Raw genomic sequence first — 72,089 nt, 5'->3', positions numbered from 1 at the left:
ATTGAAATTCTGTTTTGTGCTGTCCAGGACTATCCCGTTATACTGTACTCCAGGGTTGTTGTCATGTAAAACCAGACTTTAAGAGCCCAGCTGTTTGCGCCCTTAAATTCTATCACTGTGTTTATGTATATTTTTCCTTCTTTAAAGATAGCTGGGACGAGGAAACAGCTGGTATTTCACATTCTCACTGCACTGCAACTGGTTGTTCGATGTCTTTTTTAATGGATTTGCAGGTGCATGTGTTCCCTTCTTAATACACGCAATGTACACATTTCTAATACTGTCTGAACGGTATCATTGTTATTATAACTATATTAAGTCATATTGTACTGCCAGAACGACAATGGTTCATCCGCCTATATACAGCATGTGGCTTTTCCGATCCCTAACCTGCACTAGAGAAGAATTTGCTATATAACTGTATATTTGTACTTTTTTATTTTTTTTTGGTTTTTCTCTTATGTTCCGGTCATTGTTGTACCCGTGCTCCCCTTCTCAATCTTAAACTCGTTTTTAACCGGGACCTACGCTCAACAAGCTCGCTTTTTAAGTAGGTTCCTTCATATTTCTTTAGCATTCATTCACAGATTCCAAACTGAACAGATCGACTACTATTATGTTTTACATATTTGCAATATTCTATGTATGTCATGTATTTCATTTAATTTTGTTATATTTGATGTAATTTTTCATCGAGAAATATGAAAATAAATTAAAATTGAAAAAAAAAAATTGAAAAATTAGTTCGACACTAGGCTAACGAAGCCGCGCGACCGACACATTAAGCCCCGTGTTGTATCTGTCGAACTCGTGGGCTGTTTTTACCTAGTGTCGAAATCATGGGCTTTATTTGCCTAGTGTCGAAATGATGGGCTGTATGACTCGTAAGCTGTATGACTAATGGACATGTTCTTAATGTCGAACTCGTGGGCTGTATGACTCGTGGGTGTCGGTCTAGTGGGATGACCCCCATAATCTCGCGAGAGCAAAATCAAGCAATCTATATTATATTTTGTAAATCCACTATGCTGAATTTGTATTATGCAATAGCACATAACTTTCCCTTCTTCTCAAGGTTAGCTGCAGCTGAAGAATGTCACCAATCATAAAAAGTAAGACATCCCTCATGTACATTTTTGCTAATATAAAATGAAGTGTATGATAATAACAATGCTTGATTATTTTAATATTCTGATGTGAATTCAGAATGCAACAGCTCTAGGAACAACACACGTACCCCCTGTCAGTTATGACATCTGCAACAAATTTGACGATCCTTAAATCGGTTACTGTTTCCTAGAGGCTCTGAATATACCCCTCTATGAAGTTCACCAACTTATTTTTAAAAAATCCACTCCATTTGGACGAATTTTGATTTTGACAGAAAGGATTCATGTAGAAGTGATTATTAATCCTGACGAAGGTATCAAAGGTTGTTGTCTGAGAATAATCCATGAAACTAAGCCCCATTTCATAGGAAGTTGATATGATAGCAAATCTTACTTAAGCCAGGCTGACACTTGCACGACTTTTTTTCCACGATTTTGTCGTCCCGACATAGCACGCAGTCACGACGGGTTTCTACGCACACTGGCACGCCAGTTTACGACTAGTTTGCGCGCTGGCACGATTCGAGTCGTGCCTATGCGTGCCACAGAATCGTGCAAGTGTCAGCCTGGCTTTACTCTCACGCAATTGTCATGGTAATAGCAAGACTCCAGCTTCCTGATTGGATTTTGTTATTAAAAGTTGCCATTCCAGGAAGAGTTACTATCCCATCATCTTTTACGAAATGGGGACCTGATGTAAGTAATTCTTTTTTTGCCTCTGGGTATACATTTTTGTTGCATAACCTGGAATTAAAAAGCTTACAAGTCGCTACATATTCATAGTTTTAGGAGATTCAAAAAACACGAGGAAGAAAAATAACACAAGCATCCAGCACTGTGTTTCTACAGGGAATTTTCTTTTTTTTTCGGTTACGATATAATGTGCATATATTTAGATGATATATTTTGAGAATTTTCCCCCAGTTTTCCGGGTTCGTGTATGTTCTTGGTAAAATATATTTTCTCTGTTTATGTTTTGCTTTGTTTTCATATTTGGTATATTTTTTTTTTCTTCTTGTGTCAGAAGCCTGCATATTCCAATATCGATCCTTGCTCACTATCTGTTACATTTTGACCAAGAACACGAGGCATCTCTCCCACCGTTCTCCCACTTATTTTCAAAAGATAAAAGAAAGTAATAAGATTAGTTGTTTTAGTATTGTTCTACTGCATAGTGAAGCTCGCATTCATAAAGAGAAATAACTTATGCGTATGTGCTTCGTACTTTTTTTTTTTAAAGTCAGAAGTTATAGAAGTTATATCTCATACCCAAAATTTACCTCCGTAAATATGTGCGCTTTTCAACCTGTTTGACTTCCTATACGGGTTCTTGGATGCATTCTTAAAAAGTCATGCTATGTTCCATTATTTTTGTTTTTACTCTTTTATGTTAATATGTGACAGTGCACCTCAAAACGAACATAAAGTCGCACACACTGATTTCGCGTGAGGACTGAAAATAAGTGAAATGGGTCAACCTAGCCGAACTTGACTTTTTCATATTTTCTGAAAGAGCGGGTGTTCTTTTAAATTATGCTAAAATTTGGTATCATAAAACGGGCAGGAAAGTGTTTTTTTTAGCAGTTTATCTCGAACATTTTTGGTAGAATAGTGTGATTAGGTGTGTCTTTAGAATCCCTTTTTCATTTCTGAAAAACCTTGTCCACACTCTTCACTTTCAACTCTAATAACTTTTGAAAGGATAGTGCTACTGTTTTGAAAGTTGGCATTGATTATGGACAGAATGTGTTAATGAGGCATGCTTAATTTCAGTTTAATCTGATAATCCCTTCATTGTTGTTACTCTGGTGGTTTACTTCCTGTTTTTTGTCCCATTCATCGCACAGCCAGCACGGTTTGGTAAAGATTAAGCGCTTGAATAGACATTGTACTTCAGAGCCTCCTTTCTCAGTTCACACTTTTCCTGAGTTTGTGCTTTCTTTCCAATATTTAGATAGGTTAGGAGAGTCCATTTGATTTGAGTTATACATCATTTTAAAGCTTAAAGTCTGCTCTTTCAGAATATGGTCTTAACTAAAAATTCATGTCTGGCGACTTTTTGTTTGTTTTGAGGTGCAGAGTCACATATGTGGTTCTTATCAATAAGCGGAAAATAGAACAGGTATGATTGTCGACCGTCGAGCAGGTCGACATGCATTTGCAGTAGATTCATGCTCATGTATCTTGAATCATTCGAAAAATTGAATTGTGCTTGATTTACTTCAAATAAAGAAAATCTCGATGACCCTTTTCTGAATATCTTGAGTGTCATTTAGTATTCGATAAGACGATTTCTATTATTAAGAATCACTCTTCCATGAGTTGTATATGATTTGATAGGTAATCATGGATTTCATGCAACGTAACGCACTGTAAAACGTCTGCTGGTGATCAATAAGCGTTTAGTTACTACTAAAGCGGAGGCTGCATGAAATCAGCAAGGCCGACATGACGGAGGATATAGCGAAAACGTCATTTCTTCATTCACAATGGCTTTTTATTCCATTCTGCGTTTCGACCTAGAGTCCAAGGACCAACTCGTCTCGGTCGAGCTATCCTATAGAAGCTTCTGTAAAGAAACAAAAATGTACATTTGATTAATTAGCCAACTGCTATAAGCACGAGGGACCAAAGGTTATAAAAGCGAATGAGCAGCCGGTTAGCGACGCCTCAGTGACATGTCTTAGCCTCATTTCAGGCGCTTTTAATTGCACCATATTTCACACCCGTCCGTTGCTTGTAATGTCAGCAACTTGCAATTACTATACTTTTATTTGCTTCTCTATTTTAATGCGACCACGCTACACAATTATGTCTCCTTTAAAACTGTAATCTATTTGAAGGATTGGTAAACCCACTTTGCAAAACAAACGAGCAAGCAAACTAACAAACACCAACTAGTATCATGTTGTGTTCCATTGAATTACAATTTTTTTTTTCGGCAACTTATGTACTATTTTGTGAAGAATACAATTTACAAATAAAGATACGACAGTAACACAGTGGTAAAGTAAAATAACATTTTCTCAGGAAAAACAAGTTGCAAAAACAAAGTTAATAAAAGATATAGACACCAAAACACCACATTGTAGCATTTTCTCTTTCGTTACATGTTCCAAGCCAGTGATGCTCCTCCCTGACAGTAAAACAAGATTGCGATATATAAATCCCGTGATGTTTACTCAACGGTTATCTATGTTTCATATAAAACCTTGCAAACAAGAAAGCTGGGGCATGGACTGTGATGAATCAGTATAGGTACTTTTTCGGCTTCAAATTTATTGCGTTTGAACCGTTCATTTGTGGCTTCCAACTCGTGAAATACAACTCCCACACATAAATGTGCATGCTCAGAAAAAAGACAGAAAAAGAAAGCAAACAAACGACGGAAGAAAGGATGAAACAGCAGCAACAACAATACCAATTGCTAAAATTCTTTGAAAAAAATGTTATTGGATGTTCATCTACAGTTTAGGGTCAAAAATGGAAGTGGAAAAAAGTAAGAAAGATGAAATAATTCAGCTAAACGCAAGCGATCTGGGAATTAAAGGGGAAGAAGAAACGTTGTACGATTTAACTAGTTACCATTGTTATTATTTTCTTTTATGCGGGGATGGGTCATAAATCATATGCATCAGTATGTGAGGGTATGTGTTTTCCTGGTGGCTATGAATGTACATAAAACACGAATCGCCACCAGGAAATATGTTAACGTCGCCAAACATTGATCTCCTTTTTCTGAGGTTTTTTTAAACTTTATAAATGCACGTGTATTTGACCTTTTTAATGGCATTTCACGGGTACGCTTTCAAGAGACATGCAGCAGTTTTTTTTTTGTTCACTTCATGAATGGATGAGTTTTATTTTACCTTGGATGTATATCCATGAGTGATAAATTCAAATAAAGCGCACTCTGTCATTCTGTTACAATGACTTTGTTACAAACTGACGAAAACATATAGAGAAAAACAACAACAATAACACACGAGGACGAAGGTATTGGGAGCATGCACGCTATAATTATGCGGAGAATATTATAGTATCAGCTCTCTTGGCAGCGTATTAATCAATGTGTTCAGTGTCATGGCTTGTAGTTCCAGTATTAGTTAATTAAGTGCAGAAGGGGAAATCGATAAACGAGATATCAGTTGTGGAGTCAGCCAAATTTAAGCGAACATCTCTCATTCTTCTGCTGCATTAGACGTCACTAGATGGAGAGAGAGAGAGAGAAAAGAGAGAGAAAATAAAGATGAATAGAGGGCTGTTTTGCTGATTTAAATTTGATCGTGTCTTACTGAACACGTGAATTGTATCTAATAAGTGTCATCGGAACGTATACGATCTTGATGAGGATGTGCGTCTGCTGGACTTTCGCAAGGCTTTGTGGGAGTTATCCTTTCATCAGTTCTAAGATTCAAGAACTAGCATTCGAGTGCAAACAACCCGCTTCAAGGTGAGAAGGCTAAAACAGTCATGTGTCTCTATAATGTTCACTGATTTATTGTCATATGCAATGATTATCATAGAAGCGTAATTATACTGTGAACATAGTCCTCGTAGTTTATGGGCCGGTAAGCGTACTATTGCTTAGTATCATCTTGCCAACGTTCACCAATATCACTATAAATTGTAACATAATTTATGAAGAGTTTGTTCGCAAAAAACGATAAGTCCATTTTTGAAGATTTTGAAGTACGGTCTCTGTCATAAAGTACAAAATAATACCTTTTAAATGATATATTGGTCCCTACATATAAAGGTACATTTTTGAAGTTATGGTCAAAAGACGCAAAAAATTTCTTATTCTCTTTATTTTTCTTGACCTTTAATCGCAAAATAATATCTCCTTTTGACAAATATGGGCTTATCGGTTTTTGCGAACAAACTCTTCACATTATATTCATAATATACACATAAAGTTCAGCCTACTGGTAGTAGTAACCAGTACTAGGTAATTTCAGTAACGTTTACTAGTTGCAACACGAGGATTGGAATACTGGAGTAAAGCTAACATAAACAACTAGTACTAGATGCCTTTCAAATGAGGAAATATTTGAATGATCTACACTTGTATTATGATCCTTGCATCTATAGGTACAAACAATATTTCTAGCTATACTGTGTATATCACATCCGTCATTATACAGGGTCACTTTTGGTTGTAATGCTTTCAGAAATGATTAGCTTTATTATAGATTGCACCTTATCAAAAATTTTGAAAACGTTTCTCCGTAACGTACAGTGAAATTTTTAAACCCTGTCTGTGACAACAAGTTAAATTTGTACAAATTTTACACACAAAATTAAGGACAGGTAGTAATGTTCCAACCAGAGAGTTAATAACATGACAAGTAATGTATGTGCATTTTCAAAAACAGTTAAAGTGTATTTGTACACAGAAATTTAGTTTTCTAACATTGTAGGTTATTGCATTGGTAATATCCCTATGAAATATAAGAGTGCAACGTTACTCACATACAGAGATATAGCAATATATAAAGAGTCATAGAGAAATTTCTAAAATGCCAAACATTACATGCGCCTTGATCTTTGAGTAGTCGTCTGGCGCTATCGACTGCATTCGATTGCGTAGTTCGATAATTTTCTGTACGATAAGTGTAGTACGACACTCTCAAAACACGCAAACGCACGCAAATGTCCACGTACGCAGCTATTTTGGTGCTGCCACGCCGCGCCGCGCTGGACCACTGACCAGGCAGCCGCGGCAGCGCCGACTCATCCGTACGCATATGGCTCGATGAGGCGATACCGATAGAAAGTATTCGATATAGCTTTGTGCAGACAGAGGCGAACGAAGGAAACGTGCACACACCGATGGTTTACGCGAGGTTACTATTTTCAGATCTGGCTACTATTGCAGCGCGCACTAGTACGTGCTGATTTATTAAAATTAATATTTCACAGTTTTGGGCATTTATTGTGATGGGATAGAATTTTCTCTGGAGTTCTTAGGACATGCTGTCACACCTCTCAAATTTACATTTTAGAGGAGGGATTTCTTTTAAAGCTTAGTCCCAGCATCAATAATTTGTATATTAAATGTATAATTATGCATTTTACCTGTTTCCACAAATTGACAAAGTTCACATTTCCTCTCATGCATCATGACTGACATAAACACCAATAGAAACCAATTTAAACCAGGTTCCAACTAGAATCAATGGTAACAGATGTTCAACTTTGGTTAATGGGTTTTACACTTGAGTGAACTGGTAAGCAAGTCCTGTTATGTCCATGGGTTTCAAGCACCAACCAGCTGTTTAAACACTTACAAACACAGATACAAAAAACACACGAATTGTTTTACTTAATTCGTATTTAAAACACTCTGATTCATCCACGCTTTCCATTGCACATGGTGACTTTAACACTTCTCGGCCCATTTTAAACATGGGCTTCATTGGAAAATTGCTTAAAGAATACAATGACGAGATCCTGCTTGTCGTGGACTCACACTAGGAAGGTATCTTCTTCCTTCATGACTTTAGCGCCTTATTCGACACATGAGATCATTCCCTCGATCATCCGAAGGGTGGACGAGAGGTATGGCTTCCAGGGAATCACCCATGAGCGGCTAACATCATATCTGAAGGACAGAACACACACTATGTACATCAAGGATGCTACGCCTGATATCAACCACGACAGCTGTGGTGTCTCACAACGGTGATGAAATCACTGATGACTTTGCATTTCTCCAATCATCGACATCATCAATAATCGCGCTTTACAAGCGATGGCTAATGTAGATGACAGACAGATTCTGGTCATATCAATCCTGCCGATTGAGATGAGTCTGTTCGCAAGCTGAACAAGCTTAGTGTCGGGCTGACATGAAGGTCTGGTCTGTTAACAATCGTCTTACCTTCGATCGGTCTAAAACAGATAAAAACATATTGTACTTCTTCTTTAGATGATTGTCTTACATGCCCAGTTCCTGTGGCCGGTGACACTATTGCACCACCACTCCATGGCCCTCTGTCCGAAGTCTTAGGAGGCGTTACAAGAAAGTCGAGTCGCCCAATCGGCTTCAAATATCTATTGCAGATCTTGCCATTGTTGGATCAACTGCAACTTGCAATCAATTGCATTTTTTAGTTGCAAGAAGCGAGCTTGCAATCAATGACAACATCTGTTATTGACTTGCAGTTTTGATTGCATCTCATTTACAAGAGATCACTTGTATCCTTCAATAGATTGTACGACTTGCAATTGATTTGGGGGATTCGCAATTAATTGCAACTTTCATGCGGCACCCCCTAGTGTCCTTGACAAACATCTCATCATGCAGGAGCAAATTCAGGAGCATATCATAGAGGTCTGCTAGACTACTATAGCTGCTACACTTACGATGTCTGTGGAAACTCCTACCCTACCTCAATAAAAAAAACCCCGACTACTCACTCATTAGTTCATTCTCTTATTATAGATAGATCAATTGTATTAGTCCGTTCAGTCACATCTGACTTTAAACGTAGGCCTATTGTTGTGAGAGTGAGGATAAGAGATAACACTATTAGACCTATAGACCATCAGTTGATCATCAATCCAGAAACAGTTATCTAGTTATCTAGACAAGATGGGAATCAACGTTCATAGTACATATGCTGGTAAACGCAGTTAACAATCTGCATTTGGACGGGGACTTGTTCGAACGACGTACGTGGCACGATACTAGTTGGGAAATAAACACAGTTGCAGTATAGATCAACATCTTGATCACACATCTTATGTCTACTACATCACTGACATTCCATGAATGGCGTCAACGGGAAGGATGGGTGGCAGTTTTCATCTGCGTTAATAATTATCCCTGCAGTCATTCGCGTTGTCATCTGGGCTATGATCGCGGAATGACCGTAATGCCCCAGTCACACAGTGCTTTGCGATGGGTTACATCCGCCGCGGTTAGATACGAATGAGTGAACGCAGGGGGACGCAGCGTGGACGCAGGCATCCGCAGGGACGTATGTAGACGTAACTGTCCGTAACTCATCCGTAAAGAAACGCAAAATGACGGCACCAAGCCTGCGAAATTTTGAAATGTTCAAAATTTCGCAGAGGGATTCTACGGATGCACACTTTCGCAAGTAACCGTAACTAAACGTAATTATCCGTAACTGAACGTAACTATCCGTAGCCTGGACGCAGACCATCCGCAAAAAAAATTTACCTCCCGTCCGTTTGCGTTCGTTTACGTCCACCGTAAGTATCCGAAAGTAATCGTAAGTTAACGTATGTCAACACTTTCGTCCTCTTACGGATATTTGCGGACAGTTACGGATGCTGCGGAAGATTACGTCCTTCGACGTTTTCCGTTTTTCACTCGCATTGGAACACAGAGACTCGTGGGAAGCCACACAACTCGTGTTGCCAAGCTGCAGCGCATTTACCTGAAGGAATGCTACAATACAGTCGGAGCAGTGGAGAGGCAGAACCGCATGGTCAAATTATGACATTTCTACCACAAATGGTCATTTTAGGTGGCACCCATATACTCATGACATCGGTTGACCCTTGGTGCTGAACTTTTTTTTTTCTTGCACTCTTTGAATGTATATTTTTCGAAAAGGCAATATTTTGATTAGGGGAAGGGGTGACAGCATTTCATTCACTTTTCTGGCCGGGAAAGGTGTGTGACAGCGATAACTATATAAAATTCTCTATGTCAATGATGTGTCGAAATTCTCTATGTAGGGGATGGGGTGAGAGCATTTCATTCACTTTTCTGGCCGGGAAAGGTGAGTGACAACGATAACTATATGAAATTCTCTATGTCCATGTCAAAATTCTCTTTGTCAATGATATGTCAAATTCTTCAAACATCCTCTCTTTCTTATTATTTGCGGATGATAATAATGTGTTTTATCTGATTCTGATTCTGATCGATTAACACATGATACTTTAAACTGTGAATTAACGAAGTTACTCCATTGGATAAGAGCGAACAAACTGTCAATAAATTTGCAAAAATCTGCAAGAAAAAATGCATGCTGTTCAGTAATTCGCTGGAAAATCTACCGAGAAACGTTTTCCTGGAAGACACGGTCATAGACGAAGTCTCTTCCATCAAATTTCTAGGTTTGATTCTGGACAATAAACTTACCTGGGGTTTGCATATTGATTCTGTTTGTCGAGTTATTTCAAGGAATATAGGTATTATAAACAAAGTTAAATTTTATCTTCCCAAAGATTTACTTTTTATGTTATATTCTGCTTTGATACTACCTTACTTAAACTATGGTATACTCGCATGGGGAAACACTTGTTTTACTTATACAGAAAGAATACTATTATTACAGAAAATAGCTCTTCGTATCATTTGTCACGAATCGTGGAGAAGTCATACTTATAATTTATTTCACGAAAATGATATTTTGAAAATTTGACCTATATTGTTTGCAATTAGGACAATTCATGCATAAACTCACCAACCATTCTCTCCCCCATATGCATATCCCCAACCCGTCAATCCCATGAATATCATTTGCCTTTGACTGGGACGGTTTTTGCAAAATCTTTATTCTCCTTTTCTGGACCAAAATTCTGGAATTCTTTTGATAATAATATAAAAGAAGCTTTAATTCTTAATACATTTTCTTTAAAGTTGAAGAATTATTCAAAAACTTCGTGTGCAGCAAAATAAATAATTCTTTTTTTTTTTTACTTTTGATTTTCAAAATCGTTGTTGCATCGGTAACCTCACTATACTCTTTGTTTATCAGCGAGCCTGTGCCTCCAGTGCCCTGGTTATGACCCACCATTTCCCTCTCCTCCCCCCCCCCCCTGTCCACCTCGGACTTCCTACCTTCCTTACTATCTTTCTATCCTCTCATCAATCTTTCCTTACAAGAGAGCCTCTTTGTGTTTGTTAATGTGAGTTGGTATGTGTGCATGTATGTGTGTATTACTCTGTCTGTCTTTTTTTTAAACTACCGTTTAGGGAAATTGTTGTTGTTGTTGTTGTTGGTTTTTGCTATTGTATGTTTTTCTGTATGAGGGGACGGCATTCTACAAGCCCTGTTTTTTTAGCAGTCCCCTCCATTTCCAGCAATATTGTTTATGCATTCACCACAGTGACGTAACAGTTATTTGTATCTCTGTTGATAATTTACCTGTATCTCTTTTACAATGTTATTCTGTTCATCGCATTGTGGTACTGATTTCATGACATCTGTGTATTCGAGTGTTTCATTGTATTTCTAATTATTTTGTTTGATGGAAATGAAATAAATCAACTTGAAAAAATGAGAACGAATTTGGTATTTCTCTATAGTCTTACCCACTTTACGCTCCATGGAATGTGTATTACATTTTTTGTATATATATTGTACTTGATGTCTTTTTTTTCTTGAAATTTAATAAGCATTGCTTTATTATAAAAATCTCCTTAGCATAACCCAATAAGTCATGAATATCGCTGCACAACGACAGCGTAATCACAGTTTGTCTAGTCCATGACTGTAAGTAATAATTTTCTTACTCTAATGTTTAACTTCGATCTATATTGTATTATATTTGTGGTATAATTATGTTATGTATTCTTTACATTTATGAAGTTTATTCATATTTGAGTTGCACAAATAAAATTTAAACCTCAAGTTCAAAATTTCATATATCTTTTATCACTGCAAAGCAAATTAAAGGATTACGATTTTTTCACAAATTGTACGTAATTGAATTTCAGTTTTCCCCAGTCATGCCAGTGCACAATGTAAGACAGTCCACTATGTGATAACCTTGCTGTCATAACACACTGACTTAGCAGGGATCGTCACAGAAAACAATACTGTCCATAATTATCTATAGCAATCTGTAACTATCCCTAACTATCCGAAAATATCCGCAACTCTCCGCAAGTTTTCAGAACTATTATGTGCCAATTCGTAAGAATATCCGCAAGTGGACGCAAGTATTCGCATCTGGTCGTATTTGTCCGTATCACCCGCACTTTTTCTCGGTATGTTTTGAATAAATTTTCTAGTGACGGCAAAGGATCCGCGGGAGTCCGCAGAAAAAATGACTTTTTTGGACGTAACGCCGGACGCAGAGCATTATGTGACTGGGGCTTAAGGGTAGTAGGCCAGGAGTCCCCCATCCGTGCTTACGCCAACAGACTGTACGGACACCTATAGAGTCCCATCTGATTACAAGCCACCTAGGGTTGTTATGAACCCAGGCTCCTCTTTATCCACTCTGACATCGAATGAATAGAGTAAAATTAGACATTAATGGTAGCAGTTTTGAAAGCTTCAGAACTGAAATTAGAAAACTATATATTTAGGACTGAAGAAAACAGAATACTGACACAAGATTCGACTGTAGAGTTAATTGCATACGCTTAATATCAGAAGACATTATAATGTCATCACCTTATCCACCCATACTGTTCCGTGTACCCAAAAAGTCATAAAATATATGTCTATGGTCGGTAATAAAGAAGCTTCAATCCTCTCCTTTAAAGGCACAGGTTTCTTCATGGTTTCATAATTTACAAAAAAAGAAGACTTGTATTAATGGAGGACTTGTGAGGGAAGGCCGTCAACTTACTCTTATCTACATAGTTGCTGCTTAAATCTCAGTAGTGGAAACATGTGAAACTTCAAAACTCAATATTTTTTAACTCTTTAAAAGAGAAAAACACAAAGCCAGATTTAAATTTTGTGTTTCTAAATCGTTTAAAACGGCAGAAATGGCGGCATTCAGATTCTGAAAAACAATAATTCATTACATGTTAATTTATTGGGAACAATCCAATTTTGCATTGCTTACTTTGAAGAGTATATTTCGAACAGATTTGATAAAACTTCTATCATGCTTTTCGTCTTCGTAAGTTTTACAATAAAACCTAGCCTGAATATCATACATTACTGGTCTTTAGATTTCAACTGATATAGTTATGTGGGAACTTCGTCAGTTATATCAAATTATATTAAATGGGTTAGTCAAATACCGGTTAGTGATTGACTAAACAGAGTCACGTGATGGAGGTACATTCGTTATGTTCTCCCATGGGCGAACATTCTTGGTAATGTTCTCCCATGGGAAATAATTTCCACGTAACAAATGACAGAAGGCAGGCCTAGGACCGCACGCGAACAGTGAATTTGGCTCTGCGCTGGCGAGCTATGTAGTGCGTAGTGTTAGCTGCACATGCATGCTATGCTGGTACATGGTGGCCGTGGCTGCAAAGTTCGTACACTGAATCTCTACGATCTTTGGTGGTTGACGTTGACGTATTTGACTAACCCATATAATATAACAGATGATGACTTTTGTTGTCGGGAGCATGTACCAAACGTTCCACCCTCAGGGTGTGAAATGCTATTTCGGGAGGCTATAAGCATTTCAAACCCTTCGGGTGGAACATTCGGTATGTTCCCTCCCCCGCCAGTCATCATCTACATAGTGTTTAGCTTTGGATATGAACAATGCATGTAAGCCTGAATGACACCAAAAGTGTTTGCAGGCAATGTATACGCCATTATGTTTACGCCTCCAAATTATCATTTTACCTATACGCCCCATGAAACACACACAAAGCAACGCTGGGTTTAAATAAAAGGCAAGAATACAGAATCTCTTTCACCATATTAAGTAGCACGCATGACGACTCTCAATGTACAGTGGTATTTAAGTAGCTGCATCAAGATAGGGGAAAACGACTCAAAACTATCGTGCAGGGCACCGTTTTATGAAAGTTGTCATTCCTGTCAAGTTATCAGTCTCTGACAATTCCGATAAAATCCTTGATTGTGATTGGCTGAGAAGCTCTGGTCAATGAGCTTTGTATTACTATGGTAATATTGTCACTCACTACCAAATTGACAGGACTATAATCACTATAATCCTGAAGTTATTCAACCAAGAATAACATCATGTTAATTCAGACTCCAATGACAGAAACATTGAATTTTCGTAATGTTTTGTACATGATCAATGGAAAATTGTGAGGTTATGACATGGTTAGCTCACTCATTTGCATATTCATATCCACTGTACAAGAACTGTTTTGCAGAAATTAGCAAAACATCAAAATGTCATAACTTCCTTATTTTTAATCCGATTTCAGTCAAATTTTCACCTTGAACTCGTAAGATTTTACTTTTTTTATCATACTAACTTATATTTGGACTGGATTTCCCCTTTAAGGAATTTAGGGGGGGGGGGCGCATTAGAGGGCTGACATGTCGTCTCGGATCCCAGGCGCCGTTACCTACACACAGCATTATAGCGTCGTCCTGAGTCCACCCTTCACTCCAACTTTCTCGGCTCCTGATTTGAGAACTATTTCATGCTGCCTCTCTTGGAATCTAAGAAGCAAAAGAATCTGTGTTTCTAGTCCTTCGCTATGATCCATTGTGCTTTTACCCCAACCCACAACCCTGTTTTATCTCGGAAGTACAACCTCCCAAAATTTTCGACAAAATTATGGAGAAAATCGTCCAACCTGAGCTGCCCCTTCATTTCCCCCTCCAAGCGTACCTAACCTCCAGCCTCCAACCGTACCCGGTTGATAGAAAAGGTAAGACGCTAATTCTAGAACACTTCCCAATCCTATACATTTAATTAGACTCTACTAATCAAATCCAACTTCAACTATTCTTATACAGGGGCATTGCGCTTTTAATACTTCCCCTATTTATATGTTAGCCAGGTTTGTGAGGTTGTATCGGTTTGTGCAAACACAACGTATCTCTTATTTCAAGCATGCGTATTGCAGGGATGCTCAGGCTTCCATAAACTTGTACGCGCAGGCTCACTGTCGTGTCTGCAAACACTCGGGAGTACAATTTTAGTGCGTAGTATAAGCTGGTAACACAGTATTCGCTGTTGTATCAACAAGATAGCCATAAACAAGGAGAATTGTAGGAGGGATTAAAAGCTTTTGCGGAATGTTGAAGTGCAAACTCTAACTTTGTCGGTGTATCATACCGCGCGCCAAACGAGACGAAGTTGACTGGTGACTTAGTATTTCACCAGCCTCTAATGCATAATCTGTTGGTGAATACAAGCTTTCCAGACTGACAGAGGATACGCATCATCCCAAGTGGTCGTCACAGAGGCAAAAAGCCGATTGTCAATAGGCGGCGACGAGCCACTCACGAACAAGTAAGTTTGTCCGATTTGCGGATGTAAAATAGGAAATGTAAATTTACATGATAGTAATAACTATTATTTCAGACACTAACAGCGCAGAATGTCGTGTTATATTGTCTGGCAAGGTGCATACCTTTCTGTCTCACGGACGCCAGACGGCGTAGCGTGCAATGGTTATATTGTGCTTGATGATGTATCTATACTGTTATTATATTCTTCGAGTTGCTTAGTCTAATCTACTCAAAATATGGTATGAAATCGCGAACATTTAAAATGTGTGTACAGACATTATAACATTCATAAGCCTATTCGTAACGATAGTTGAGTTGTTTGTCGTCCTTATCATGAAAAAATGGTCAACAATATCTCCACACGGTAGGTGCTACATTGTATAAATCCATTTTCTTTTGTAAACTTTTGATACAATGTCCAACGTAGAAAACTGCAATTTTCACGTTCTATTTAAGTTAAGTGTTGTTGTAAGTTAGAACATTATTTTCCCCCTCTTCTCACAATGCCTCAACGATTGTCAGTTTTGCTATATACCTGTTTGCGGTACGTTATGTAAGTCACTACTGACCTTTTGGTAATTACGGTACTTTCTATACTCGTCTCAGCTAACTTAGGTAGCAGTTGAACGTGGCAGGGCAAGGTGGCTGCGTCCAGAAAACGCATAATATCCCTCTTTGATATTCTACAACCTGGCTTTCTATATTAGAAAGTGATAAGCCTAATGTTATATCATTCATAATTCGAAAGGGATTAGCTCTTCCATATCCATTCATATTCACAGCGAAATACTGGTTTGTGTAGCTATTAGGAAATCAAAGCATAAAAGCAAATGTTACCTGTGTAAGATCAATGGAATGATGATATAAAAATGACACAAGAAATTACGTTTCATGTACATGCAATTATTACAATGTATGTCTCTACACATTTACATTTTTTAAAAGTTTTTTTAATACAACACATGACAAAATGCTGACAGGTTTAACGGATTATATTGTCGAAGATAGTGGTCTATAATATGCAGGTATAGAGCATCCAGCTATTTTCTATTCCGTGCATGTAATTATCGACACTATTGCCATTAACCCTTGCGGCTCTCGTGGCATTTAGGAATAGATCCATAATACGGTAAGTTGTTCTTATACCGTATGACGGATTGAAGAAACTTTAACAGAGCAGCAAACATTTATTATAATGACTTTCATGGCTATAAAAGGGGCACCTATGCATCTATGCTGCGAGCTGTCACTATACAAACTACTTGTCATTTCCAACAGGCAATTATAATCATTACAAAGAATATCTACGCATAATATAGGGCCTACCAACTGAACTATGCTGATAAACACACCTCTTTTTTTTTCTCTCTCTCTCTCTTTCACCTCTCTTCTCTCTCGCCTATCTCTAATTTTTTTCTTTATCTCTTCCTCTTTCTCATACACAGTCACAAACACACATGCATAAAGATACACACACTGACATTTTCGCATTGATTTATTGATCATTATTCAAATAACATTGGGAAAGTATCTTTCACGGGTATTTTTGTACATGATACGCGCACGCAGGCACACGCAAGACCATAAACATTCCTACCAAGGACATATTGTATAGCAAATGGAGAGTTTGCGCGCACACATCAGTGGGGTACAATAAACAAATAAAAGGAAAAAAACGTCTCATTGAACGCACAGTATACAGCTATAGCAATTACTGTATACAACGGGAAGCCTATAGGCCTGCTTGCGCTCGCAAATATTATTATATCTTTTTTTTTAAGTCAATAGTGACATGAACGTTTCATTTTAATATGTATCAAACATTTTCATGAAAACTTGACATCTGCATATTAATGTAAGTTGCGTTTAGATAGGTAGTTTTTTTTAAGAATCTGATGAAAAAGAATGACACCTATACAACCATCAGTCAAGTTAAATAAAAAAAAAATGAGTCTTTTCTCTAGTGTGCTGCCATTCATCTTGTGAGATTGTGCTTTCAGGTTGGGTAATTGCTCTTTCAATAGTTTAAATTTTATTTTTATTTATTTGAATTTATTTTCCGTTAAAAAGTCACATGTAATCATTGCATAAACAAAATAGTACATAAAATGAACGGAATGATAGCCCTACTCAGCTATGTTTGTCATAACACAGCTGTTTTCCAGAGGGGTCCTAGAAATAACAATGTTGTGATACACAAAATGATAAAGACATAAATACATAATAATGAAGAAAATCGATAAGTCTTAAATCAAACCAAAAAATTAAGATTAAGATAAGAAAAAAAAATGGACACATACATCTGACACCTATCAGTTGAATCAAATAAATTGCAACCCCAATTATCCAATCATTATGACTCACTCTCCCCCCTCCCCGCCCAAAATATCCACGATACCTTTATATACATATATATATATATATATATATATATATAATCATATTAATCCATTAAAGCCATTTTGGTATATATTGATCAGTTTCTTTAAGAGACAAATTATATGAAGTTAAAAATTTAACATCACGTGGTAAATCATTAAAACAGGAAGCTCCACGATATGAAAACATTCTTTTACAATAATCAGTGTGAGGCTTTGGTAAGGACAGATTTCCATAGCAGCGTAAATTGTATGGATGTGAAACTAATTGAAATTAATTTTGCATATATGGTGCACTGAGACCATTTAAACTTTTATACACCAAAGATATAGTATGTTTACTACGGCGAGATTCTAGGGATTCCCAGTTCAAAATTTGATGTAATTCATGATTGGATATCCATATGTTTATACGGACTTAAATATTATTCTACCAGCCCTGTTTTGTAATTTCTGCAGTAGAGTGAATCGGTATATTTCAGGTGGGAGGAATCATACACTATATCTGCGTAATCAAACAAAGGAAAATTATCGTGCGGTAAATCAAAGATTAATCTCTTTGACACACACACACACACACACATGAGCGTACAAGACATATAGTGAAGATACTTTAATGCATGAGACAGTTTGTGTATTCAAAACAGTGCTTACAGAAGACCATTAACATTGATCATTTTTGCTAAATCTACCTGGCATGAAAAGTAACATTTATTCAGTTCGGCCTCCACCTGTACCTCCACTCCCCCGCTCTTCCCTCTCTGAAAGGAAATGGCTCGCAATTTTCATAATGCTCTATTCAGTACATCCCAATCCGTCGCTCATTGTATACACGGCAACTGATCCGTGAAACTGAAAATCAGTAACGTTCACCTTGAAGTGGCATATACAACTGTTCGCTATATAATGCTATCTTCACTAGTGCAGGGGCAATCGTGCATGGTAATGGAGTTGAAACTTTCAACAATCGTAAGAACGAAAGCAAATATCATACAAATCCAAACACAAGAAATCGAGCCAAACTTTATAAAGATTGGTTCCCTCATACAAATGTCATTATACGATGAGGGCACTGAGAGTTTGGATTTTATGACGACGTTAGCAATGGAAAAGAATATTGTAGAGCGGTCAAAGGGGGAGGGGAGTTGGCAGACGTTTAGTTTTCACATCAGTCCGATGTTTCGAAGTAGATCGCTATTTTCTGACTTGGGGAATTAACCCGATCACGAAATAGCGCGCTATTTGATAATGTGAATACAAACTAACGCTCTAATTCTATCGCTCTGATCGAGGAAATTTCTCGAGTCCAACTCGGGAAATTTCCGAAATAGCAGGATAATCAATGCGATCTAGAGCGCTATTTTATAATGTTCTATCTGATGTGAATAGGAAATGAAATAGCGCGCTAATTTGCGATCGCGAAAAATATCTCGAGCTTGGATTTTTATCGGGCTGATGTGAAAAAGCCTACTAACGACACAAGTCAAAACAATTACATACGGCGGCACGTATCATGGTTGAAGACCCCCCCCCCCCCCCCCGTTGAGTTCAAAGTTTAATTAAAACCCTTGTTTAATTTGACTGTGGCATATATACAGAGCAATTAAAAAAAAACATTAAAAATCTTTCTTCAAAATAGGACGATACATTTAAACGTTTTCATAAAATAGTGAAAAAAAGAAGCAAAAATGTAGGAAAATCGACAAAGTGATGATGCAAACGGGCCCCTTTGCTTTGATTTGTACCGGGGAATTGTGTGTAACCAACAGGACAAAAATGAAATCTAATCAAATCCGGTCGAAAATATATTGGTAAGGATACACCAGAGTTTCTTATACTGGGGTGAGGACTTCATCTACATGGCAATCCACGGCGCTTACATAATTTACATTAGGGGGTGATGTTATCGCACCACAATATATCCCCGTGTGGTCTGTTTATCTATCTAAGCATGCCTTGAGAAGCTTTTGCCATTTTTGAATTATTTTTTTCAATTACTTAATCATAAATTATTCAACTCATGGCTGTCATTGTTTTCATTTCATTCGATTTCATTTTTCTTTCTATTCGGTATTGAAAATTAAAGATCTTTGTTAGCTGTTGTTGTTGTTTTGTTGTTGTTGTTGTTTTTTTTTTTTTTGGGGGGGGGGGGGTTGTGTGTGTCTGTTTGTGTGTCTGTATGTCTGTGTGTCTGTATGTCTGTATGTCTGTATGTCTATGTGTGTGCAATGCAATGGAAGACTTCCCAGCATCATAGCATCAATTGTTATCCTCTTTGCCAAATCATGGCTAAGGCTTGAAGCTCCTCCTCCATTCCTCTTACATGTGATTACGTATCAGCAATGAGAGACAACTTTGACAACAGTACAAACAAACAGACATACAAAAGTACAAACAAACACACGTTGTATGTAATAATACATAATCATCTACGACACCACATGCACTATATGCAACGGCTCGTTCGTTGGGAAATTAGTTGACCATTTTGATTGCTAATAAGATAAGATAGGCCTAACCACGAGGAACCAAAAAGTTCAAGTGCGAATTCTCACATGTTTAATTTGATCTCAACAGACAGCAAATAAGCACTCTTGGGAATGCTTACGATCAATAGTTTTCTTATACATGGTCCGAATTCCATTACAGTACTTCCAATCTCTTAAGTGGTTCCACGTCTCTATTTATCAAAGTCAGTCTGGATAAGTCACCATTGCACTTCAAGGCGAAGTATATGGAGTCATCCCCTTAAAACTGAAAATGTGCACAGAAAATTCTGGCCGGCGTTTAAACCGTATAGTTGTTTTGATATCATGGGAAAATGAAATCTGTTACAGGTATGTTTACTTTGTTTTGGTACAAAGTATCACTTGGATCCTGGTGCGCGTCCTGATGGTTATAACATAGTGTTTTGTGCAGATGAAAAATCTTATTGACAATGATAAATAATGACATAAACATTTTGTAATATGCCGGTGTCTATCATGGATAGATATTCATGCATGGCACAGAGAAAGGCAGATAGAAAATATATCTACAGAAAAGTAAGAGAAGTAATGAGGTGAATGAAAAAAAAAATGCTTTCCTAAATTTTCGTTTTTGTTAAAGAGTCATTATCATGTCAATAAACAATTTATCATGTAACGCCTAGACTGCTCCCTGGGATGAATATACGAGGCACAAGACACGCCGGACTATTAATCAAACAACTGAAATAGTAACGGATTCGTTCGAAAGATTTAGGAAAATTTGCAAAATTCTTTCTGACAATACGTTTACACAATGCAAGGATAAACTTAACAATATTATACGAACATTACGAAAAAAGAATGAATGAATAAATGAAGGTTTTATGAAGGGAAATCTTAAAGTTGCTAAGAAAAGACAAATTGTGACGCTGCACCTCAAAACAAACAAAAAGTCGCCAGACATGAATTTTTAGGTAAGATCATATTCCGAAAGAGCAGACTTTAAGCTTTACAATGATGTACAGTATAACTCAAATCAAGTGGACTCTCCTAACTTATCTAAATATTGGAAAGAAAGCACAAACTCAGGAAAAGTGTGAACTGAGAAAAGAGGCTCTGAAGTACAGTGTCTATTCAAGCGCTTAAATCTTTACCAAACCGTGCTGGCTGTGCCATGAATGGGACAAAAAACAGGAAGTAAACCACCAGAGTAACAACAATGAAGAGATTATCAGATTAAACTGAAATTAAGCATGCCTCATTAACACATTCTGTCCATAATTAATACCAACTTTCAAAGCAGTATCGCTATCCTTTCAAAAGTTATCAGAGTTGAAAGTGAAAAGTGTGGACGAGTTTTTTCAGAAATGAAAAAGGGATTCTAAAGACATACCTAATCACACTATTGTACAAAAAAATGTTCGAGATAAACTGCTAAAAAAACACACTTTCCTGCCCGTTTTATGATACCAAATTTTAGCATAATGTAAAAGAAGACCCGTTGTTGCGACACGGATTGTCGCCCCTACACGGATTGTCGCCTCCTGCTCGGGGCGACAATCCGTGACGGGCGCTGGCGGCACGGATTGTCGCCCCCGTCACGGATTGTCGCCTGGCGACAATCCGTGACGCTTGTGCAGTTCGCAGTTTTTTACCTCGAAGGCGACAATCCGTGTTGGCAAAAAATTTGTTGCGACACGGATTGTCGCCCCGTCACGGATTGTCGCCCCGGGCTCGGGGTGGTTCCTCCGGTGTTAAGCTTTGGTGGGATGGGTATGACTGGTATGTTATGCGTGTGTGTGTGTGTGTGTGTGTGTGTGTACGTGCGTATGTGTGTGTGTGTGTGTGTGTGTGTTGTGAGCTGCATGATATGTGATGTGTATGATTGTTGTGTGTGTGTGTGTGTGTGTATGTGTGTGTGTTTGGAGTATAATAATACAATATGTAGAAACTGTGCATGTGTGGTGGTTGTATAGTGGTAGTGGTTTGTTTGTCTGTGTGTATACGTGTGCCTGTATGCTTACGTGTGTATGTGGAATATAGTGGCGCTACTGTGGCAATACAAACGCCTTCAGAGTGTATGAGCACGTGTTTAAAGAATTCACACCAGCGTTGATCTAAAAATAGTATGGGTGTGTCAACCAATATCAGCGGTGAGGCGGGCTAGGCGAGAGAGAGACCGAGAGAAAATACATACGAGGGAGGTACCCTCCCCAAATGTTATTTGTCTTTGTTCATTTTTCACTGCAGTCATTTTCTTCCATCAGTCTTATAAACTAGAAAGTCCATATCACTATTCTTTGTCCCAGAATAGGCTTGGCATACTTTATGCATGAGCGAATAATTTCCACACGCCGTAAAAAAATTGTCAATCGTTAGTTGATTTTAGCTCAAACGAACTGCCATTGCACACCGCTAATACATACGTAATACAAACAAACACCAACAAACACTTAAACAAATCCTCATAAAGCAAATAAACCAACTCAACACTTCTTTCCCTTGATATTTATTGATTTCATTCAAATCATTCATAAATCGACCCATTCTGGGTGTAACATGAACAAAAAAAGTTACAAATGGCAATTCGAAACACAAACAAATCCATTTGTCAATTTATACCACAAATAATCTCACTTCAACATAGATAACTCGATTATAGACCAACCCTACTAATAATTTCTTCACGAGAAAGTTTTGACATGTAGGGCCCTACCAAACCTATATTCCTTGAATATATTGGTTTGGATCTTGTAACACCTTCTTACTTACAAGGGCATATACATAAAAAAACACAAATACATTACACAAATCTAGAATGAAATCAGTCATAAAAAAACCCGACGACCCCCTCCCCTCCCCAACCGAAACAAATCTAGGGCCTACATCTATCCTAAATATCAAATCCTACCAACATCTGTCATACCATTTATAACTATCCTTCTTCAAATCCAATCCCCAACCCACCAACCCCTGATTAAACAAAACCTAAATCATCCCACACCCACATTCACAAACCCAAATACATACATACATACATACACACACACACACACACACACACACACACACACACACACACGAAGGTTCGTTATTCCGAAGTTTCGTTTTTTCCGAGGCTTCATTTATCCGAAACACACAATTCCCTATACCTAGAGGTTCGTTGATCCAAAAATGAAATTCGGAATAACGAACCTTCGGAATAATGAGCCTTCGGACGAATGAGCCTTCGGACGAATGAGCCTTCAGAATAACAAACTTTTGCAGTAACGAAACGTAACCCCCTTCCCACATACCGAACGCACACCCGAACCGATACCACATTCCTTCCTGATGAAACGATTTCCCAGTGTTGATAAATAAGACATAATGGACCGTATACAGAAAAGCAGCATCCGCCCGCACGCAAGCTCCACTCCGAATTCATATACAAATCTGCCAAACAAACTCATCAAATTCAAAGCTGCTGATAAAATCAATATCAACGTTTATGCCAGCAACAACTTACTAGGTATCCCTCCCCACGCGCAGCTAAAAAAACACATACGCAAAAAACTGACATAACAAACACATTCTTCCATCACACACACACACACACACACACGCACAAACAGACACTAAATTATCATGTGCACGCGCACATACACACTACCTTGAAACCTCACCATGACTTTTTACATGGCATGTTTGCATGGATGTAGCCATGTAAGTTATGTGTTAGTATTTCAATGATTATGTCCAGAACGATATTACCCAGCGAAATGTACTTCGAGGGCGGGCGACAATCCGTGCCGCCAGCCCTCGTCACGGATTGTCGCCAGGCGACAATCCGTGACGGGGGCGACAATCCGTGCCGCCAACGCCCGTCACGGATTGTCGCCCCGAGCAGGAGGCGACAATCCGTGTAGGGGCGACAATCCGTGTCGCAACACCCGTTCTTTCAGAAAGTATGAAAAAGTCAAGTTCGGCTAGGTTGACCCATTTCACTTATTTTCAGTCCTTACGCAAAATCAGTGTGTGCGACTTTATGTTCGTTTTGAGGTGCACGGTCACAATTGTAAATGCCCGGGGGGGGGGGGGGGGGGTACCATAGTAATTGTTTACTCATTGAAACGAAAATCAAAGTTTCTCGACTGCAATAGAGTGATATCATAGCGTCACCCATTAAAGGGTGTATATGGTTCTGGTTCAGGTGAGGATTTAGCTTTTAGCCTTTTGCGAGATATTCAGAAACCACTCTGTGACATGTCAAAGAGCATGCAATTCTAAGGGGTATCAAAAGTTTATTTGATGAAGATCGGTTTGGAAATGGCTGAGATATAAAAAAACAACAACAACAACAAGGTGAAACAAAGAGATCCTAATAAAAGGCGTGGCCTGTCGCCTTTTATCATTATCACTTTTTTTGATATCTCGGCCATTTGAAAACCAATTTCCGTCAAAAAAATAAACGTTGAATCATTAAAATGAAATGTGAAATTACATGCTCTTTCATATTTTCTGAGAGCTTTCTCATTATCTCACTTAGGAATGTTCAAAACATGAATCCCCACCTTAACCAGTACTGTACAGTCCCTTTAATTTCAAAATTCGCTCCGACTAATTTCTAATGTTGATTTGAAAGACACTGATCAAAACCTGTCACCTGAATTCGGTATCATATCAACATCAAACATTAACTGAAACCCCGGATGGGAATAATGCTAATGCAATGTAGCTTCTGACGGCTTAACGAGTTGGCTATAAGATGCACTGAATTGCTGTATATTGTTATTCGTGTTTTTTTTTTTATTGATATCTACTCCACCCGTTCAAACAGACACGTGAGTTGAAACCAGAAACAACCAAATTACAAAGAAATTTTTCCGTTTCTCCGTGAACCACAAGAATCGTTACCACTCTAAACTGCTTGATATTTGCACATCTATTTGCGTTGAATATTATCATTGTATATAGGACACTCAACCCAGTAGCTTCCGTTTGCCGCACAGACATCTGAACTATACCGAGGCTGTGCGTGACGTGCAGTGGTCCCGAGTTTGTACCGGCTTGTTCCCCGCTGCGCTATGGCGATCAGAAAAAGGAACACATACCTCTGTCTGGTGGTACTCGTTGGAGGACTTTCACTTGTTTTCCTCTTTCTTGAAACAAGACAGCTGTCCTTAGGTAAGTGGAGGTGTTTGTTTCATAATGGCGGCAACAGAATAATGATTCTCACGTTCTTCCTAATGTCTTCATTATACTTATTCAATCGAATTATTATACGGAACATTTAACTGGATATGAGGATGACTACAATGATCAAATCAATGAAAGGGAACATTTTGGCTTCTCCTTGTTTGTCATGCTGGCATTCCTGGGTCTGGCGGTTAAACGGTAGGTCCTATACGGACTTTACCGAACTGGATAGCTAGGAACGTGGGCTCTGTTTAGAGTGCGAAGGCTATAATTATAGTGATAAATATTCTCAGAAGTAGATGAAGAAGAAGAAGAAGAAGAAGAAAAAGGAGGAGGAGGAGGAGATGATATTGAGGAGTTTTAAGCAACAACTCTATTAGGAGATTTGACGCTCATTGGCGAAAGCCTGGCGCTAGACATATCTGAATGAAAGACAGGCAATTTCGCTGAGTGTGATGCACAAAATTTAAAGGCATTATTTGCCATTTGGAGACGAATCAAAAACCCAGCTTTAGTGCAGCAAAATAACCATTCTAAAATGTGAGTGAGGGATAGAAACAACCAGTGCAAAAAGTTAATCAGTATAATCAATGCCAAGTACTGTTAAATATAAAAAAGGGGAACAATAGTTATGATGAAAGTGTTTCTAGACTAAATCGTCTACAGCTTTTGGTTTATTGAGGAAAACAGGGATATCTCCTTATAATTATTTTAGCTTTATTGCATTTTTTTCATATGGTAGGATCGATCATTTTTACTGCGTACTACTATTCCATACGAGCCCTCACGGGTACAGTCTGTGCTGCTGGAAAGCAGCTCGACACTGCACACATTGGCCCTTGGTGTATGCATCAAAATTGTTTAGGTTTTTCTTTCTCTCTCTCTCTCTTCCTCAACTCCCTAATTTCTGTTCCCTTTCTTCACACTTTTGTTTTTTTTTTTATTCCCGACTTTCCCCGTTTCCCGCCTTCTTGTAGTTGTAAGCTTCTTCCCCCCCCCCCCCCGTTATTTCCCCCTTTCCCTCAGAGGTACCCACGTGATACAAGCATATAATCTTTTGAGTGGGTACCTCCACTTTTTTCGCAGAGTGTATATAGAGTGTTTTTTTTTCTTTTTTGTACTGATCATGTAGACATGAACATGTTTGACATGCATCTTGCACGTCAAATTTATCATATTGTTTCTTGTACATTCTGTTGAAAAAAGTGAAAAATAAAGTTTGACAGTTTGAGTTTGATGTTTTGTGGTACAACTGACCTACATGATATGCATCAAATGTGATATCTCAAAATGTTTTGAAATCACACTTCTCCCAATGGTCAAAACGGTACCTTTAGAGGGATCGTACAGTTCTGGTTGAGACCTAATTTCAGGTTTCTAACATTTTTAGGTGAGATGATGAGAAATCTCATATGAAATATGAAAGAGCATGCAATTTTATGAGGAATTCATTGTTTATTTTATAAAAATTGGTTTTGAAATGGCTGAGATATCCAAAAAAGAACGATTCTAACAAAGTGTGGGACCCACACTTTGTAACCATCGCTTTGTTTTACTTTGTTTTTGGATGTTTCAGTTATTCCAAACCCGATTTTCATCAAATAAACTTTGAATTCCTCTTAAAATGGTATGCTCTGTGCTATATCATAAGTGTTTTCTTGGTATCTTGCAAAAATTCGAAAGCCTATTTCTCATCTCAACCAAAACTGTACTATCCCTTTAATGTAAATGATCAAGAGGTGGTTGCCAGTATAGATCGGGTAATTGCCAGGTCAGTCAAATAAGTTGATTTGGTGTCAGAATGTGTCTCTTCAGAAGTGAACAAAGCCAACCATAGGGAGATAAACAAAGTTTGAAAGGATACAATGGTGTTCAGGAAGTTAATTGGTTGACCCGTCGAGGACACTACGCTATAAAATAGACGACGGGATGAATAGCTTTTGTATTTGACGTCACAAGTTGCTTTGTTGTCAGACTGTCACGTAGGCCTATATGGACAGCGCATTCCTGTGGTTATATTGAGAAGCAAACCTCTGAATCACTTATGTGATGATTGTTAATGGTATGCTTTTTACCATTGGGAGTAGCGATTTAATGAAAAAAAATCGAGTTATCACATTTGATGCATGAAACATCCTGCAAAATAAAAAACAATGTCACACTAAAGCCTAAAATATAACGGAATATCACTAATTTTCCCCCAAATAAACCATAACTGTAGACGGTTTATTCCAGAAACACTTTTATTATAACTGATGTTCATAATTTGTATATCTAGGGTGTTTGCCTCTCATCAAACCAACAATAACCTGTGTACATTATACATTCCATGCCTGAAATAATCTACATTCAATTATGTTTCCTTTTCTGCCCTTTTTACCTATCCTTGAGTACTTCAAATTGATATATCTCTTTCTATGTTAGGGATTTTAGACAGTAACATGTTTACGAGATTTACGTGTCAATCTGCATTTAAAGCAAACAAAGAGTTAATCTATACCAGCTCCAAAGTATACTCGCTATTCCCATTGACGCCATAAGTGTTTATTTCTCTCAACCATTATAATGTATACCACTGATAGTACAACGTATGTGTTTGCATTGTACATAGTATGCCCTTGTAGTGTTTGCGAGTAATTATCACGTGAACTGTTATTACCCCGTGTTGCACCGGATGGACAGGGGCACATGTAGGTCAGAATTAGATTTGCAGTGGAACATGGCAGCTTTACTTTATATTCGAATCATATAAGAAAAGAAAACAAAATAAAAACAAAAGATGTTGGTGATCTCTTCACCACGAGTTTGTCATAGGCAGTGGTAAGAATATCGAGGATCTTACCGCACGATAAACGGCAGCCTACCAGTTCGCACAATGACCTATAGGCTGGTAGGTATATACAGCTATCAAGTGGATAGGCAAATACTGCTGTCGGAATGTATATTTGTATTATTCTAGAGTGTAATGAGGTAAACAGTAGGCCAGGATCATGATTAAAGGAATGGTAGAAATTCTCTCAAGCCGGATATAGAGTGAGAAAGTTATGGGATTTCAAAGTGCCACACCTTTCCACCAATCAGTAATCGGTAATATAATAACTCAGCGCCTTAGTGCCGTTAGTCAACGGTGCTTCTTCAAATTGCCACAATAACTTCATTTAGTAACACCAGGAAATGTGTAGGTCATCAGGAAATCACTTCATCTATTTGTGTTTGCAACTTTAATTACTCTTCCGTGAATCGTCTTTAGAATGCATTTTTTTTTAAACGTCAAGTCCGTGATACGGATTCTTGGCGAAATGTCTACCTTTGTGTTTCTTCGGTACGTCACTCTGCTTATCTCAACCATCCTGAATAGGGAAGAAATGGGACTTCGATTCAAAGAGATCTTCGCTAATGCAGACCATTTTTTTTTTTTTGGGGGGGGGGGAGAACACATAGATTTCATGTTCATAGTACATAAATTGTTCTGGGAGTTGTTCTTCTGTCTGCTATGGTGTCACCAGTAAGTCACCAGAAAGCGAGATAAAGGCGTCGAACACAGGTTTCCATTGATATTGTTGAATTCGCTAGACGCCAGCTTTTCCAATGAAAAATAATTCGTCTCGCGTCATCAGGAAGAAAAGCAAAACTGACAACAATAATCTCATCATTATTATGGTGTGTAAAGAAAGCTTGCAACCCCTTCAAGGTTAGGTGCAGGCAATGAATAATCATAACCAGGCATACGATTATCTCTGTGCCCCAATAAGCTACGACTCCTTACATCAAATAGTGCCCGCCCGCTGACACACGCATTAAGATAAACATATTTTACTCGATTTGAGTTCGAAATGAAAACTCCATGCGGTGAAGGCAAAGAATAAATTTGAATGAGAGTACTTTCTGAAATTGGGCCTAAATGTCCGTCGGTCACGTTTACTCACCTCCGTCGGAGCGAAGTTGTTCTTTTTGACACGGATGGCAAAGAGTCCCCTCGGTGATATCGCGTAATCGGTAGACATCTCGGCTGTACGGAAGCATATGCAGTGAGCAGGAGAAAAGGTTGGATGAGAAAAAAAAAAAGACCTCCCACCATTTTATAACTAAAATTGAATTGCTGGAGCAATTCTCGAGCTATCCTCTATCGTTTTTCCTAAACTCTCTGTCTGATGGCTAAGCGGCTTGGCGCTGCTTGAAAACACATTAGGCTTTAGTTCACTTCGAAAGATTAGATAGTAATTCTTTGAACACACATACACACTCACAAATAAATGTTTTATATGAATAGATAGATTGTTTACTTTCACAGATCAAACCTATATATATTATGATTGCTGTGTGTACAACTTCATAATCTGTGACTACTTGTTCATGCTTGCGCACTACACAGTGCACTATTTTGTCTGAAAGTGCCCGTAAATTGCAATACAATACGATACAATACAATATTTACATCTGTAGTACATGGCTTTTTATCTGAGTTGTTTCACAGCGGTTTATATCACATAATTGTCCACAGCACACCTGCTATATATACGTACATATCTGAGGATAACTGTTTCCCAAACCGTCTCATTTACCGTGCCTTTCCCCCACCAGTCGCATTAATATTAACAGGTATTATTGTTCAACATGATATCAGAAAGCAGGTATGACCCTGCATCACAAAACGAACAAAAAGTCGCACGCACTGATTTTGTGTGAGGACTGAAAATAGGTGAAATGGGTCAATCTAGCCAATCTTTACTTTTTCATATTTCCTCCAAGAGCAAGTCTTCTACATTACTTCGCGAAAAAAACCATTATGTTCGCTGGGCCCAAATATTGGAACGAACTCCCTATGGAACTTGTAAGTTGTACCACTGTAACCTCATTCAAACGAAAACTGAAGCAATATCTTCTTAGCAGCTACATTGTACGGCATGCATAGTGTATAGTTCTTGTTGCTCTTTACTGTTACCCCTTGTCTATCCCACCTTAGTCCGGCGGGATCCTAACCATGAACACTATTTTTGAACAGTCTGCCTATTGCGCTGTTCATGCACCTATTGTTCCACTCGGTTATCGAAACTCTCGCGCGTGACAGCTGTCGGTTACTATGGTCACACGGAATGCTTGGTTTTAGGACCCATGCTGGAATGTTACTCCTGAGCTTTCGGTATTGTTTACATTCACGACAAATCTCATTATCCCACCTTCTACTTATGTATTTATGACATACAGTTACGCCATTTTCTATACTCTGCAACACACCCCTTGAATCTCTGCAGTTGTTGTTCACTGCTGCAACATGTGACCTTTCAGCTTTCTGTTTTTCTGTATTTTTATTTAGTGATATATATTTAATTGGATTTTTTGTTTTGTTTGTTTTAATCGGTTTCCCCAGATATAGTTGGTCTTAAAAAACATCCGTACTTTAAACTTCCCCTAATCTGATTACTCACGGGACCTGCGGCTGTACAAGCTAATGCTTTTACGCAGGCCCCATCATATTTTTTTCGCATTATGACCACAGTGTAATTCGCATGCATACAGACCTCGTGTTTATACCAAATCAAACTTCTGTACATTCTGATGAAGTCTCATCTGAATTATGTTTTGTATAATTTTCGTATTTATATACTTTATTGTGATATATGTGAGAAATATGAAAATAAATTGAAATGAAATGAAATTATGCTAAAATTTGGGATCATAAACCAAACAGGAAAGTGTGCGTTTTTTTTTTAGCAGTTTATCCTGAATTGACTCTACAGTGCTTCAGAGCCTCTTTTCTCAGTTCACACTTTTCCCGAGTGTGTGTTTTCATTCCAATATTTAGATAGGTTAGGAGAGTCCAGTTGAATTGAGTCTTACATCATTTTAAAGCGTGGAGTCTGTTCTTTCAGAATTATGCCCTTAACTAAAAATCCATATCTGGCGACTTTTTGTTGGTTTTGTGATGCAGGGTCTCAAATAGTGTCCAGCTGTGGCAATAATTAATATTGATCGTCTATACGTTATGTCAACACTCTTCTCATTTCCATTCGATATAATTATTGATTGGTGATTCCAAACACACTCTCTTTCAACCGCTCCAAAAAAAAAAAAAGATTCACTATGTCCATTCTTTTTATTTCATTTCATGTCATTTACTTGTTTCTTAAACTTTTACATAATAATCATTTTAAAGTGAAACTACATACACTTATGTGAACATGTTGAATCTAAGAATACACTTAGATGACATGATACAAATTGTTACGATAGAAAACGGGCTTATCATAATTGATGACCAGTATAGATTGTATTTTCGTGTCTCACTTGGAAGGCAGACGAGGTTACAGGAGTTTTGGAATCTGTATCATGATGACCCTTGTGATTTTATATTAGATAGCGATATAGGTATTGACAATAGCTGAAGATCACCACTGTCATTACACCCCACCCCCACAAAGAAAATAGAGAGGGTGGTGTAAAAGTGTGAAAGTGCACACATGATACAACCTCCAGCATAATGTATGGAACACTTTTCTCATTCTTAAGGGAAAAAAGAGATGTTATCAAATGTTGTACCGTATGTCCAAAAAACAAAACACAACAATGGTACCCTCCGCAACGATATCTTTTAAAATAGTGAATCAATCCAAACACAATTTCAGGGTATGAAACTGTAATTCATTGCCCACATTGTACAGAAAACCCCATACAGTTTGGTTCAGTGGTCAAAGAGAAATGAGGATTTTTGCAGAGCATGCCAGGAATCCCTTCCCTCCAAGTTCTGTCTATTGTAAAGTGTTTATACATTGATATGCAGTTCCAAGAGCATCCATTTACTTGGAAGAATCAGACTCATGACATGCTTTACAACAATCCATATTTCTCTGATGGCTAGTAACTGATCAGTGGGAATCAGTGGGAATGCTGGGGATGTTTAATGTTTTCAGGTTATATAGCATGCCTGTACAGTGACGGGACATTAAAGGACAAGTTCACCTTCATAAACATAAGGATTGAGAAAATGCAACAATATTAGTAGAACACATCAGTGAAAGTTTGAGGAAAATTGGACAATCGATGCAGAAGTTATGAATTTTTTAAATTTTTGTGTTGGAACCGCTGGATGAGGAGACTACTACAGCTTGTGAGTCATATGCGTACAACAGTATAAAGAAAATGTAAAAGAAAATTCAACATATTTTCACTTTTTTCGCATAATAAAAGAGCACTTGACTTGCCTCTTTCTAAAGGCAGGGGGAATAATATTACCCATAACATTTGTCGGTAACGAGTCAGGGGAATGTGTACTTTTTTCAAAAGATGGAATTTTGTGAAATTCTCTTTATATTTTCCTTATATTGTTGTACGCATGTGACATCTAAGTTATTCATACACTGCAGTAGTCTTCTCATCCAGCGGGTACTGCACAAAAACTTCAAAAATTCATAACTTTTGAACGGATTGTCTGATTTTCCTCAAACTTTCAATGATATGTTCTACTAATATTGCTACATTCTCTCAATCCTTATGTTTATGAAGGTGAACTTGTCCTTTAAACCGCACATTACTTGAATATGAGACCGTTCTGAGGCAAATAATTTTCACACAACAAGATATATATAATGTACTCTTAAATTAATCCCACAAGAATTGGAACAATCATCAACCAGACTGATGTAAAATTCTTCTCATTCATCCAGTTGAAGTACAAGATCAATAATTAGTTGAATCAAGAAATTTAGATGTTGAGGTTCACGTCGAATCTGATGGTACCCTCTCCACTTCAGTATGTGGCTGTCCATCGATTTCGATGACGACTGAGACGATCTATGTGTAAGGATGCGAGTCAGTTCTTATTATGCTTCCTGACATGGCTCCACATACCAATTCTACTTGTACTGCGGAAGTTGCAGGCAGTGTATGCATTGGGTTTGTCTGTTTCTTGTAAGCAAGAAGCTTTGGCGTGTCTTACTGCTCTCTTCTCATCTGCTGCCTGATGTCGCTCTCTCTCAGCAGAATTTGTTTGATCCCTTACAAGATTCCTCCAGTATGTCCGATTTACGGCAACCTTCTCCAGACTATCTGATGGGATCTTGGCCAGCAAAAGTTGTCTTTTCAAGGTGTGTTTGAAGCGGAGGAGGGGACGGCCAATGGGTCTTCTGCCTGTTTTCAGTTCTCCATAGAGGGTTTGCCTTGGCAGGCGATTACTATCCATGCGCACAACATGACCTGTCCATCGGAGTTGTGACTTCATGATGGTGGATTCCAAGCTCATCATACCTGCTCTTTGCAGCACTTCCTCGTTACAGATATGGTCATACCAGCGTATGCCCATGATGCTGCGCAGCTGTCTCTGTAGAACCTTGGATAGTCGCTTTATGTGACGTTGGTAAAGGATGTAGGTCTCTGACGAATACAGCAGTGATGGTAAGACACTTGCCCGATACACAGCTATCTTGGTAGACAGTTTCACACCATGTCTATGCCAAAGTTTGTCTCTCAGCCTGGTAAAAGGAGGAGTAAGCTGCTTGAATCCGTCTACTTATCTCTTGGCTGGTGTCATGAGTTACAGTGCTGCCTAGGTATGTGAAACTCTTAGTAGTTGGTAGTGGGCGACCATTGAAGTTTATAGTTGGGTTATGGTATTCAGCTCTAGGAGGAGGTTGGAACATCACTTCTGTCTTTGAAGCGTTGATAGTGAGGCCAAAGTCTGCAGCTGCCGTAGAGAAACAGTTGAATGTTCGCTGGAGCTCTGCTTCAGAGTGAGCAACAAAGGCTGAGTCATCAGCATAAAGCATTTCCTGTACACACACCTCCTCTTCTTTGGTTTTGGCAGACAGGCGGCGCAGGTTGAAAAGGTTGCAATCTTGTCTGGTGCGCAACCATACTCCTTCAGCTGGTTGGTCTTTTTTATCTACCTCCAACACTGCAGCAAGATAGAGAGCGAAGAGTGTGGGTGCCAGAGTGCAGCCTTGCTTGACACCATTGGTCACAGGAAAAGTGTCAGAAAGTTCTCCACCAATCATGACTTGGGCTTCCATGCCTTCGTGGAAGAGCTTGATGATGTTGATGAACTTGTCAGGACAGCCATGTCTGCCAAGGACTCTCCACAACATGTCTCGGGGGACGCTGTCAAAGGCTTTGCGGAAGTCAACAAAGCAGATGTATAGTGGTAGATTCTGCTCACGGCACTTCTCTTGAATCTGTCGTAGTGTGAAAATCATGTTGGTTGTACCACGACTTGGCCTAAAACCACATTGTGATTCAGGAAAGTGTTTCTCTGATAGAGACTGAAGCCGCATCACCAAGATCTTTGCATAGAGCTTCCCAGGGATTGATAGTAGGGTGATTCCTCTGTAGTTGCCACACTCATGCCTGTCGCCTTTGTGCTTGTACAATGTAACGATAACGCCATCTTTGAGGTCTTTTGGCAGAGTTTCATTGTTCCATGATTCTGTTATTATGTGCAAGAGCTGTTCTTTGATGCGTATACCCCCAGACTTGAATATTTCTGCAGGTATTCTGTCAATCCCTGGAGCTTTACCATTGCTGCATAGTTGAATTGCTTTTTCAAGTTCTGCTAAAGTTTGGGGTGCTGACAGAGAATCATCAGTAGGGCGCTGCTCTACTCGCTCTATCGCAGCTGCATCTACTGCGGGAGTGTTATTCAGGAGCTGGCTGAAATGCTCCACCCATCGATTCATGATGTCACTTTTCTCTATGCATAGTACTTTGCCGTCTGAGCTGGTGACTGGTGCAGTGTTGCCTGTTGAAGGGACATAGACTTTCTTCAGTGCAGCAAAAAGGTTTTTGCTGTCTTTAGCATCATGCAACTGTTGGAATTCGTGAGCCTTGTCAAGCCACCATTGATTCTCTACGTCCCTAAGAGCCTTTTGCAACATGACTTTTGAGTTCTGGTACTGCAGTTTGGATGAACGGGTACATCTACCCTCAAGTGTCCTGAGGTACAGTTTCCTCCGGTTTTCGAGGAGAGCTTGGATTTTACTGTCATTCTCATTAAACCAGTCAGTGTTTCTGCGTTTAGGTTGGCCAAGCAGTGTACAGAAAACCAACCCATACGGACCAGTATCTAAATTTCCAGTCACATCACCCCTTGGTTCACAAACTTCCAGTCATCAAGACCCTCTTCCACAGAGAAGACACCATAGTTCACAGTCCATCTGAGGTTACAAAAGAAAAGACCAACATCAAAAACGCCTTAGCCGGATGTGGATACCCCGACTAGGCCGTCTCTAAAGCTGACAACCCGAAGCAACCAAGCAAGAACACACGGAGAGTTCACGGTGTACAGGGACGGAAAGTCACCATCACTATCCCGTATACGTGTATGATTTGTCAGACAAGATCAAAAGGCTATTTCAGAAACAGGGCATCACTACTAACTGCTTTCAAGCCCCGGCCACAACACATTAAGGCAGAGATTAGTACATGTTAAGGACCGAGTCGCCTAAGAAAAGCAGAGAAACGTGGTCTATGGCATCCGATGTTCCCAGGAGGATTGCAATGATTTCTACATATAGGGGAGACCCAACAATCACTGAAAGCCCGCATAAACCAACACCGAAGACCCAGCAGCTCCGAACGCATTCCGGATTCAGCAGTATACACACAGATCAACGCCAGTAAACACTCTTTTAACACCAATGAAGTGATTATTCTGGATAGAGTCCAAGTGGTTTGAAAGGGGCGTTAAGGAAGCCATCTGGGAACGTGTGGAGAGACCTACACTTAACAAGAGAGGAGGTCTCCGTTTCAATTTATCGCACGCGTGGGACCGGGCCGTTCGCAAAATCCCAAGCCGTCTTTCGCGCGCTGGACAAGGTCCAGTGCGCTCTGCACAATCTCGCACTATTCAAGGGCCATTCCATCATCGGGAGCATCATGCGCCCGAAGAAGCCAATTGATAATTGGCGAAACGTCGCAACAGTGTGCTTATTTCCATTTTCCTGATTCAATTAATCATTAATCATCAACCAGCATTCTCACTAACTCCCACTGATCAGTTACTAGCCATCCCCTTTAACCAAATTGAATGGGGTTTTCTGCAAAATAGAGCTAAGATGTTATATGTTAAGACCCTGAAGTAACATTTAGACGGTTTAATCATATTGGGTGTTATCAATGCAAAAATCCGATTGTATTTTTTCTTTTTTTCTTTTCTTTTTTCTTTTTTTTTTGGGGGGGGGGACATACTGTATACGTAAATACAATGCACCTTTCACATATGATTTTTTTTAATCATTTTCCTATTACGTATAAGGCTTATAGTACATTCTGAATTTTGTAGGGCATGGCATTTGCAGTAGTTACGTTCAGACGGTAATCCTAAAGTAAAGTTAAAGGCCGTGTCACACCTTTCCGGGCAAGTCTTGCGTGCCACTTGCGAAGAACAATTTTTGATACTCAGAGGTCCCCGCATATGACCCGCACATGACAGTACCTAGCATGTATCTCACCCGTTGTTACCAGGAGTTGCGATCGCAAGTCCTCTTTACCCGCAGCAAAATGTTTTGGCCCTGTCACGTCTTTCCGGGCAAGATTCGCGGGGGCGTGTTTGGATTTTTCTAGCACGCAGGACAAGTTTTGCAGACGGACAAGGACTTGGACGAGTTTCGCATGCGTCTCAACTGCTGGACCCGTGCTTCTTACGTTCTACTTACGTCCATTCCGTTTGGCCTGCGTGTAGGCGCATGGGTGGCGAGTGAGGGCTGACAACTCGGTGAAGGAATTTCTCTGAAGGAATTTGACATGGCAAATGTCCCACAGAATGTCATGCAGATGACACGCGTTTCCGGCACAAAAACATATATCCACGGGCAACTTACGTATTTCAAGCAGGACAACTGCCTGTGACTGCCAGCTCGCGGGCCTCCTACTGGTGTCCTGTGCTTTGACCTCTGCGTGCAATCCCCGCGACTCACCCGGAAAAGTTTTAATCATGCTCAAAACTTGGCTGCGGGTAAATCGGGCAACTGAGGGCGAGATACGCGCTACGTACTATCAGGTGCGGACCAACTGCTGGGAGGTCCGGGTATCATTTTTTTTTCCCGCAAATCAACCCGCAATGCTTTCCTAGGCACGGTGTGACTAGGCCTTGAGAATGCTCAAAACTCGTTCCGGGTTAGTCGCAGGGTTTGCCCGCAGTGGTACACGTAGAACGCCAGTAGGAGGCACTTAGCGGCAGCGCCTCGCAGGCAAGTCGTACGAGGGTACTTCGCAACCCCCGTATGTCGCTCGTACCTGAAAACGGATCGGTTTTGAAGCTCTCACCCAGGTCACACGGAATACGCGCAAGTAGCAGGTAAGAAGCACGCGTGTAGCAGGTAAGACGCAAGTACGGAACTCGCCAACATCCTTGTCCGCCCGCAGAAAATTTTCCTGCGTGCTGGAAAATCCCTACTCGCATTGGCGTTGGGTCTGTTGGTTCCTTCAAGGTTATGAACGAATACACGTATATTCATAAACAAAAATAGCACTCTGAAGAAAGAGGAGGATATACATGAGCACGGAATCTGGTGTACGAGAGAAGCATTAAGTACCTGAATAGAAGAAAGCATGAAAAAGCCGCTTATATTTTCGTATAAAGATAACAAATATTAACATCTGTCGTTTGTAGGGCGCTAAATATGCCCGTTTCTAAGCTCTGTGCCTTCTACCTACAAAAGATTAGCCACTATATAACAACTGTTACTAGAATAGTACATCCTTCTTTTCATTCAAAAAATCAAAGGCTCACAAGTCATGTTCCCACGTAATGCGAGAACAAGATTTAAGCAATCATAATCATAGAAGGAATACGTTCATGTGCTCCTCCTCTGATCGTTTCCCAACTGAGACCTGGGGGCATTTCATGAAGCATTTTGTCCGACAAAGTTGTCGGACAAATTTGCTCTCAGCCAATCAGATGCAAGGATGTCAGTAGCTATTGTAACAGTTTGTCCGAAAAATATCCGGCCAAAACCCTTCATGACATGCCCCCTTGTTCCATACTCACGACTTGAGAAGATGTATTTTAGACAAGGGTTTTGATAAATCAACTATTAATGCTCGTTATGAATAATTTGAATACGTCCTGTTCCAAACAATCTAGACGGAAAAGCCCTGGTCGACCCATCTTCTGCCAATTCGAGGGCGGGATGTAACCGCAAGTTGATGATGATCAGAGTATTCGTGAAGAGCAGTGCTAACAGAAGGCAGGATAATAAGGTTACAGAGGTATCCAGGGTCTAAACCGTGAATTATTTTGAAATTCATGCAAAACTTGGATATAGTAATGTGTGGGAAGCCATTGTAGTGAGCGCCACATTGAGTTATGGCTCAGAATTTCCTTAAAGAGTAACAAGTCTCGCAGCAGCATTTGATGTGGAAGTAAAAGAAAAAAGAAAAAAAGAAAGAATGAATGAAAGAAAATTGAGCACAATATTGACAGAGGACAGTAACAGAAAATTACAGCAAGCAAGATGCGTTACAAAAGCATAGACTATGTTATTTTTGTTTTTACAGTTGCGTTACATTGAAGACATTTCCTTGTCCGACCAGTGATGGAAATTCCTATACAGACGCAGATTGGCATACGTTTCAGATGTACAATTAAACTGATTACAATTTTCATATCCAAGCCACGTACAGCTGACGAACATATACTCGTATAGCAGTGTTTGGCTCTATAAATGACCATTTCAAGCACCGTCATGGTTTGTTAGTTTTTCAAAATTTACATTGAACATCACATGAATCTTTTGTTAATGTTTGTTTTGTTTGTTTTTTATTGTTCCATATTCCATATTTCAACAAATAAATAAACCATAAACATAACTCAACAAAAGCATGGATGAATTAAAGTACAGCATTTAAGACAATTTAACACGTGAAATATGAGGAATCTACATTGAAGCATTGCTTGTAGGGTGTAGATTCACAGATGCTGATGGAAGATTAATTCGCACTTGATATTTACAATTTAAAGGAATTATAATTTGTGAATTGGGGAAATATAAACATCGAAGAATAAAAAAGATAAAGAAAAGACAAAGAAAACAATGTTACAACAAGCTTTTCGTCTGTCAACTTTGGTCTAAAAAAAGATAATATTCTATCATTGTAATCACAGTAAAACAAGTGTTAAACGTCGCTTTTCAATCATAAACTCCGCCAGCATAGTTATTCATCTCCTTCCATGTCCTTTTACTGCGATTTTAGCAAAATCACAAGTACCGGAAGTCATTGACTAAATTTCCTCGTTTTCATTTCTGTCTAATCATAAATCTGATGTGGGCAGACCAAGCTTTGCCCTATTAGACTTCAGCACTTTTTTCCAGACCATCACAGATACTTATGAAATATCAGCTGCAGGTCTTTCCTTACAAAAAAAAAAATCCTATAATTTCCTTTGGATATACACTCCGGTAAAAACTCAAAGACAAAATTATGCGTTATATATTTTTTCTTTTCCTTCTTGCAAAACGTTGTTGACACTGACATCGTTCTTTTGATGATCAGCAGTCACTGCAATGTCTCAAAATAGGGCATCTGTATTGATTATAGCAAAACAAAAAGACGAGAAATTGTTAAACTTGTTGAAAATAATAGTAACATCCGCGTTGTAGGTGTGTTCCAGTCTGCTTCTCCATTGGCGTGGGTGGCGAGGGCGTCGTCCTTAACATTGTTTAATAGGCATGACATATATAGTTGCATTCAATGGCTGTATGTTTGCTTCTCGATTTTATCGACACCTCTCTCTGATTCTTTATTATTAGAATACTACAGGATTTTTTTTTTTTGTCCCTGTAGTTCTTCTCTTCGTACTACGTTATCTGTATAGTCAAGCATAGTCAGCCATCCGCAGTGCAGGTTGCAATGTGGTCAAGTTGGAAATAGTTCAATTCCTTCTCAGTAGGCCAGCTTTTCTGAATTAAGTTGAGTTCAGCTATTTTCAGTTGCACTTTATTTCGTTCAAATAAAAGATGAGACACAATACAAAGCATACATTACTCATCGCATCGTTTAACGAGTTGTTGAAAGTTCAATTCTAAAATCTAATACGAACAGCACCATACACATAGGCCAAAACACACAGTTGCCCACAAAAAAGAAAATGTCCTAAAAAACAACAACCACACAATATTGTAGCAAGAACAAAGAACAATATTGAAATACACCAAAGAAAGAGAGGTCTGTGAGCACGCAACTCTATCACCAGTTCAGGGTTAATGACGGAAGGAAGGTTTTCACATAGACAGTTTAATCATCTAGTGGCGTATGTAGAAACGAATATTTTCTTAGTTTATATTGAATGTAATCAAATAAGAAGAGTCTTTCAAACATTAATCTAACATATTTCAAAATTTTGTTCACGTTACAAATGTATTTCGGGTATCAGTTCTCATTAAGTTCACAAAGATGCCCTATTGTGAGTGTAAATGCATCATGTGCATGTGTAACTTCTCATTAAAGGGGAAGGCTAGTAACTGATCAGTGGGAATCAGTGGAAATGCTGGGAGATGATTGTTCCGATCCTTATGGAATTCATTCAAGAGTTCATTGTATATCTATTCTTGTGTGAAAATGATTTGCTTCAGAATGGCCTCATATTCAAGTAATGTGCAGATTAATGCTCCGTCACTGACCAGGGACGCTAACCTGGAAGCATTAAACTGCACATTACTTGAATATGAGACCATTCTGAAGCAAATCATTTTCACACAACAATAGATATACAATGAACTCTTGAATGAATCCCATAAGGATTGGAACAATCATCTCCCAGCATTTCCACTGATTCCCACTGATCAGTTACTAGCCTTCCCCTTTAAAGCTGAGGTATTACGGATTTTAATTTGTATTGTATTTTTTTCATTTTGTGTTACCTTGTAATTTCTTTTCAAGTCAGAAATGCCCTATATAAACCATGTTATTATTATTCTTATCAGTGTTATTATCATTGATATTATTACTATTATTATTATTATTATTATTATCATCATTATTATTATTAATATCATTATCAAGTTGTCTTCTTTACTCGAATTGGAGCTTCCAATGTTCCTTGTGGGCAACATGTGTGGATTCACATACCTTTGGGCAATAGTAAAGGTCTTTACTTTTGTGTGCCCTAACCCACATATTGTCATCATCTTTACTCTGTCATTTTGTGTTACATGATTGTATACAGTGCAGTGTATCCTTTTGTAATGTTCACTCTAGTTTTTGTCTTATGTTTGTAATGTCTATGATATGTATGTGCTCTTTGTCTGATTGAATAGATTATGATAATGATAGTAATAATAATAACAATGATGATGATGATGATAATAATAATAATAATGATAGTAATAATCATAATCATAATCATAATCATAATCATAATAACAATAACTTTGTGAAGATATGTCGGAAATTCCAATACGATTCAAATTTCGGATATATACATATGTATAATATATATATATGGGCCGTGACGCGAGAAAAGGGCCCTTAGGGCATTAAATACCGAAAATGAGGTTTTACCTCCACATTGTAGAAGAAACTCTGACGCATTTAGATATGCAAACCTTTTTCTGAAATTCCAATCCTAAATGACCCCATTACGACATTAAAAAAAGCATTTTTTGCCCAAATCCTGTCACTTTTTGACACGTCTATGCGTGTGCGCGTAGTTATAGCCAGTTGATCTTTTTTGCGCGTATTGCTTTGTCAAACTTCCGCGCGGTTTTCTGGCGTTTGCGCGCAGCGGTGCTAAGGGCCCTTTTCTCGCGGCATGGCCCATATATATATATATACTTTTTCACAAATTTTAAGATATGCAAATTAATCGGATATGGATCTATAGTTATTGAAATAAATTATTCTTCTTCCCTTTCTTGGGAGTAGGAATAACCTCTGCAATCTTCATATTGTTTGGCACAGGCCAATTACAAGCCATAAATTCATTAAACGTACCAATGGATTTACTGTTTGACATTTTTTTTTTTTTTTTTATTCATGTTCCATATTCCACATTTCATACAAATTATATATTCCATTTGATTTTGAAAAAGAAATGTATTTTAACACAATGGTCAGTTTGAACCAAAATTGCACAAATGGATAAGGACGTATAATTGGCGTGTAATATGAGGAACCCACTAAAAAGCAAAGCTTGTAGGATGTGGGTTCCAAAAATGTAACAGGCTTTTAGTACAGTATATCAATTTCAAAAGTGACGTAACATGCAAAAATACAAGATATCGAGAATATTATAAAGTTTACGGAATGCACAAAGTATAGTATTATGTTTTTGACTAAACCTATGGTTTAAATGCTATAAAAGTAGCAAGTTAATCAAACTACTGAAGTCATCCGAGCGAGGCATCATTTGAGTATGCAGACATTTCAAATGGTTACGGCAAAATAATTAAACATAGGATTTTAGAAAATGGGCTTTGAGATTTTGCTTAAAGGAACTTAAAGAACTTGATTGCAACCGAACCGAATCTAACTCATTCCAGAAAGAAGGGCCGGTCGATGTTATTGTCTTGAGGGCTAAAACTGTACGAACAGGGGAAAAATGATAGGATTCACTGTGTCTTGTAGGGTAAGTATGAATATCATTGTTTTTAACAAACATTGTGGAAAATATACATGGAAGATCACCAGTATTCAACTTAGGGCCTATACATAAAAATTCCAACATGATACAAATACAAATCAGAAAGTTTTAACAGTTTACTTGAAACAAACAATTCATCAGTGTGATCAAAAAATTGTGCACGATTTACAATCCGCAAGGCCTTTTTCTGAATCAAAAATAACGAATCGATTTTAGTCTTAGAGCAATTCCCCCAGGCTAATATTCCGTAATTCAAATAAGGTAATAATAAAGTTGTATAAAGAGAATGCAATATTGGCTTTGGGAAGAGATATTTCAGTTTGTGAATGACTCCAACATTCTTGCACAACAATTTGCATAAATGATCAACATGTGCCTTCCATGAAAGGTTACTGTCAATATAAATACCTAAAAATTTTGTTGAATCTATTTGGTTTAACTGTAGACCGTTCACTAAAACTAAACCTGGAAGAGATTTTATTGTGTTACTGAAGACCATATAATTGGTCTTATTTATGTTAAGCGACAATTTATTTGCCTGAATCCACTCAAATACCAGCTTAAGTTCATTATTCAAAGAATCGAGCAAAACATACGGATCTGAGTGAGAATAAAAGAGACTAGTATCATCTGCGAACAGAAGAAAAGACAGCAGAGAGGATGAGTTCCGGAAGTCATTGATATATAAAATGAATAAAAGAGGACCTAAGAGGGAGCCCTGTGGAACACCACAACAAATCGAGTTTATTTCAGAGTCATGAGTATTTATGGAAACAAATTGAGATCGACCGGTAAGATAACTTCTGAACCACTCCAAGGCCTTTCCACGAATACCGTAATGATTTAGTTTATACAAAAGAATTTCGTGATCTATTGTGTCAAAGGCCTTGGAGTAGTCCAGAAACAGACCGACTGTATGCGACTTTGAATCTATAGCTCTTACAACTTTCTCAACTAGTAGTAATATAGCATGGGTGGTTGCATGTTTTTTCCGAAATCCGAATTGATTATCAGCTAAAATATCACATTCGTTTACAAATTTGATTAAACGATTATAAACCACCTTCTCAAGTAATTTAGAAAAGGAGGACAGAAGCGATATAGGTCGATAATTTCCTAACTCATCCTCTCTGCCTTTCTTATAAATCGGGATAACTTTAGCAATTTTCATTTTAGTGGGAACAATACCTGTTAATAAAGATAAATTCAAAATGTGAACTAATGGTGATAGTATTTCATTTACAATACATTTCATAAGGTGATTAGAAATCCCATCATGACCTGTACTCTTTTTGGGGCTAAAAGAATTGACAATATCTACGACCTCTGTTTCAAGTACTGGGAGAAAAAATAAAGACTGTGGATTGGAATTAAGTAGATAAGAATGAAAGGGTCTGTGTACAGATGAAATGTTGCGGGCCAGATTCGGACCAATATTAACAAAAAAAGAGTTGAATGCTTCCGCAATTTCCACATCATCTGTTAAATTCTTCCCTTCACAAAGGATATTATCAATAATACCCTTATTTACACGTTTATGAATAACACTATTTATTACTTGCCAAGTTGATTTTGCATCTGACTTGTGCTGTTGAAACAAAGAACAAAAATAATCCTTTTTTGCTTTACGCAATAGGGACGTAAGAGTATTCCGATATTTAATGTACTTTGATTTATTCAAAGCTGTATTACATGATTTATATTTGTAAAACAGAGTATTTTTCCTATTTATGGATCTGAGTAAAGTTTTTGTTATCCAAGGTGAGCGCGGAACTGTTTTGTAGTTTCCTCTTTGATTTCTCAAAGGGAAATGCAAGTGATATAAAGGTACCAAAATATTCATAAATCTGTCATACGCTTCATTCGGATCATTAGAGTTGAAAACCTCATTCCAATCAATTTCAGATAAACTTTGTTTAAACAGCTGGATATTATGATCGGAGAACACCCGTGATTGCGATAAATTTTTACACACCTTTTGTTTATACGATTCAGGTATAGTAGAAATTGAAGAAACTATAACGGGAAAATGATCTGATATGTCCGTAACAACGATACATTGATCGACATAATCATGGCTGTTTAAAAATATGTTATCGATCAGTGTTGCGGAAGCTCCAAATAATCTTGTGGGCTTGGTGATACAAGGAGTGAAAGAGGATGATACCATAGTATCAAAAAAATCACGTGTTTGTGGCTTATCATAATCAAGCAAGTCTAAATTAAAATCTCCCATTATATACACGTGTCTGTTGCGCAAATAGGGCGAATCTAAAATGATTTCTAAAGTTGAGATGAAATCAGAATGATCACAGTTTGGGGGCTTATAAATTTCTCCTATTAATACGTTTTTACCACCTGGCATACTTATATCAATAAAAATACTTTCAGTGGAATCAGACATATAATTCAGCTGGGTTATCGTTTCAAATTTCAAATTGTTGTTCACATAAAATGCCACACCTCCACCTCGTTTACAAACTCTGTTATTTGTTACCAGTGTGTAACCATCTAATTGTATGAGGGAAGTGAAATTTTCAGCCATCCAAGTTTCACATAATCCCAGAACTGAAAGTTTTACATTCAAAGTGTCGAGAAATAATTGTAATTGATCAAAGTTTTTAATCAAACTCCTTATATTGTAATGCAAAACTGAGAAAGTATACTCCGCTCTGAAAGACTTAAGCTGTGCTACATGTTGCGGTAGAATATAACTAGATATTGTTAGTTTCGGATGGAATGAAGCGTCATGGCCATCATGAATGAGGTCAAGATCAGGCATATCATCATTAAGAGTATTGATATCATCAATACCGTTGGATACGTTACCTAACATTTTTAACAGACATACATGGGTAAGATAATAAGGTGGTGTAACATTGCTTGGAATCACCCTCAGAAGAGAATACAATAACATCAGAGATCACGGTTTGGTCAACCATTTCGTTACAATGTGAAATACATATATAGACGCACACAGTACAAGTATCGCATGGGTGCCTTGGCACCATCAGAGCCGTAGTGAAATGCACTCGACAGTATGCACATGTTCCAAAAGAGAAAGCATGAGAAAAATGCAACTTTGAACTATCAATGAACTGACTACTCGATTTCCACAAAAATAGACTCAGTATTAATAATACAGTAGCTGAGAATACATATGACTTTTTAAAAAAGTCGAGGGCGAGAAGATTAAGGAATAGTAACCATTTGTTTGGTGTGACCAGGGAGGTGAGTCCCAACCATTTCTTAATAAGTTAAACATAAGTAATTATTAATCCTAAATAAACTGGTCTTTTCCTTCCGTTTAATTAGTTAACAGTTTGAGTTGATTCTTTGTTGATATGCAAGGATCTTTAATGCACATGGAGTTTCATGTGTACTGTCCCTAACTATTTATTTTTTTTTTCTTATTAAAGACATTGGGTTATAAACGGAAGTCTAGGAGGTCTGTTATTTCAATTTTCATTTCTATTGCACAATTGTATGATCATCTATTTCGGATCTTTTATTTTCAACTAGGTAGTCGTATGAAAAATAATGATCTGTTGTGTTATACACAAAGGACCGACCGATTTTTTTTTTCAAATCAATAAGATTCTCTCTTGTAATCTTTCATTTCATTCATTTCATTTCCGACAAATTATATAGAGTACAATATAAGATTTGCATATATAAAAAATTAGAGTAAAATATGTCTTCAACATTATGCAAGCGAAATCCATGCAGCTGGTTTTTTCTTCTTTATTTGTGCGATAAAGCAAAACATACCTTAAGGAAATGCATCTTAAGTGGTTTCTGATAATTATAAATTTACAACGCAAAGTAAGCGATCATAAAGTACATTATTGACATTGCTAGTGAGTGGGTGAAGAGCAGCGTAGAGGCTGAGTTGTGCAACTGTGAGGTGTGCATTGTGCTGTGGTGATGTTGATCTGCGGAAGTACGTATATTTTGTAGGTTATAGAGATTGTACAGTTTTGGTTGAGACCGATTACTTCAGATTTCTAACATGTTTTTCTTTTTGTGAGATAAAGAAAAACCTCTTTTGAAATATGAAAGAGCGTGTACTTCCAAAAGAGATTCAACATTTTATTTGATGAAAATTGGTTTTGAAATCGGTGAGATATCCAAAAGAAAATAGTAAAAGAAAAGGTGGGACCCAACTTTTATTACGATGGCTTTGTTTTACTTTGTTCTTCGATGCCTCATTTATTCCAAAACCGATTTTCATCTAATAAACTTTAAACCCCTCTTAGAATGGTATGCTCTGTATTAATTCATGAGTGGTTTCTTCGTATCTCGCAAAAAGTTAAGAGTCCAATCCTCATCTTAACCAATACTATACCATCCCTTTAACGTCATGGGAGAAACGTTTGAAATATCAGGTCTCAAACTCGCTGTTAAAGGGATCGTACAGTTCTGGTTGAGACCTAATTTCAGGTTTCTAACATTTTTAGGTGAGATAATGAGAAATCTCTTATGAAATATGAAAGAGCATGTAATTCTATAAGGAATTCAACATTTATTTGATAAAAATTGGTTTTGAAATGGCTGAGATATCCAAAAAAGAGCGATTCTAATAGAATATGGGACCCACACTTTGTAACGATTGCTTTGTTTTACTTTGTTTTTGGATGTTTCAGTCATTCCAAACCCGATTTTCATCAAATAAACTTGGAATTCCTCTTAAAATGGTATGCTCTGTGCTATATCATAATTGTTTTCTTGGTATCTCGCAAAAATTTAAAAGCCCAATTCTCATCTCCACCAATACTGTACTATCCCTTTAAGATATAATGAGAACCTATGGTATGCATTTATTTATGTGTATTTGCGATATTAGGATACAAGCCTTCTTTCCTTTTTTTCTTTTGTTTTTGAAACACATTCAAAGATGTACACTGTACGACTTATGGAGTGTAAAGAATTTAGACATATTCAGACCCATGAGGGTTTAATGATTTCGGGGCTCTGATGAATTTGTGGTTTTTAAGATGATGGTCGGACGATCGACGCAATAGGTATACTAGTAAGTGAGTAATAGAGATTACAGTGAAAAAAAAAATCAGGAAAGCGAGTAAATGTGTATTTTTTTTCCATAAAGACAGCAGTCTGGACAGTATCGCCAAATTTTGGTAAGGGATTATAGAAGAAGTTACAGATTTTGTGATATAGGGCACAATACATTTCGGGAAAATATAAATCGAATTCATTGATTTATTTAATTTTTTTTATTTGTTTAGGCATGGAATACATAGAAAGTCATCGACTATTTTTTTTTTGTGTGTGTGTGTGTGTGTAAGCCCATCCAGGGCATGGTATAATTATTGTTATTGTCATTCTTTTATTTCATACTGGTGTGTTACGGTCAAACTAAACAAATGCAATGAATACATCATCTTATCAATGCCCAATTATTTTCTTTTTTTTTCAGATAAGAACACGGGATCGACAGAATTTCGCCGCCAGGGATCCCGGCATTCTCTTGAAACGTCAGAGGAAGTAAGCAAGTTTTACCTCATGTCCTCTTTATCTCATCGACTGCATGGCAATAACGAAAATAACCGTAATAACAAACACACACTACTACTGTAAATGATAATTTTATATATAATTATTTATAGATGATTAATATATACTTATATTAATGATTAGGGCCACAGTTTTGGTAACATACAGACCCATATAAAATAAAACATTAAAACTGTGAGAGGTTAAACATACTAAAAGGTGAAGAGGTTGAGAATGAAGTTACTGGAAAAATAATTATAACCATTTACACTGTATTTCCGTAACTTACCACCGTTAATTGTTTTTACTCTTGACCGTTTTCTCTGACCTTTTTTTTTTCTTTCTCTCTCTCTGACACTTTTACTAAGAATTAGTTTTGTTGTTGCTGTTTTTTTTTTTTTTTTTTTTTTTTTTAACAGAGATACTCTTATGAACCTTAACCTAACGTTGATCAATAAGCATGAATTGTATAACAAATTACTCTTCTCAGAATCAGCATGTAGTATAAATTGACAAGGTTTAAAGCAGAAAATTGCTATCATTGTTTAAAAAATTAATGACAACATAATGACTTTGGAGCAACTCAACATTTGTGTATGTATAGGGAGCACGTATTTGTCTTATGTGTGCTGGTTCAGATTCTGAACGTTTTTTTTTTTTCATTGGGTTCTATCCTCCCTGTATACCACGCTCACACGGCAGTCTTGCACACATCGCCTGTACTTTCCTCGACGCTTGGTGGCGATACCCCGAGAATTTGCACGCCCGAAAACGCCGACCAAGCGACAAAGAAAGCACAGGCGTTTTGTGCGACACTGCCGTGTGCTTGCGGAATACAGACCTGGGAGGATAAAACCCAATACCTCAAAAACGTTCAGAATCTGAACTATCACTGTGCTGGAATGCCCGTACGCTGTTCTGTACGCATGGTAGACCTGAAGGAGCCTGTTCCATATTGATTAAGCGTAAGTTGCAATCAGTCGCAACTTGAACAGTATTTCAAAATGAACAGTAGGCCTACTTTATTCATAAAACCAATAAATTTGCTAAGATATGATATCAATTCAACGGACCCACGAAAGCAATTTGTCAATATTGCAGCTCTGTTCGCTGATAAACAACCATGACAACTTCGCGATAGATTGCAAGTGACACTTAATCTATTGAAAGTTACGCTAGATTTCTCTTGAAAGTAAGCGTAAGTGCCTTGATGAAACAGGACTTACACTCAATATTGAACTTAAGATCGATTCGCCGAGTTACGCTCAACTAATCGAGAGTAAGATCAGTCGTAACTCACTATGAAACAGGCCCCTGTCTGCCTGTGCTCTTGTTCTAATGAACACGAATGTCATTACTAGGTAAAAAAAAAATGCCATAGCACTCATTAATACTATCTTGAACACACATTTTGCCATTTTGTGTCATCTGTACTCCAGAGTGAACCTGAAAACTATTTAGGAGCCATCCAGGGTTCCCGTCGGCACGGTCAACGTCAGGCGTGTTCTTCGCTTGGATTCTACGACGACGCCATCTACGGCGATGGCGAAGTACTGTCACGGAGCTACCTGCGCAACATGCATCTGTCGCTCAAACACCAAACTATGATCTGTCTCATTCCGAAGGTCGGGAGTAGCAACTGGATGGGGACGCTGTTGATTCTCGAAGGGATTCTGAACTCGACAGAGGGCATGGGGACGCAAGCTATCAACAAATTAGGGAAAAAGCACATTAAATCTCTGAGCAGTTTCAGCAGGCAGGAAAGACAGGCAATACTGAAAAATTTCACGACGGTCCTATTCGTCCGGAACCCTTTTACGCGGTTATTGTCTGCGTTCCGAGACAGACTCGAAACTTATCCAAACCGCAATATATTCCATCGCAAGAGGCACAACAAGAAAATCTTTCTTCAATTCGGCAACCATCCAGCTGAAGAAATTCCGGATGAGTCTGTTAAAAGCGAAAAATACAACGTCACATTTCGGGAGTTTGTGGACTATTATTTGAACGGGACGACGGACGTTCACTGGCGAGAGCAATACAAAGTCTGCCCGCCGTGCATCGACTATGACTACCTTGGCAATATCGAGACATTTGAGAATGATTACAACCAGATTTTAACTATGATAGGAGCCGGTGAGAACGTTCCGCGCGTAAGAACGTCTCACACGACTCACAGCTCCGCCGATAAAATCCTGCGTCAGTATTATGGAACTCTCTCGAGTGAGCAAATGCGCAAACTCACAGACATTTTGGGTGTTGACATGAAACTGTTTCAGTACGATGTTCCAGAGGTTTTACGGAAAGGAGAGAGGTGAAAAGCGGTAATGTTCCAACTCTGGAAAGCCACATGCAGCTGCTCGTAAATATTCCTAGCGGACAGAAATGAGAGAGACGTAACGAAAGCAAAAACAGCTTCAACACTGGGTTATTAAAATTGACAGTCATAGGAATGATTTACTAACTAAAGACTGCGTGTATGACGTGCGTGAAACATTTTACGCATGGGTGGTTGAGTTTATGTGGGTTCTTGTCATATCTCTTTCTTCCTCCTTTCTACCTCTCTCTTTCTCTCTCTCTCTCTCTCTCTCCGACTGTCATAGTGTCCGCCATGATCTTGATTCCGAGAATCTAAACGTTATAAGTAAGCATATGGCATTCTTATACTTGTACAACTTTTATGTGCACCCGTAGGGCCTATTTATTCTTGCAAATCTTTTCCCGACAAATCTGGAGAACGTAAACCTGGGAATCTATATCAAATGTTCAGAATGTTCGGGTTGCGGAGCACCGCAACAGAAAGCAAATTTATTGTTAAGAAGTATGTATATGAAAAAGAGCCATTAAAAACAAACCGCAAACCAACCTCTTCAATATGGAAGAAGAAGTTAGGTAGTACAGTCATACGCATGCCTTGCGAGTCACTAAAGTCCTTTTGCCTCGGAAAGGAGATTCTCGATACTTTATCGTATATGCTGTATATTTGTGTGTGGATGTGTGTTTGTTCATAGGCATAAGAGGCATATAGGCCATGGTGATATATATATATATATATATATATATATATATATATATATATGAAAAGTTTTATTGCAAAATGAGCTAAGCGCCATTTTGAACATTTTAAAGTAAGTCCATCATCAGATCGAGCAGAATTGAACCTTTCCAGTAATACCTCACTTGCGACGTAACAAGGAATATTCTAGAAGTTATGACTAAAACTTTCATATATTTTCGTATTATTTTCTTTGTTTTTAGCAGCTTTAATCAATAATATCTCAACAAGAATGGAGTTAGCTCGTATTGCGATGACTCTCTTCATATACATATATATATATATATGTATATATATATATATACATATATATATATATATATATATATAAATGTATGTTATATATATGAAGAGTTTGTTTGCAAAAACCGATAAGTCCATTTTTGAAGATTTTAAATTACGGTCTCTGTCATAAAGTACAAAATAATACCTATTAAGTGATATATTGGTCATTACATATAAAGGTACATTTTTGAAGTTATGGTAAAAAGAAGCAAAAATTTTCTTATTATTCTCTTTATTTTTCTTGACCTTTAATCGCAAATATCTCCATTTGAAAAATGTGGACTTATCGGTTTTTGCAAACAAACTCTTCATATACATATACATATACATATATATATATATATATATATGTTTTATATATATATATATATATTATATACATATTATATATATTTATATATACAGTGTATATTATATTTGATATATGGGGGCTTTATTTCCACTTTTTGCTCTTCAAATATGAAAAGAGGCATTTAAGGCAGTACGAATGCCTTAAAATCCTTTTGCCTCTGAACGGAGATTTTCAATCTGAGAGACATACACAAGGCAACGGTGTTTAGTGCATGCCTTGGGTTTCCTGACAGAGCCAAGATTGAACTTGCAAAATATTCTACCTGCATCAATTTCATTAGCTGGATCATCATTAACAGTTTCTTTGTTGCACTTGCTATAATACATTGTAAGTGTATACAACGGGATTACAAAAGAAACAGCAGCGGCAAACAGGTCGAAAGCAAAAATGTAAACTTTGAAAAAAAAATCCCTTAACGAAATAAACAAATTATTTTCAAACGGCTAGTCTCTTTTTTATCTGCTCTACTATTTTCATTCATGCGATTTATCTAATCTTGGGTTCAGTGCACTGTCCACTACGGAACTTGTCAGACGAAGCAAGTCAAAGCGTCCATCTAATGTAATTATTGCAACAACATTAACAGTAATAAGAAGACAAGGCACTTGCAAATTTTATTGTACATGTGACGTCATCAAATTGTGATAATGTTGGTAGTGAAGGCAATGTCATTCCATTATCAATTCACATCCTAGCTTTAATACAAAATGACAACTTACTTATTAACCGCTGACCGCGACTTCACCGCAATTAAAGCAGGAGCTACTGTATTTTGAGCAAATTGGACTAAGAAGATGCGATCACAACTACATTGTATAAGAAAAGATTGGAGTTTATAACATGAAAAGCAAAACCGCTCAAACGACATTGGGTAATCACTTTAAACTGTTATCTGCAAACGCACATGCAACGATTAGAACACACACACACACACACACACACACACACACACACACACACACACACACAGCATATGTATAAGTAATACATTCGCCTTGTCATTCTCGATAGACAGAGTATTTCCATGGTAAAAAAGTAGTAATTATCCAAATCTATTATAGTAATGAAAATCATAGATAATGAAATCGTAGGTGTTTAACTGTGCACATGTCCGCTCATAGAGCTTTGACATATGCAGACAGTGATATCCACATGGCATGATGTGAAAAGGAAAGAAGAGTAATAAATTCATCTGTGCCAACGCAGGGAGTCAAAATAATGTGCACACATTTTCAAACACGTCCAATGTGACTTACAACTGCTGAACAACGGTTAAAGAAATGTATAAAGCATAACTAATCATGCTGAATATGATACCTTTTCAGTTGTGACTCAAGTATAGTCTGTTGCAAAAATTTGGCGAAAGGTCTTGGAAATAAGTTTTTTGGCCTGTAGCAGAAAACGCTCAAACACCACACGAGTTTTGGACGATTGGTACATGAAACATAATCAATTTTATGTGCTGAAGAACGCAGAACGCAGGCCTACTTGCATAACCAGGGTAAGACAAATAAGTTTACGTGATAATTGAGCATTTTAGTCTACGGGGAGGTATATATAAGCCTCAAAATTGGCGACAGATGGTCAAATTTTTAGAGAGTTTTAAAGGGCGAGCTGCAGAATTCTGGGGTCGCTGGAGTCTACGTTCTCATTTCTTATGGAGGTTGTAGAACATTAGAAAATTGTTGAGAAGGCGACGGTTGTCAAGTATGACTTACGATTAGGGATTTGTATTCGACTCGTGTGTGGTTTTGAACATCGACTTTGTTATTTGGCGATGATGTTCCCCCCCCCCCCCCTCCCTTTCTTCTCTAAGCTGTGCCTCGAGAAGCAGGTCTACTGCCCTGCTTAGAATGAATGGTACAGTTGAAGATGAAGATTCTATTTTTCTTATTGTTGTTGAGTTGATGTCAAGAAATTCTTCTCTTCAAAGTTGTGTTACAGAAAGAAGACAAAGCGTTACTTTAATCAAGATAAGGTGTGAGGCTAAAAATCATCGGTCGATAGATTGCAGCTATTTGGGCGTTCCAACAGTGTACAAGCTGAAGAATTACAGTGCTCAGAGGGGCTCGAAATCCATTGCCACCATGCGTGATTTGTTTCCAATATTTTGAAAGGGTCTACAAAGAAACCTTCTCGAAAAAATGATTTGCCAAGATAATGAGCATTTCATTTTTTTTAAATAACTATTTTGAGGTCAAAAATGCATAACGTTCATTCCTAAGGAGTCCCCTCCCCCTCCCCCCCCCCCTATTCATCATAGGGTTGGTAGAACGTTCTAAAACATGATGACAGAATCGTGGAGAATGGAGAACAGTCTATGCTTTGAGTATGTGTGTTGCGTGAAGCTCTGGAACAATCACATGTTCTGTAAGGACGTACAAAGTCATGAACATCGGCAGGCAAAATAATGTTAAAAAAAAATGAAGACGCCTGCAATAGGAACTCTCTTTATAACGCAGAGTTTATTGACTCGGCTTTCCTCTTTGAATAACGTAGCATATTTTATTATCCTTACACCCACTAATCTTGGATGATGTATACTATATATATATATATATATATATATATATATATATATATACATATTTTTTTTGCCGAAAAGGAGGAACAGTAAGAGGAATAATGACGTCAAAGCTACGCACCGAGTTCTCCTTCCTCATATCTCTCTTATACAATGTATGTATCATATATATATATATATATATATATATATATACATATATATATATATATATATATATATAATTATATATAATCTCTCTCTCTCTCTCTCTCTCTCTCCAACTCTCTCTCTCTCTCCCTCTCTCTATCTCTCTCTTCTCTTGTCTTTCATTCCAAGTCTAGACTATCCTTCCTCTTCTATGCAGGTGATCTCACGATATGAATGAGATTCCATGATGTAAAATATCTGATAAAATGAAACTGCTTGTTTGTGTGTTTTAATTTGTCTTCATTATTTTTGCTTCTCAGGTCATAACACACAACTACATTGCTGTAAAGACGTAAACACAACATATGAATTACAAAGGATCAAAGGAAATGTTATGTAATCCTTCGAACCTTATGTAATACTACAGCATATTAAGAGTAATCATTTATGATTGCATATATCATAACATTAATGATGTATAGGCCTATCCATGATCCAACAAGGGAGCAAGGAACCGTCAGCGTAAGTATGGCTTGACATGGTTGGCGGTGTTATGGGGAACAAAGAGTGCAAAAGAGTGTATTTTCATGGTGACTGTTAACCTCCCCACCCCTTCCCAATTCCCCCTCCCCTCCCCATGCCCATTACCCTCCCCGTTCCCTCCTGCTCTCCCTCTTTGTCTCCGTCTCCCTCCCCTTTCATCTCCCCTCCCCCTGCCACTGAAAAGAGAAGTCTTGAGATGTGAGGAGATATCCCATAGGCACCTCACTGGCGCTGTTGGTTTGCGTTCCACCACAAAGATTGTATCCAAAATGAGCGTGGTCTGGAGAGAATCTACTTATAGTAATATTTCTCATTTTCACCTGTATACTTAACAGAAATCGTATTATCAAAGCCTTGTGTCACTTAGTCCTTACGCAATTGTCCCCACAACAGAGTAAACACACATTCAGTATTTTTTTTTTTGGCAAACACTGGAAAACTCTGTTTTACCTTGAACGTAACTGAGTAAGGTGAGAATTGATAGTGTTTGCTGTATGTACAAACAATAGCAATGACATTTACCCTTCAGAGTTAAGATGTGTCATTAGGTATTCAATTCAACCTTACGTCTTTTCATCACTTATGTCCCCTGAATAAGATACGAAAACGACCAAACCAAAAACAAACAATAAAAAACTAAATTCGTGATGTGAAGATTACGCTGTAGCTATGGCAACGGAGAGCAGTACGTTGATACTTTAAATCTGTGTGTTGCGCGAAGCTTTGGACTAATGTCCTGTGCAGGACGTACGACGCTATGAACGTAGGCAGGCCGGGAAATCTTTACAAACGAAGGCGCATGTAATAATGATTATACTGAATCTTTTTGTAACACACAGTCTACTGACAAAGCTTTCCTTTTTGCATAATGTAGCATTTCACTAGATCCTTACATCCCTTAATCTTGGATGATGTATAGGTTTTGGTTTTTTTTTTCTCTCTCTCTCTCTTTGTTTGTCCTTCTTTTCAAGTCTAGACTATCTTTCCTCTCCCGCATGCAGTTGATCTCATGAAGGAGATTCACTGATGTAAAATGTCTGATAAGATCAAACCTATTGTTTGTTTGTTTTGATTTATTTCGCTTCTCAAGTAATAAAATCATACAACAGAATCATTAATTGTTGAAAAGAAGCAAACACAGCATAAGTACATTTCAAAGGATCAACGGAAATACAACCTCATGTAATATTATGGTTGCACATACATGTCTCATAAAAATGTAATGTAGTTTGTATTGATTCAACAAGGAAGCAGGACCCGGGGACCGGCAGCGTAAGCATGGCTTGACATGGTGGTTGACGGAGTCATGGCAAACAAGAAGGACAAAAGAGTGTGAGTATTTTCATGGCGATCTCCTTTAACCCATGATTGTTCCCCTCTCCACGTACCCCCTCCCCATTTCCCCACCCCTCTCCAATTGTCCCTCACCTCCCCATCCCCATTACTCTTCTCGTCCCCTCCTCCTCCCCGTCCCCTCCCCCTCCCCGTCCCCTCCCCCCTCCCCGTTCCCTCCCCTTCCATCTCCCCTCCACCTCCCACTCAGAAGAGAAGTCTTGAGATGTGAGGAGACGTTCCATGGCACCACACTGGGAGGCGCTGTTGGTTTGCGTGCCACCACACAGCTTGCATCCAGAATGAGCGTGGTCTGGTGAGAATCTCCCAACTCTCCCAACTGTCACTGTTTAAAGGGATAATAAATAATGTTGTTTGAGTTAAGGATTCGCCTTTTAACTTTGTTTTTGTAAGATACGTAAAAAAACCCCACTCTGTGCAATATTAAAGACAAGTCAATATTCTAACAGGGATTCAAAGTTTAGTTGATGCAAATCGGTTTTGAAATGGCTGAAATATCCTAAAACAGATTAAAACAAAGCGATCCTCATAACAGATAGGTCCCATCTTTTATTAATATTGTTTTGTTTGGAATGTGTCAGCCATTTCAAAACCAATTTTCATCAAATAAGCTTTGAATTCCCTCTTAGAATTACATGATCATTCATATTTCATAAAAAGATTTCTCACTTTCTCAAAAAAAAAAAATAATCATCAAAACACGTTGGAAACCTGAAGCACCGTCTCAACCGAAACTGTACCACCCTTTTAAGTAGGATAGAATTTTTCACTATACAAATTAAAGATGTTGGTCAGACAAAGAGAGAGAGAGAAAGAGAGAGAGAGAGAGAGAGAGAGAGAGAGAGAGAGTGTGTGTGTGTGTGTGTGTGTGTGTGTGTGTGTGTTTGTGTGTGTGTATGTATGTGTGAGAGCGTAAGATATTATCATGACTGGGATTATGGTCACACATTGGTTGCAGATGGAATGGTCGAAAGTCCGGCGGCTTGCACAAGTGAAAATAGTACAGAACCTGTGTGGGGAACAGCAATTAATGTGCCTCCATGTAACCAGGGAGTGGCCTCCTGATGTAACATTTCGTTTTGCTTTCGGAGATGTGCAGCGGACAGTTTGTTGCTGGTACATATATTTTTGTAAACAATATTCACCGCCATCACCGTTGTAGTCTGGTTTTGAAACCCTTTGCCAACTGGACTCAGCGACGACCGTGACGAAGTCGCCGCCTTTGCCGAAGGCAACTCTGCAGGACAAATCCACCTTAAACTATACTAGTTTTCGACGTTGAGGGCGTCAATATCCTGAATAGCCAATTAATAGTACGAGCAGAGGGTCTGGAAGCCAGACTATCACCGTTGGTATATCCTTCATTACGAATGCTGACTAACAGTAGTCTTTTTTTTTCTAACGTCTTGCGTCACTAAAACGCACCAAATTTGATCGATAATCGAGTGTATTGAAAATTGTTTACAGATATCTTTGTAAGATTGGTATACGACCAAGCATTTTGAAAAAAAAAAGAATTTAAACAATGTTCACATGGGTTTATTTTGTGGTCAAATATTCGAAGCTCTGATGTTGGACATAATGTAATTTTGCGCCTGAATATTTACTTGGTTTACGTTTCTTATATCTTCGTCATGACGAAGATTCCCCCCCCCCCCATTGTCTCCCTCTTTCTTTTTTTTTTTCGGGAAATATGTATCTGTATTACCAAACAACTTTGTTGTGTTCTCCGATTATTTCTTTCGTTATTTTGTATTACTTTAGATATGTTAAGTTCACTGTTAGGCAATCTCTTCTTGTTAGCTTATTTCATTTGCCGATGGACAAAATCGTTAAAAGTACACGCTTTGCGATTACAAGTGATTTGTAGTGTAATAGATAAGACCGTAGTCTTATTGGTATGCTAGGCAAAACTAGGCAAAACACAACACTCTTTTCGAATTGAATTTCGAATGTTTAATCTTATTTCCAGACACCATTTATGCTATGATTGATGATAACACCTGTAGACTTGTATGGTATGAATGCAACTTTTCTCTACGGTGTCTTCATCTGAGAAAACGATTGGTGTTAAAGTGACTCGCTGTTTTGCACAGGGAAAGCAAGAGAAAAAAAACCCCTTATCTTCCGCTCCTCTGTGGAAAACAGAATCAGTCTACCTAATCAGCTTACACTCCGTGATTGAATTGCCATATCTGATTCCGTCCGTGCCTCAATGTTGCACATGATGAAAACGAATGCTTTTACACCCACGTATAGGTGTTTGGCGTCACGATTATTTCCCTTCACAGCACTTTCATATACCTAATGCGCGGTACTCCCTCTGCGCATTATCTGTTTCCCTTTTAAGGCACGATTGTTTGACGAGAGAATAATACTGCTTGTGATTTGTCAAACGGGCATGGCACTTTTGTCCTTTTGTGCGATTTGTGAAGGAATCGATCACAGAGAGTCTGGAGAGCCATATTCAAGGCAGTCATCGTCTCTGCGAATATTTTCTACTGTGGTAACACATGTAGATCTTGAGAATATTGGAACTGGTTTAAGAGAAAAAAATTATACGCCCAACTTTACGTCGCCACAAATTGTATTAATCGGCATATAAAATTCTTTGAGTACAGTCGACGGCTTTTCTTAGCGATGTAAACAGGAGAGGATACATGCTCATTGTCAGTAGATGGTGCTACCGAATCTGAACAAAGTATTATGAAATAAGCGGCTGTAATGGATGCCACGGCTGTTCTTGCGATTTCCTTGTTTACCATAATTTTTGCAATAGGGGTACCGGGTAATACGCTCATTGTTTGGGTGTTTGCACGGAAAACTAGGAAGACAAGCACGACGTTCCTGATTTTCAGCTTGGCATCTGTTGATCTGGTTGCATGTCTCATATCGCCCGTCCATCTAATGCGAGCACTCGGCGGTCAGTTCATCAACGCGTTCATTTGTAAATGCAGCATTTACGGCAGTCGTGTGTTTTCATTTTCCGCGCTACACCTGACTACGTGCATTGCTATTGACCGCTACATGGCTATCTGCCGACCCCTGGAGATGAGGCCGAAGGCCCGGCTCGTTATTGTGGTGATTCTCGCGAGTGTTGGACTTGCAATATTTTCGAACTTTCAGTACGCGATGTACGTGCGTCCGCTGGTGATTGGCGAGGTCACAAAGTGCATATACCGTGGAGGACCAGATTGGTTGGACCTAAGTAACGAAATATTTACGTCTATCTCATTCTTGCTGGCCCTCGTCATTTGCTCGTGTGTGTACATCCGAATCTTCTTGGAGATACGTAAACAGATGAAAGTCCGTGCGGCAATGAGCAACAATGGCATGAATCCCTCCCAGGGGGCCCAAAACGCAAGCGGGAAACAGAAGACGTTCCAGGCGTTCCTTCGTCCTGGCTCTGCTGGTACTTCCGCACAGTCATCGCTCAGTAACGCCCCAGAGCAAACTCCCCCAACATCCCACGACGAGGGTCGGGTGTCTAGGCAACCTCCACACCTGCTGCCGAATAACGGCGGCGATATTACCGTACAGACTGGCGCTAGGCAGCAGACGACTCAAGGTCCCTCTGTCATTTCTGGTGCTGAACAGCCGACTGTATCCGATCTGGCACCGGACGACCCCTCCGGAGATCCTCCGTCAAACCAGGGTCCAGGAAACGACCCGGGTCGCACATCGGGCGGAAGGAGGCGGAAACAAGGTGAGGATGGCGGCCAACCAGCAAATCGGCAACGCCAGAAGAAGGAACACCTGATGACGCGGATGCTTCTCGGAACCAATCTCATCCTCATCTTCTCTTGGTTACCGTCATTCATCCTCACCAATGTTCCAGACGAGCAGGTGACCGCTTACCGCGGAAAGGCGTCGCAGGGGATCGTGGTTTACCTGTCGTATCAGCTTCGCACCTTGAACCACATCGTCAGCATCTTTGTGTACGCTCTGCTCAACGAGCACTTCAGACGAGATTGTGCAGTCATTGTGAGGAAATGTCCTCTCTTTAGGAGAAACTAGTGTTACATAGAGTTAGGCAATTTTGATTGTTTCTAGTAATATTATACATGTGACATGAATGCATACAAGTTTGGAATTACTTGTCTATGAACGATTTATCTATTCCATCCTTTTGATGGATACTTTACGAGTTTGAAATACTCGACATGTTTAACTCACTTGAAAGCGTGAGTTCACGTTCATTACATTTTATTATTGTATTAATTCGGAAAGATTTACCTTTAAACAGGAAAGGTTTGAAAGTCATCATATTATTCTATGTGTACCCTTCATTTGAAGAGATAATTGCCTTGGGCCGCAGCATAGATAGCCTTCAATCCTTAGAGCGCCCCTGTTTCCTTTCCATTTTTTTTTATGATGCTTGGAAAATTAGCATCAATGTAACTTCTTGTGGCACATGCGGCTGATTTTACCAACAAACTGATCAAATCTGCTCGATATACTCTATGTAAGGATTTGATTTGCAAACTTTCTTTGTTGATAGTTTAGATATGATTTGGTTGATACGACTATTGCATTGATTCTAAAGGTTTTGTGTATATCACAAGTAACTCTTAGTATGTTTTATGTTGGATGGAATGATTTTCTTTTGATTTGCTATATCCTTATGTAGAGAGTGACTTCCTTTAATTTGATGTCTTTTTATGAAGAGTGTGCATAAGCCTGCACCACTTACTCTTCTAATATGCATTTGTGCATAAGTCTGCACAACTTGCACTTATATAATTCTGTGCATCAGTGCATAAGTCTACACAAAGTACCTTTCAATATTTTATAGTATTTTTTTTTGTAGAAAAACGTAAATAAGCACTAATTTTACTGGTTCACAAGATTTCATTATATGAATTTGAGTTAGTGCGACAATCATTACAATGATCTGATGATTAGACGTTCATCTACTCTAAAGAAACAAAAAGGGTTTTCCTACATCGAAACACTATCATTCAGTTAGTACTTGTGTTATATATTGTATTAAAACTTAATAGGTCTCACGTATTACGATTTTGTTGTCTTGAGAAACAATCATGGTACATGTGTTCTTTTGGTAATGTGGTACAGTGATCCTTGATTCTGACATGCGTGATGAAGCATAATATTATGTGCACTCAGCTCAGTTTAACATCTTTTTTTTTCTATACTTGTAATGAAAGACTTTAATTTATTTTTACCTTGGAAGACCCCAAAAAAAAGTCTAAGAAAGAGAGTGTTTTGTGTGAGAGTGGATTGGAACAATGATACAGAGTTTCACTAACCATATTATTTGTATTTGAATGAGATTTTATACCCTATAATTGCATTCTTTGTTATGATACCCTATATAGCATCCTTTAGAGAAAGGGGATGTTACATAGAGTTAGGCAATTTTCCATTACCTAACTATGTAATATAGTTTCCATTCGTGCTTTAGTCCTTTCCCTTATACAATGTAGTTCAATAACCCATAGCACAGTAACCCCAACACCTGTCCATCACCCCTCATGTCAATAGGAGTCTTTATGTCAGACCACCAAGGTTAGTTTCCTCCTAACAACCCCACATCAAAGTATCCACTCCCATTGTGGTCAGAAAGTTATCACCCATTGTCCAGTTCCCTTCCTGCCACAAATCCATCTCCCATTACCCTCAACACTGTTCCTTTGTTTCAGGCCCCAAAATGAGTAAGACCACACCCTACGTTTCCATGCCTACAGTGAACTGACCAGTCATATTGTGTACGGACCATGTGCTTTTCAGGATGAGAATTTTCCCCCAAGTTTTAGAGGTATATGTAGTTTCTGAAAGTATAATCGAGACACTTCTACTCCAGGCTTCAGCCAGATGAGAATGTAGCATTTTATCTGCTCTTTGAACATGTTGTGATTTTATCTGTGTTACCGGCATTGGAAATATTTGTAATTCGTGTAACTGCTATGTTACACTTTGGCTATTTTGCTGTCTGAGTTTCGGGACTCAGGAATAAACACTTCAATTGCGTATTATATTTGGACTCCACAACTTCTTTATTTCGTCAATACACAACACTAGCGTGGAATGGGATTATATTTGAACATTATATGATGAGCGTCATTCGTTGATTGCTGTTTTCCCAAGCTTCGTGCATATTCGAAAAGCCTATACAGCTAAGACCATTGTGTCTTTCTATCCCTCGCTCATACAGCTAAGACTATTGTCTCTTACCATCCCTCGCTCGTTATCACAGACTGATTAAGATGAAAGCTTAATCATTTATGAAACCCCTCACTTTGATAATAAATTAAAAATATAATGAAAATTGTCGGAGATCAGAATTCAGTTAAATGTACAGTCTTTCTCTTCCTCCTCCACACCCCCCCCCCCCCCCGAAAAGGTGACAAGAGGATGAAGTAGGATGGGCAATACAAGAATAGAATGTGTGGAACTAGTCATTAGGACATAATTTGCCATATATTGAGCTATACAAATCTGCCATGGTCGCAATGATGGAGTGTTGCCCTTTAAATAGCTATGTATTTTCTCTGCATTCTCACACAACGTCTTAGAAATTCTATTCATCAATATCGAGTGACTGTTAGAGAGTCTTAATGCATACTTTATTATAAGGCACTGAAAATTGATCCAAATTCTATTTGTGATGCATATAAATGGTAGTTTGAAAAAACAACCTCTAGGTCTTATCACTTACAACAGTAAGTGACGATAGCATGACGTGAGCACATATGGTGCTTGGCAACCAAATGGAATATTAAAGCGATCACCAAGGATGCCAAGGTACATAATTTTATTAATGTCCAATTTGCATGCACTTTAGCGTGTATTAAAAAAAAAAAGGTACATACATTTTCCACATCCTCGCGTATGCACAATACGTTAACTGACCCTGCCGGCTGAAACGCACTCTTTAAATATGAATACCATAAATGCGGTACTTACGGCTTTTTTTTATATGGCCTTGCATTGTTTTTGGTGTCAAATTAATATGATTGCTGCATTCTGTGTCATTTTGACTTGGGGATTTTGCTGCCACTTTCACGTACTAAAGAATACTAGAACAAGGGAATGCCCGATAACAATGGCTCATAATGATTGTCATCACCTGTGTAAGATTACATGCAGGTGAAAACCCAATTTGTTTCTTCATGATCTGAGATCTAATACCACCACCAGCGGTCTTAACACCATTCCAACAGCTGCCATAAGATTTTAACGAGGAGGGTTTTTTTTATATTTTTGTTTTTATTCAAACAAATCAGAAAGATTATGGTATTTACAATAGATTTGCACAATAAAAAAATGATATTTAAGAGCAAATTAAGAAAGGGCTCCTGTACGCAAATCATTTTAATAATCGAAATTCAGCTACTGTCTCTAGTAACAACGTGAACACGATTACATACATATCATTTTCATATAGGATTTCGTTTGAGATGAAAAACAAACTATCTTTTCTTTCACTGTTACCTTTGCTGTTTTCGGTGGTAATTTTGTGTTTATCTTATGGTAAATACATCATTATAAGCTCTCATCTTTCTGAAGCATTAGGAGGGGAGCGCAGGACGTCGAAACGTTTCTCGTCTGAAATCAAACACCTTTTTGTTCTCCTTTAGTAATTACTATCATATACCTGGACTCCAAGAAAAGTAATGTGTGATGAGGAAATGACAAAAGAAAATTATTCATTGACAGCATTATGATTTATAGGATTTAGATTTGAAACCTGACTTTTTTTGCATGACATTGTCGGGTGGCTTATCTTGTTGAGATAAATAATCACAGTAACGAGAGTTTTCACAGTGAACCCAGTTGTGAAATCATTGTTTCATCTAGACACCCTTATAGTGTTGTATATAATCATAACAAAATCACCTGAAAATGGTATGCAATCCCGCAGGATTTTCTTTTCCTGGATCTGCCAATAATAATGATGATAATAATGATGATGATGATAATAATAGTAATAATAATAATAATAATAATAATAATAATAATGATAATGATAATAATAACAATAAATAATAATAATAATAATAACACTAATAATAATAATAATGATAATAATAATAATAATAATGATAATAATAATAATAATAATAACAATGATTAATGATGGAGCTCAAAATGTCACACTCATGCGTCACCTCCCGAGGAAGTTCCTTAACCCGTTGACACCCAAGTTGGCTATGTTTCTCTGAATCGCCAATGGACTTGTTCAAATGACCCGGATTACTTTCTATAATTTAGCTAAATATTTTAACATGTGGCCAGAAATACGATAGCTAATCCTCATGACATTTTATTTGTGTTTGTCAGTGTGTCGATGGATAAGTTATGAATGATATCATGTATACTTAAACACATATTTTCTCGATCATCTGTGTCCTTGGGAATCGGGTGACAAGTCACACGCCTTCACATAAAGGCAAACTGTTGAACACCCTGGCTTTGAAAAAAAAAATGTGCTTGCAGTTTGTTTGTTTTTTTAAATCCCCAGGTGCATTTGAAATACCCCTTTTATTGCATGCATTTGCCAAGAACACAATCCAGCTCCCTATAAAAGCAGGAACATTATGTAATTTAACGGAATTATGTTTTATTGTTATAAGTTATTGAAAGGGACGTTTTCTTCAACGTACAGGTTCAACAACAAGGAAGAAAAATAGCTTTTGCTTAAGTCTGTGTGTGATTTTAATAAAAAATAATCATTTTCCTGTATATCATTCTATTACTATGTCATTATTGTTATCATCTAGAATGGGCGACACGTGGAATTAAGTAAAGCTCAGCATATTCATAAACTTCTGCATTTGTAGAATCCATTTACATGTTTGGGGAAACGATTCCTTTAAAATTCATTTTCCGATCTCAACTTAATCACACTCGGCTGTCAGTCATACACTCATTCAGACGAGAGCAGAAAACGAGTTCTAGCAGAAAGCGTAGAATTTCGATTATGTTTGAACTTTGGGCGCTTTGCAACGAGGTGTAATTAGTTTCCAAATTGATCCAGGTGGGCACTGTAATGTATGTAATTTGTCGTGATGAGCCGAAAGATGATTTTGACATGACATCTCTCTCTCTCTCTCTCTCTCTCTCTCTCCGTCTTTCTCTCTCTCTTCTTCGGGAATGAGATTATGGCAAAATACAGTGCCCTTTTATCAAATTACATTTTACTTCAAAATTGTGATATTATGAAGAATTTTATCGCAAAACGAGTTACAACTATTGTCATCAAAGTTTAGATATTTGTGATTAAAGGTGCTATTAAGCAAATACTACGGAAACGTGTGAAATTTTTAGTCGTAACTGTCGTAACAAACCCCACCTCTGTTGTGTACAGGCATATTAACTGGAAAGGTTGTCTTTTGCTATATTATATCAGATGATGGACTTACTGCTTACTACATTGATGTTTAAAGATGGCTTTTAATTAGCCTAGCTTGCGATCAAGTCCTTGCATGAATACCGCTTATAATCCGACATCACAACAGATGTAACGTATGGAATGTGAAACAAACAAACAAACAAACAAACAAACAAACAACAAGAAACAAATCGGCCAAAATCATCACTTATGGTTCCTCTAAATGATAAAGCACAGAAGTATTTCTATTATGACGACAGGTCATAATGGTATACATGCATGACACATTGTACAAGGTTGCACATGCGCAGAAGGACAATATTCCGAAAACCCCCAGAAAACAACAATGATAATCTATGCGTACACGTAGAATAAGAAAATAACGAAATGCATGTATACGGCAAGAATAAAACAGTTGAGACGAATGCACGCCTTAGTCTTGAAAAAGATGTCACATCAATGTATAAAACAATTTCTATAATCGTATTCTTTGTGTGTGAAACATTTGGTTGAATATCTGTAGTATTTCAAATGGGTTTATTCTCTCTTCATCCCTTATCATCAAGGACAATATCTGTTTTAGATACCATGACATCTATTTATAGTGTGGTCATATCTATTCAAATTCATAGTGCGGATTATGTCAGGGCTCCGTGATGTAGAGATATAAAACAATACAATGCATCTATGTGGCCGCGACGATGACTATAAACGCCACTGTTTTGTTTTTGTTTTGTTTTTTATTCACAGCCTCTCCCCGACAAAATCGCAATCGTTGTGATAGTAGTCTATGTTTCAGACTATTGATATCTCACTCTGACTGCATCTGTTCTACATGCAAGATGACTTTGCAGAGCTCTTTCACACAGACGAAGTGGAGTTCATTCCGCCTTTATTTTCACAATCAATTAATTCTCTTTCACTGACATTGCGCATTGGGTTGAGCATCGGATGTCTGCATGTCGGTCCCTTCGGAGTTCATAGCGGAACAAGATGCATACAGTGTATATGTGTGGAGAGTTATATACATAACATGATATGACCTTCTTCTTTTTTTTTCTATATTATCATATTTTTTTTTTGCTGGTTCCGTAATGTTAAATCATTAAAAAATTCATCAAAACAAAAAATAATTAATTTGAATACATGGTTCAGATTTTTTACCAAAGGCTTAACAAAATCACCAAATCTAATAGTACACACATAATTATGCTCACCACAACAAATGCTAAGCAACGAACAAACAGACAAGGAAACTAAACTAGAAAAAAAAACACAATTATAATAACACCTTCAACAATCCCGATGTTGTCGTCGCGGAGAACAGGAGCTGATGCTTGTGTAAAAAAGATAGAACTATTCGACTTGAAGGAGACAATGATAAAACATACAAACCAATAAATAGATTTAAAAAAATAGAGAGTCATAACAACGAAAGTAAGCAAGGTCATCAAATAACTATAATTAGCAACCCACTGTGATACCAAATCATTGTCCGATGGAAGCTAATAGCACCATTCATATAAACATTGATCTTTAATCAAAGGAGAGAGTAAAAAACAAATACACATGAGCATCAGTTCTCTGCAAGTACATAAAACAGGATAACTTCCGTCTGAAACAAAACAAATGAAAGGAAAAAAGACACTACATTAAATCTACGTCTGTTAGTGATGATCTATTGGGGAAACAAGCAAAAAAAAACAACAACAACAACCACAACAACAACAACCACAGAAGCAACATCAACAGAACCAAACCAACAAAAATGTAGGTCAAATTGATCATTGTCAGTGTCGGATCTTTACGTTTGAACCGCCATCCTTATCCTTGGAGTGGTTCAGGAGCTACCTCTCGAACAGGAAGCAATATGTCTCTTTAAATGGTTGCAATTCACAAATGTTAAATGTTAAATGTGGGGTCCCACAGGGAGGTTTATTAGGTCCGCTTCTGTTTCTTATTTATATGAATGATTTCTGTAAATCATCAGATATTCTTTCTTTCATTCTCTTTGCGGATGATTCAAATTTGTTTTTTTCGCATAATAATCCTTTTACCCTAGTAAAGACATTAAATTTTGAATTAGAAAAAGTTGCTCAATGGATAAAAGCTAATAAATTATCTCTCAATCTCCAAAAATCAAAATATATGCTTTTCAGCAACTCCATTGAGGCACTACCTGCTGATATTATTTTTGATGGCACACCACTGGAAAATGTTTCTTATATCAAATTTCTGGGAATAACAGTTGATAATAAGCTTTCATGGAAATTTCATATTGATAGTATATGTAAGATTATTTCTCGAAACATCGGTATAATCAACAAGATTAAATTTTGTCTTCCTTTGTCGTCCCTGCTTACATTATATTCATCCCTCATATTGCCTTATTTAAATTACGGTATTCTTGTATGGGGAAATACATATCAAACTCTTTTGGATAAATTACTTCTGCTACAAAAGAAGTCACTGCGTATTATATGTCACACTGCATATTTGTCTCATACTGATCCGTTATTTTTTGAAAATAAAATATTTAAAATTAAAGATTTGTATTTGTTTAATTTAGGACAATTTATGTATAATTACAATAAAAATAATCTTCCATATATATTTGAATCAATGTTTTCAAAAAATCAATCTGTTCATAATTATCCTACAAGGCAATCCAACGAACTTCATTTACCATTTTTTAGGACTTTGCTGGCTCAGCAAACCTTCATCTACGAGGGGCCTAAGTATTGGAACTCACTTCCCAACGACATAATAACAGCACAAACTTTGAATTCTTTTAAGAATAAATTAAAATTCTTTCTGTTGAAATCTTATGATATACAACCAAATTAGCTTCGGTTTCATTCTCTCAATCAAGTCGTTTGTTTGTTTGTTTGTTTGTTTTTACAAGTATTAAGATATCACACAGAAATCATCTTTTAAGGAAAATAATCTGTCTAACATAAGTTTACCTCAGATATTTATTTTATTGTACCAGTAACAGTGTGTCTATTCTCTTTCTCTTTTTTCTTATATCCGTTCCTATGCATTCATACCGGCATATGCACCCAATCAATCGCAATTTCAAACCAGGGAGCGTTGTATTGTTTTGTTATTGCATTTTAATCATGAAGTACAGTATGCTTGTGTCCACGATGGCGCGTGTTGTACCATAGTCTTATTTCCCCCTCTTTTTTTGTTCTTTTTTTTCTTCTTTCTTTTTTTTCTTCTTCTTCTTTTTTTCCCCTTCCTAAGTTAATTTCATGTCAGTTGACATTGGTTTCTTTGACCTTGTGTACGTATTTTTTTTTTGAGGGTCCCATACCCTACAAGCTTTGCTTTTTAAGTGGGACCCTCCATTTCCATTCTAATCTTTGTATTAGGTATATACCTTAGAAACGAAATTCTGTTGTTACTCGTGACCATTTGTACGTTTTCTTTGAAATTGTTATAAATTTGTTCTGTAAATGTATTGTATATATTTTTCTGTTTATTCAATGGAAATGGAAATAAAATTGAATTGAATTGAATTGAATTGAACAAACGTCCAACAAAAGGGATCTGTCATAATATTTTACAGTAAAACCACCTCTCCGTCCTCGGTTTAGAAATTAATTCGCATTGATTGATTGCAAACACAAACATGAATACACATACGCATCCATCTCCACAGAGCCCATTAATACCGTTTTTAAGCCTCGATGGACATGACACACACGCATCAAGGTACACACACGTACGCAATGCACCACCATCACCAACATTGTTGCTTATGTCATCACGCTTCCTTTGTTACATTCAGTGAAAGCCATTGCATTTATCATGATTAGAAAGATGGAAGTTGTTTTTTTTTTCTCTCAAGCATGCGGAATCTTGCTTAAAGAGACCATGCAATGCAAATACATCTTGACTTGTGTTGATTTATGATACCCTCAACATAACTGATCTATGAATATCAAAATATGTGACACAAAATTTTGTAATAATATTTTCTATTTTTCTTCAGATGACTTGTATACACAAAACACCATAAACTACCAAACCAGAATTTTGTCAGTTACACAATCTGAAAAAAACAACAACAACATTGTTAGAGCATTAATATGATTAACAAAAGATATCCGTATGAACCTTTTCCGGGACTGAGCATAACTTGTATACGTTTCCATTGCAGTGCATTATGACAAAACACACACACACACACACACACACACTCACACACACACACACACACACACACACACACACACACACACACACACATTGCGGCGAAACATGCAAGTTACATATACTCTCAGTGTAGGGAAAGGTGCATTCCAATGTCATTTGTTAACCATATCAGTATACATTCCAGTGATTGACTGATGAAGTCATGTACACAATCTTGATTTAAACCTTCATTTTGTATAAATCTAAAGAAAAACAGCAGAAAATACATCATCATAAAACATAAAGAGCATATTCACATATCATTTTGGCTATCATAAGTGATGTTCATACAGGATATCATGAATTAATACACTTGTATTGCATATTACTCTAGTCCCTTGTTGCACTTATGGCAAATCTATGATTAAAATATTAAAAAAAAAACCAACAACGAAAAAGGCAATAACAGAAAATATTAATAGATTCACGCTTTTCGAAGTAGGCCTGGTGGTTAACATAATAAGTGTCTTTCTCTATGACTCTTCATAGCTTCGTTCATTAAAAGAAACAAAATAAAAAAATATCAAGGTAACCTGACCGGAATATCTCTGCCCGAGTTGCTTGCCCCAAGCACCATTTTCTAAATAGCTTTTTATAATGGTCTGCATAACGTTACATGAGGGTATCAGGGCGTTATAAACACAAACACTTAGTAAAACAAACAACAAGCAGAACAGATAAAATCAAAAATAAAAAAGTAAAACAATACAAAGCAAACCACCACCCGTTCGCCAACCAAAAACGACAGCACACTCGATGACGTGAAATCTAACTAGGTAACGCTGGTGTATCAAGTAATTGAAATTTTCTCAATTCAATTTAAAATCCCTTGGCAGGCATTGTATACGTGCATACATACACAACCAAGCGGAACCCACTAACACAGAAGGTCCATTCCCATCCACATACATGATCGTTTTTTAATTCGTCTTAGTTTTCAATTCACTTCACATAAAAGACACGAAAAACATTATCACATCTGAGTCCATTATTCATGATGACATGGCAAAATCTAATCCAAATACATGCTTTATGCATAAGTGTTTTTTTTTTTTTCTGTGAAAACGAAAACGCTCACACAATGAGACTGAGGGCCATGTTCTGACCGGACCTCGGCCGTTAACCTTTCGTATGCTTCGAGGGCTGATTGGCACAGAAATCTCCATAGAGTTTGTACACATTGCATAATGTCGTTGGCACGGAAAAGGTTAAAATGTGTGCTGGTGCCGGGCTGCATTACTTTCACGCAGGCCAGTACGAACCTATAGCTGTGATTCAACCGTCTTTTGTTTACATAACAAGAATGTCGAATCGGAGGAGATTTGCGTATGCAGCTGTATTGTTCTTTCTTTGTTATTTTTTTTTCTTGTCATTTACGTGGCAAAAAAAAGTCATCACATAATTGATTTTAGATATTTATCGATTTTGTGTATTATGGGAACATTCATCGCTTTGCTAGGATTGACAATTTTTAGTCTCCAATACTGACATATTTTTCTTATTGTTTTTGTGCTCAACTTTATTTATGCTTTATCTTATCTTTGAAGGGAGATAATGGACACCTATTTATTCACTCGACTGGGCACTGCAATCAGTACCCGTACATGGATCGTGCCCGTTATAAAGTGCATTATATTACCCAACTGATTATGCACAAGAAGACCAGCGTTGTACGTGCAGAGGGTAATGCGCTTCACGGATTCGGTAGTCATTTTTCTTTTTATAAGAAAACATATCAAATATTTAGTGACTGATGTAGGTTACTGTTACAATATTGATATCTAAATGAAATTACGATCTGTAGTTGGCGAACATCAATCATTTCTTCTTTTTTTTTGAGGGGGGGTGGGGGGTGGGGGATTGGGGATGGGGTTGTTTTCTGTTTGTAATTTGAGTTTTTCCCCCTTACAATCGCAGGTCTGAGCGCTGCCCACGGTAGGTA

General features: G+C 37.8%; 1 protein-coding gene across 1 annotated transcript; it reads left to right on the top strand.

The window, feature by feature from the left end:
• The first annotated feature begins 25,049 nt into the window (after positions 1–25,049).
• LOC139738314 (carbohydrate sulfotransferase 9-like) lies at positions 25,050–50,666 on the top strand. Its single transcript, XM_071648954.1, has 3 exons — positions 25,050–25,253; positions 48,272–48,339; positions 49,788–50,666. The coding sequence occupies exons 1-3, from the start codon at positions 25,154–25,156 to the stop codon at positions 50,664–50,666; spliced, it is 1,047 nt and encodes a 348-aa protein (XP_071505055.1). The 5' UTR covers positions 25,050–25,153.
• The last annotated feature ends 21,423 nt before the right edge of the window (positions 50,667–72,089 follow it).

The sequence above is a fragment of the Diadema antillarum genome, unplaced genomic scaffold, assembly GCF_040938485.1.
Source record: "Diadema antillarum isolate AM-2024a unplaced genomic scaffold, OU_Dant_1.0 seq00000735_RagTag, whole genome shotgun sequence".
NCBI lineage: Eukaryota > Metazoa > Echinodermata > Echinoidea > Diadematoida > Diadematidae > Diadema > Diadema antillarum.
The sequence above is the reverse complement of the archived record's forward strand: the minus strand, read 5'-3'. Positions and strand labels throughout refer to the sequence as shown.

What these genes read in the sequence shown, in the direction of transcription:
- LOC139738314 (XM_071648954.1), top strand. Translation starts at nt 25,154, where the DNA reads ATGGCGATCAGAAAAAGGAACACATACCTCTGTCTGGTGGTACTCGTT. An exon ending in AACAAGACAGCTGTCCTTAG is followed by an intron (nt 25,254 to 48,271) that starts GTAAGTGGAGGT and finishes TTTTTTTTTCAG; the next exon opens with ATAAGAACACGGGATCGACA. An exon ending in CTCTTGAAACGTCAGAGGAA is followed by an intron (nt 48,340 to 49,787) that starts GTAAGCAAGTTT and finishes TCTGTACTCCAG; the next exon opens with AGTGAACCTGAAAACTATTT.